Genomic DNA, 72,089 nt, shown 5'->3' on the forward strand with positions numbered 1-72,089 from the left:
CCAAGGTTCAGCGTAGATAGTTAGGATCTGGAGTAAAGGTTTTGTGGGTACACCTCTGGTAAACCCTCCCGAGATTAACTCGGTTTTATTTATTTTTATTAGTTTTGCTCGAGGACTAGCAAATAATAAGTTTGGGGGTATTTGATAGACGCATTTATGTGTCTAATTTGTCCTCAATGTTTCGTATTGTTAGTACTCGTTTTCGTCCTTATTATGGTGTTTTGTGTGTTTGTAGGTATTTTTTGGAAAATAAACTTTGGTGGAAAAATATGCTCGAAAAGTTGTCTAAAGCACCCGGAGGACACATGTTATTCGGACTCGCATTGTTGGATAAGGGGCGCCCAAATGATAAGGGGTACCCAAAGGATATTTACACCCAAGCAGCTGACCAAAGGCTCCCCTCATGGCATTTGCTATTCGCAACTCTACTCTGGATAGGGGGCGACCATCATCTTCCCCATTTAAATCTGGTTTTTGGCGTGAAAAGAGTTCTTCAGATAACAGAATTTAGGGTTTGAGAATTGGACGTGTTGTAGGGAGATTCAAGGGCCAAAACTTGTTGGGTTTGTATATATCGACACAACAGAGCTGGTAATGGTCGTAGTTTAGACCAGAATTGGCTAGAAAGATGGATTCAGGGATTGAACCAATTCTAGGGTTTTCTTCCTGCGGAAACCCTGTTAAGAGATTGGGCAAGTTTGAGTGAGACTCGATCAATGATTTTTGTTTCTTTGGGCCTGTTTGGACCACACGGGATGGTATGGTCCACGGTTCAGTTAGAATTGGTTGCATATTCCGGATGAAGAAAACAGGGGTGTGAGGTTTCATGGGACCGTTTTTTTATTCTTTCCCGAGTTTCTCTGTGGTTAGCATGTGATGTGAGAAGACGTGACTCATTATGTATTGTGTTTGGAGTGAGTAAAAACGAATTGACAAGCTGAAGACGTGTGAAGGTGAAGTAAATGGAAACAAAATATTCCCGAGAATATTTTTCTTCAATGCCGAGTAATGGAAGATTATATGCAGTTATGATGGGAGATTTGGGGGCAGTGAAGCTATATAAGTCGTTGAGGGTCAGTAAAGTGCGGATGGAGAGTTAGGGGATATAATAGAGCACCACAAAGTCGAAAAATCAAGCTGCATAGAAATCTGCAGCAGTAGCAGAAAAATACTGAAGAACACGAAGAACGGATCAGCAAAGACAGTCGTTTTTCTACAGTGATAACGACTCACAGCCGAGGGTCGTACATCAAAGGCAGAATTATTTGCTACAGTATCAGTGACACATACTGTGGGTCGTTCTGGTTTGTAACACAAATAACTGTTACAAACCCGGTTTTCATTATATTTCTCCCTTTTCATCATTTGTAAACCACCTTTGAGCAATAATAATGATTTTTGAGCGTGTTTCCAACGTGATGAGCGGCTGATTCTCTCACAACCAAGGCAATGAGGAAGCTATTTACGCATGAATAATTGGTAATTATTTATTTTCTCTAATTTATAATTTATAATTCACTCAATCACTGCTTTTGCAGAGTTTTTAATTGTTTGCAAAATTTTCTTCATTAGTCGTGATTCAATTAGATAAGTTATGCTTTGTTTAGATAATATATGCTTAGGGGATACAATTAACTTTTGAGAATTTTCCTGATTATTTGTGAATTAAGAAATAAGAGACTTAAAAGATAATTAGAGTTTTGAATTATTTACCATAATTTATTCATGTGTAATAGTGGAATCAGTGTCTTGGTTGTTCCTAATATCTTGATATCACTTTATTTGAGTTTGCTGTATTTTTAGTTTAAAAATTAAATCTAGAATCTTTTGCTTTCACAAGTCTTACGAACCTTTTTACTACAACTCAATTGAAAATCACATCATCGTGCAAGCAGTTTAGGGAGTTAGCAAAGTAGTGGGTGGACAATCAACCAAATCTCCGCACGATCTGGAACTGGTTGAACCACAATTTTCCACTTTCCCACTCTTTCACTCGCGCAACCCTCACACTTACTGGGATCAATGTGTCTACTATTCTTGCAATATAAATAAGTTTCTGCATCTACGATTGAACAACTAAGAATCATCGTCTATAGAAGAATTCTCATCCGAGCAATAACTCTCAAGAATTCAATCAATCAACCAGAACTTATTCGAACCCAGCAATTCATTTGAAGAACTCACAATCCTTGATAACCATTGATCTCACATACTTCTCATCTTCCCTTCTACAGATCGACCATCTTCCCTCTTTGTGACCGAATTGACTCTGGAACGACCATTGTCTTGGGTGAGGCCGGAGTCCTACAGATTGATCTCTCGAACTCAAAGAACTCCCATGCAGTGCATCTGTTTGAGGTTAAGCAGTTTGCTCGGTCGAGGAGTCCTGTCAGCACGGTCGTCTCTTCATTTTCCTTAAAAACCAGCAAATCGTTTTGCGCATCTACGCTCCAGTATACCAAAATATTCCTTTAACGACAATTTTGTTAAGCCTTCTAAGCTGAAAATCTTTGGCTCTCCCAGTAGTATTTCATAATAACATATGATTCACTTTTGTTCACATGCAAATTATTCCATTGCATGGATAATACTTAAGAGAATCTCCAGACTTTATCACGTCAGCCGAAGCTTGGAATTATGAATTTGCACAGAGAACTGGTGCTAAAAGACTGCAGAGTTTGGGATTATAGGCCAGGTCACTTATTATAGCAACAAGGCACACTATCGTTTTTTTTAAACCATAATAGTCTAGTTTTGAGTGATTTGCACTTCTGCTCACTTATTAGGAGTTGTAGTATTAGGTGTTGTAGCGTTTGTATACTTCTGGTTACTTGGGTTGATGAAAGTTTTATCCAATTTATCAAATGTAAAAGAAAAGTGGGAATTGAAAAAGTTACCATCCGGGGGTAATTTTTGAACACGCAATTGGGGATGTATAAAGTAATCGGGGGATATGATAATGGGACAAAATAGGAATTTAAATAGTAAATCAGAGTCACCCCCTATCCATGTATTTTAACTAATGTAATTCCTAATATTTCCCTCACTAATCATGTTTAGGGGTTAATTAAAATTAGTTAAGTTATTACTTCCTCGGTCTTTTTTTATCTGTCCTATATTCTATTTTGATATGTCTTTTTTTTATCTGTCCGCTTTGTTTATATACATATTTTTCCCTTAAACTATCAGAAAAATATAACCTTTATTTTTTATAATCATAAAATCATTTTAAATATAAATTCAATCACAAATATTAAATAGTATCACCATATATAAAGAAAAATTATATTCAATATCTTTAATACTAATCGTCATTTCCTTTTTAAATAAAAATATTTATGGATAACTATAAAATTTCTAATAAAGCTTCTACTTTAGAGAGTCGGAATTTTTATTTTTTTTATTTTTTACAACTCAGAAAGACTATCATCCGGTAAGAAATTGGATGGAAGCCTAGCAACAAGCTATACTCCAACACCCTTTTGAATAACTACGCCTAACGTATGAAAAAGAAATTCTCCGACTCGAACATTAGCATCATGGCTAGCTATATAATTGCGCAAACGCTTCAGAAAGTCTATGAAACCATCACCCAATTCCCCTAAGGTGGTAAAGGCAAGTGTCTCAAACCCAAAACCATGAGCCGTGCATTTCTCCAAATATTTAGCATTCTTGCGAGTAACAACATTCTTAATGGCGAGACCCGAGGTAAAGGTACGGACTCCACCACCAGTAAAAGGCGAAACACCAGTCACATCCAAACACACATCACGACCATTATCCCAATTATGCACAAGTATGTCAGCCGGTCTCAAAGCAGTGCCATTATTCGCAAGAAGCCCCAAGTCAACCTCCTTCCTAGCCGGCACACCCGCACGGTAACACATGTCTGCAATGTGTCTCGCACCAAATCATGTCTAAATTTAAGCCCAATTTCATTCGCACAATGCAAGGCATGATCACCAAAAATATCCATATCCCTCTTGCAGAAGGGACAAGCACCATTCTCCTCGAAGAGAGGGATCCCAAATCTTTATCGGAGAATTGCACTAAATTTCCTAGCTCCAATAGTTTGATTAAGCCCCACAATTGGAATCACCATCAAAAAGTCTCAGGCATGTTTTGTTTGGTTGTTGTGCCATAAAACAGAATCACACTCCGACATAGTATAACCGGTGGGTATGTTTTCCTTCACAGCATCAAAGTAAATATTTGCCAATGAGTTCATGGAATGGGTGGAAAAATTACTTGAGAAAAGAGGAGAAACGGCGATACACAGTGAGTTGAAGGATTCTAAAGCACGCTGAAGAGAAGGGCCACTACTACTGATTGCATCAGCCCTCAAAATCATGGACTGCAGCTCTAGGGTCTGTAAACAAGATGCAAGGAAACAATAATGTTTGGTATCTTGTATAGTGTACACACCCATACCTCCATGTTTGAACGACAAAGTAGAAATCCTTTGCTGGAGGAGTCCGTAGCCAGGGCCATCACCAAAAATGATATGTCTAAGGAATTGAAACAGACGAGCGTAAAATAAGTCTTGAGCTTCTTGTAAAAAACCAGGCTTAGTTGTTCTCAAGGTGAAATAAAGTCTCGAAACACCAGTTCAATTCCGAAACAAAAGCAATTCACCTTGCGGGTCTTCTAATTTCTCTACAGCATCAATGAGGTCCATAGTCTTATGCACTCTACTAACAACCAAATCTTTATTGAATTGAGCATCAAGGCTGACCGACCCACCCAAAAGCTTCACACCCTTATTTGTCCTACTGATATTTGGAGGGAAAACTCCTGGAACCAAAGATTTAGGGTATGGAGAGGGCCAAAACAGTTCCTTCGTGGCTACATTCAAATGCAAACCCCTTTCACCCCCATAATCTTGAATGATATTCAAATCCTTTGCAACCATTAGAGTATCTCCTATCAAGGTACCATCGTCTAAGTACCAGGCTTGCAATTCAAGCTCACATTGCACGACAATTTTTTTAACCAAGGGGTGAAGAGTAAGAGCAAACAACAAAGTCCCAAGAGGATCCCCTTATTGTACACCCTGGGAAGAGGCGAGAACATGATCCATGTAATATAAACGATCAGGAGAAGCTTAACAGAATTCAACCCAACGAGAAACCGTTGGGCACAAATTACGTACCTCAGAAAGCATGGATGACCGGTCAATGAGGTTAAAATCATTCGAGAAATCTACCAGTAACATGGAAATATTGTCCGAGTCCCCTTTCTCCCCAACCATGCGGTTAACAGCATGTAAGATCGCCTCTCCACCACATTTGGCACCCACTCCAAACTGATAATCCCCTAAATAAGCATTGACTTCTTTGCCAACATGCGTTGCAGCGCATTTGGAGACGAGCCTTCTCCATATAGTCCCTGCAGCAATGGGACGCAAGCCACCTCCCGGATTAATCAATGGTGTAAGCGGTGCCCTCGCAACGAACTCCCCCAAAACAGGAGGACACATGCCTGAAAGCCAAAGATTAACTACCTATGTGATGGTTGCGAGTACTTCTTCCGAAATGAAAGCTGCGGAACCACTAATGGCATCCAAAAGATGTTGTGCCCTAAGCCCATCTCTTCCATAGGAAGTCCCCTTAGGGAAACTTCTAAGACGGCCCAAGACAAGATCAGCCGAAGCCGTCATTGCCTCCTGCGCTATTGGGGTAGAAGGAATCTGTGGCGGAGCCGCTGATGGATGCTTACTCCGAAGCTCATTCAAGGTGCCTCATTGTTAGGAGCAACGCCATTGGATGTGAGGGTGTGAATAACTGCATCGTACAGGTCGTTCCGCAGTTTGCCTCTGCACAGTCGAAGGTTAGTAGCTTCTTGACTTACCGGTTGTGTCTTATTCTTCTTAACTTCTTCCCGTAGCTTCTGAATATTCCGGTGCTCGTCCACTACATTATGAATCATCCTCATACATCCATTAACTTCTTCCCATTGATTCAAGGCCAAGTTAATAAACCTAATTTGCATGATTTTCTTGGTAGAAGCTTTCTCTTCTTGACTGCTCTCTGGAATATACATATGGAGAATGCAAACAGGGAAGATAGGAGTTGAATCCATGGTGCCAGTTTCTTAGGCGAAACAACGACTTTTTGAAGAACAACTTTGAAAGTATGACCAAAGTGGAGCCTGCACTTGGTAGGGATACTCGAGACAGTTGGGATATTGGCCTGGAAAACAGTGTGAAGTAGTTCTAAACTCACAGTAGGTAGAACCACCTCATTGGGCTTGTTTGTCCCTGCAACGGTGAAGGCACTGGAGATGCTAGGAGCTTCTACACCTACAACAGTACCCGATGCAGAAATCACATCTCCCTGATGCAGTTTACACTTCTTACCCCAAGCATTGATGTGCATGCATTGAGAGCAAATCCAACTCTTCAAATGCAGCAAAACTGAATCCCAAGCCATGTAAACAGCTCCATTGCTTCGTTATCTCTCACGTCATCCGTTCTTTCCTTCTTCCCTTCTGTAATGTTGATTCTTCAAGTGGTTAAACAAAGAACCTCTCAATAACCCTCTCCCACCAACACCATTCTTGCAACCATCCAATCCACGATAAGGGCATTGATAAAGAACATCGCAACCTTCAGATGTACTCAGACTATCAGGGGGGATTGCAGTCAGGGGATGGGGTATGAGAGCTTTGGAAACTGATTAATCAGTTCCAAGCATTGGGATAAGGTCATATGTAAAAACCCTAGGCGAAGAAACAAATTATGAAAACCCTAGAAAATAAGGTAAGTCGCTGCACAAGATGTTGTTGAAGTCGAAAAAAGAATCGATGGGTAGCTAGACAGGAGGGGAATGAAGGTGAGGACCAAAAACAATGAACATGGATCATACATAATCGGTTTGATCATATGAAAACTCACAAACTGTATGATCACCTGTGAATCGCCGGAAAACGACCCTCCGTGGAAAACGGCACTGATCCAGATCACAATCACAGGTAACAAGTTTACTAGCTTCTATATATTCATATGGATTCCATAATAAAACCAAAATATCTTTGTTTTTATTTTCTTGAAACATTTCTTAGAATGATAATATTACCCAATTTATATTTTTTAATATATTAATTTTAATTTTAGTAATAATATAACATTAAATAGGGTTTGTCAAGGGTTAATCATGACATTTTGTACGATTTCCTTAATATTTTGACTTTGTCAATTTGGACTGTTACTAAAAGACGAAGGGAGTAGATTTTTTGATAATGATTAGTATAAATCGTAATCACTTCACTTGGGTAAAAGTAGAAGTTTTTTTTTTTTTTTGAGGTAATAGGAATTTGGTTAAAATGAGTATTCCCAACATACAAAATGCCGACAAAATCAATACTGACAATTGTTACAAAATGTACAGAAAACGTTTACTCCCAACTGACAATGCCGACATTGTAAGTTATTTATCGAGCATGCCGGCACCATTTTTCGGTATGGTCTTCATCGCTTCCGGCATGGTCTTCACCACTAATACAATGTCGGCGATGTAAAAAAAATATCACTTCTGCATGGTCTTCATCACTTCCGGCATGGTATTCATCATTTTCGGCATGGTCTTTAACACTGATACGATACTGGCGATGTAAAAAAAAATCGTTTTCAAAGTGAGGAGCCGGCAGCGAAAGGGAAGAGAATTTGAAATGAGGTGGGGACTATTTAGGTTTGATTTAGATTTTATTTGTTTTAAAGTATTTTAGTATTTCCGCCCCTAAAAACACCCCTTAACATAAACTACTAGATGGGGATATTAATTCATATCCCCGATTACTTTACATATCTCCCAATTCCGCGTTCAATTTTTAAGTTGACTATCAAAGTGGAAAGTCCTACTATTAGAATAACAGTGTTTATTTGGGCCTATTGATTTGATCCAATTACTCTAAGGTCCCTTTTAGAAATATATTTTTAGGTTAGAGCAAAAAATTATTATTTGGTCATTGGATGAATATTATTCCCCTACTGATTAAATAGGCTTTTTTATGCTTTCACATATGATTCTTTGTTTTTAGGCACTGTGAACTTGCAGTACATAACTCTGTACTGACATGATTTTGCTTTAGGTGCTTCCCCTTATAATGTTTCTTGGCCTAGAATTGGTGCCACAATCTTATGGTGTGTTTGGAAGATCAGATGTGAAGTGATTTTCAAGAATGCCTCTTTTGATTTAAACAAGATCATTCTGGATACAAAGAGAATGATTAATACTTACATTTCTCCTAAGTCTCCTTCAATTGTTCCTCCTACTGTGGTTAACAAGATCCCTATTACTGATGTGGATCATTTTATGTTTATTGATGGTTCTTTTAAATATTATAATATGGGTTTGGGTGTTGTTTGGTGTGACACTGCAGGAAATATGAGAAGCTGTCGTTTGGACTATGGTTTGATGTCAGATGTAGTAGGTGATGAAGTTGCTGCTCTAATTTTGTCCATCTCTTGGGCAGAAGAGATGCATCTTACCAGAGTCATCTTTGTCAGTGAATGTTTTCAGCTTGTGCAGTTCAGTAATGGTTTCAACACTAATATTGCTTGGCGAAGCAGTGATCTTGTTGAGCATTGTCGGAGTTTTATTTCTAGTTCAGTGTCGTTTAAGATTATGTAAATAAAGCGTGTGAAAAATCAACTAGCAGACCGGCTTGCACGTCGGGCTAGGAAACTTGGTCTTAAAGGTCTTTGGGTCTCTATTTCTTCTTTTTTGAACTCTCTTAATAAGAAGGAGAACCTAAATGAAATCCGTAACTCTATGCTTTCTTATATCGGTGTGTTTTTTAGGAAAAAAAGATTAACTAACCAATATTATGCTTGATTTTTTGTGTTTTAGGCACTATGAACTTGCAGTACATAACTCCCATACTGATTAATAACCATGTTTATGCTTTCGTTTATGCTTTCATATGCAGTGCATACTGAAACGAAACTGCTTAACCTTGCAGGTAAGGTTATGAAAAAAAATCATAGAAAGTTGTATAGATCTGGTTTTACAGCATTACATACTCTTGTCAGTAAGATTAGATCGAGCAAATATTCTTTTAATGATGCGTGATAGGTGTCATAAACACCTTCATTTATATCTATAGTTTATGCTTTTTTGGTGTGTTTTCGTGTGAATTATGTGTTTTATGTTTACTTTTGAGTGTTTAGGTACTCTGGAGTCAAATGGAGTAAAAGATAAAAAAATATGCACAAAACGTGGCAAGTGCTATTGGGAGTGCAGTCGGAGATAGAAGACAACCAGCTGAAGCTCAAAGAAAAATGTTAAGCATGTTTATGTAGTGGCCACTATCATATGCAGGGTGCCTATATCATTTTCACTCATTACCTAGGCCTAAAATCTGGGTCGATCTACCTCAATGATTTGCATCTGAAATTGAGAAAGGTGAAAAAGAATAGGCGTTGTATTTCAAGACAAGGGAGAAATGGGATTCAACAGACAGGCTGCTGCTGTTTCAGATCGAGATGAAGGAGGAGAATGATTTGCTGTTGACAGAGAAATTCAGGGAAAGGAAGAAGGGGTTTTGAGTTTGGTGATGAATCAGAGAAACTTGATAAGAAATTAGGGTTTTATGAGTAGATGGGTAATCTCAGATTTGAGATTGAAGGAGTAGTGGAGAGTCTGATGAAGTTTAGAAGTTTAGGTCTTGAGCTGGTAGTTGCAGTGAAGTCTTGACTCGAGATTTGAAGTGTTGTTGCCATGGATTCGACATATTGAAGTGGGATTGTATTGGATTTGGCAGAGATTCAGAAGATGAGAAATTGGTGATCTGTTACTGTTGGTTTGATAAATAGTTGGATGGGTTTGCCTCATAATCGATTTCTAAGTGACATGAAAGGTTGAATTTGTGTGTTGCAGGAATGGTGGTAAAAGAGATGATTGAAGAGATTATGATGGCTGAGATGGAGTTGGGTTTGAGTTAATTGAAGAGTTGGGTCTGATTCTGAACTGAGAATACATAAGAAACGGAGGCAGTGAATTCAAGCTCATTCAAGGATGGGTATATGAAGATTTGATGTTGTTGTTGGTCTTGGAGATTATTGAGCTGAGAAGGGGAGAACAATGGTGAGTTGTTGTCGCTATTTGAAGTGGTGGTGTTGTTGCCATGTTAACAAGGATCTGAAATAGGTTGTTGTTGGTTGAATACAAGAAGAATTGCAGACGGTGAAGCAGTTACGGTACTGAACTCATGGAGGAGCTGGAAGTTCAGTTCAGGTGTTGTGGCAGTGTTGCTGTGCTAGGTGATAGTGTTGCAGTGGGAGTTGGCTCAGAAAGGAGGGAAGGTTATGGAAAGAATTGCAGGATGAATTGACGTTTGTTGCAGCGGTTTGGTGGTTGAAAGAAAGATGGTGATGATGGACTGAATAGAATGGGTTATGAGTTGACTACTTGAGATGGAAGAATTTGAAGCAGATTACAATTGCAGAGGTGGAATTGCTGCCAGGTAATCGAATTTTATAGTGGTAAATAGAGTTGTCGTTCACTCGGACTTTGTTGGATTGATTTAAGTTTTAATAAAATAAAATAAAAACTACAAATAAGAAAATATATATACAAATTTTGTCACAGGATGAAGAGAGACCGGGACTCGGGATTCCACTGCTTTTCATGTTCATGGGGTTCATAAATTAATCCTAGACATTTATAGCTCAAAACAAAAGAAACAATAACTCTATTCTTTGCCAAAGTAGATTTCGTAAAACATCAATTGTAAATTACAAGCATAGTGTATCTAAAGCATCTAAGACTAAGCATACACTATCTAACAAGATAAAAATTGATTAATAGAAATCATAAATCAATTAAAATTTGTGCAAAAAGTAAATAAGGAATTTATTAAATTACCCCAAGGATGAAATACAACTTCCTCCGTTGTCCTAGTGATGGGTTCTAGCTCCGCATATTGAAAACACGCTCAAAATTCATTTTTATTGCACAAAGGGTGTTTACAAAGATGAAAATGGAGATGAGATAATAAAAACCGGGTTTGTAACACTTATATTTGTTACAAACTCAACAGTTACAGAGAACGATAAAAGCTAGATGTCGTAGGCACTGTAGCAATTACGACTGTTCTAAACTGCAGCTAAATGTGCGTCTTATGTTCTTCGTTTGTTCTTCACCAGCAGCAAACTAACCTCTGCAACTCTGATTTTTCCGGCTCTCTAATGTCCTAAACTGCTCCCAATTCTCTCTATTCCCTCTCATAACCTCAGCACCCTTTATATACTCTCCAGAATAAAAAATACTCGCTAATAACTCCGAATAATCTTCATTACTCGATAATATTCTTCACTTCCAGTCACGAGATTTCTTCCCTTTTTACAGCTTCTCACGCGTCTGTATCCATCCAACAGACTCATACACGTCATAGAATAGGATACACATGCTCGGATCTCGTGCAATATTTCCAAGAATAAAGAAAATCCCGAGAAAAACTCATGGGGATATATGATGCTCTGTTTTCTTCCAATCGGTGATACAACCGTACTTTGACGAGTCTAAGAGGATTACCAGCTCTGTTTGCGGTTAACAGGCCCAAACCAAGCTAAAACTTCGATTGAATTTCACCAGAAACTTTCCAAACCAAATCCAGAATATTTTTCCCGTGAACACGCAACTCTGTTTCCTTCTCGCCGATTATCTGGTCCAACTGGATTGATTTTGAATATCACACCACGTTTGTTAAGCCCATATGAACAAATCCAATCAAATTCAGCCGTTTAGTCTCACTGAAACGATCTCAAATCGCAACCCTAATTTCGGCAGCTGAAGGTTGGTTTTTCCCGCCGGTTTTCATAATTCAAATGAAGAAGAAAGGGTATCCCCCTAACCAAACTGGGGGTGCGACTAACATGTGATGCTCTGGGGTGTAAATAGTGAAGAAGGTGTCCCTTAGTAATTAAGTTTCCCCTTAACCAGCAGTACGAGTCTGAATAACATGTGTCCTCCGGGTGCTTTAGACAACTTTTTGAGCCGATTTTTCCACCAAAGTTTATTTTCCCAAAATACCTACAAACACATAAAACACCATAATAAGTACGAAATCGAGTACCAATAATACAGAAAATTGAGGACAACTTAGACACAAAAATGTGTTTATCACCAGGGATGTGTAATTAAGCTGAATGGTGCAACAACTGGTTCAATGAGGTGTTGCAGGGTTGATTCAGGTGCAAGTGCAACTGCAGTTAGGAGAAGTGGTATTGAAGTTAAATGGGTGGAGCTGTGAAGTGTGCAACAGGTGCAAGTGAAATTGCAGGTGCAGAACAAGGGAGCAACAATAAATGAATGTGCTGTTGAGGTTGAGCTATTGATATTCAAGTGAAGAAGGTATTGCAGCTACAATTCAAATGTTGCAGCGAACACAAGACACAAGTGGAATTGCAGCGGAGGAGTTGAGATGAATGGATGGTTTACATAATGCTGTGCAGTTCAGGTGGTAATGGATTCAAATGGTTTTGCAAGAAGATGCGATGCTACTGGAGCTGAGGTGCTGGTTGTGTTAGAATTAGTTCTGCAGCTGAAATTGCCTGTGAATGAGCCAAGTCATAGAAGAACAAGGACCTGCTGTGCGAGATATACTTGCGATCAAGATATCTTAGGACTTTTAATAAAGTTGAGATTAAATATCAATTCTAGTTATTGTTGAAAAGCATGTTTGTGGATGAAAACGATATCCTTGACCAATACTTTCACATATTTGAGTTGTGTGCTTTATTTCTTTGTTTTGATTTTATTTTATTTTAGTATATCAAAATCATAATATTCCCCATTTTGTTTGCTTAAGATACCAGAACATATTGACAACCTAGTCCTCTCTCTGGGAACGATCCTTTCTTTCCCTTGCTATATTATATATTTTGAGTAGTAAGAAAGTGTAATTATTTTTGACGCCTACGACAGCGATCAATACGCTGTTGGAAAAGATAGGCGAATCCTTGTATGGACAAGTATTCTTAATGTTCAGGATCACTAAGTATGCAGAAAGTTACTGCGAAAAGTTAGAAGATGTTAAAAGCTATATATTATGACAAACAAGATGCTCTTATACTAGTATTTGTTTTGTTCGGTTTGAAAAGTGCAGTAAATTATGAATCATCAATGTATATTTATTGTACTGAAAATACCTAGTTTATTTTGAACGCGCGATTGGGGATAAAAAAACAATTGTTCCCCAAACCAAATGGATCTGCTAGGGGTGTTTTTGGGGTACAAAAATACTAAAATACCCTTCCCTCAAAATAAAAATCAAAAAATTTAAAATCAAAAAATAAAATCATATCCCCCATTTCTATCTTCACCTCTTATTAATCTCTTTTAGGGTTAGGGGCTTTGTTACTCCCCACTCCCTTTCAAATTCAAAATTTTCCCCACTCCCTTTCAAATTCTCTTCTCCTTCTCTGCTTTGAAAATAATTTTTTTTTTTACATTCGCAAGCGATGAAGATCATGCCGGAAGTGATGAAGACCATGCCGGTAGTGATGAATACCATGGTGGTAGTAATGAAGACCATGCCGGAAGAGATGAAGACCATGCCGGTATAAATGAAGACCATGCCGGAAGTGATGAAGACCATGCCGGTAGTGATGAAGACCATGTCAGAAATAATTTGTTTTACATCGCCGAAAGTGATGAAGACCATGCCGGAATTGGTGAAGACCATGCCGGAAAATGGTGCCGGCATGCTTGGTAACTAACATTCAATGGCGTAACTAAGTGCCAACATGATCGATACAAATCTATCAATGCCGGTAGTCAAGTGAAAAAAAATTGAAGTTTCCCGGATACTTTACATCATGTGCCGGCAGAGAAATGTAAGCAAAATACTATGCCGGTAGCAGTACCGGCATTCTCGAGAATTAACTAACTGTGCCGGAAGACTGATTAAAACCAGATTTTTTTTTCAAAACAGCCGGGAGGGGCTACGCTAGGGGTGTAAATTTTGCCCGGCATCCCGAGGCCCAGTACCGTCCGCCCTGTCCCATGACAGCCCATGGGTGACCGTGGCCCTTTACGGGCTGGCCCGACCTAGCCCATTTAAATAAGAGGGCGGGCAAAGGCCACAATTCAAATTTTCTTGCCCGGCCCAATACCCTCCCTATTATCCCGTCAATGCTACCCGCCATGTTAGCCCGCCAGTGTTATCCATTTACCTAGCCTAAGTGACTGTTCTCATTTGTTTTATCCTAAAATATACTTGGTACATATACTTAATACATTCAACCCTCATAGTTTTCATATGTATTTCTTAACTTTTATTCCATTGGAGTCTAATTTTGTTAACCATATAGAGAAAATATTGAGCAAAATCTAAGGCAGTTTCCTTTTCTGATGATTCAATTCAGGAAAAATTATAGGAAGTTTGGTTTATCTTATTCCCATCTCAATTCTCGTATTTGATTATTAATTTTAAGTAAAACTTGTGTATTATTACTACTTTCTTTTTATTTTTAATAATATATATGTATAATATATATATTTTTTTTGTAATATTCAAGGCCCTCCCGGCCCTACCCGCCCGAGCCCAAATTACAAACACAGGCTTGCGTAGGCCATGGGTACTAACTGTAGATAAATAACTCTGCCCGCCCGACCCTTTTAATTTCATGGATAAGAGATGTTCCGGCCCGCCCTATACCGTCGCATTTAATAAATAGGTCGGGCTGCCCGGCCCGGCCCAATTTACACCCCTAGGCTACGCCCCCCAGACCCCCTGCATACCGGGCTTGAATTTCAAAATGGGGGATAAGCTCGGTACCGGCATGGATGTGGTATGAATATCATGTCGGTATGGATGCTTCCGGCATGGTATTCATACCACGTCCATGCCGGCACCGAGCTTTTTCGGCTGCAAAAATGGTGGATTCAAAGAAAAAAAAAATCAAATTTTCAACCTTTTAGCAGCAATTCTCTCCTCACAATCATCCTCCATTTTTACAATTCCCTCTCAAATTTTCTTTCCCTCATTCTACTCTCACCTCACTCACCCAAACACAAATAATAACACACACTAATCATTTATCAAAAATCTTAAGATTTTATTAATTATTATTAATCACTAATCCTGATTAGTGAGGGGTAGATTAGGAATTACCTAAAATACTTAGATAAGGGGTGACCCTTATTTGATATTTGGATCCCGTTTTTGTCCTTTTCCTATATCCCTATTTGTTTTTTTTATCCCCCAATCACCCGTTCTCTTTTTCTCTAGTATGATCATATATAATTTTTTTTTGTTTTTTGTTTTTGATAGTACAGAGCAGCAGTACATAACTGCCATACTGAAAAATCCTAATTTAGCGAAAATATCGCATCAGAAAAAATAATGGTGAAAGTTGAGGATGCGGTTGATGTTCAGGTGATAAATGCGAAAATTATGGTACTGATTGTTTTGGCCACAAAAGCACATTGAGAAAGTTGGAGTACTCTAGCATTTCAGCTTCCAAGCTCGGCAATGTAAGGCGGTGACATCTTAAATTCGAAACCAAATAAGATAGCTCAAAATGGGGTTGATGGTCAGGTGTCAAGATCTGAAAATGTTACTTAAGTATGGTACTGACGCTCTTGATGTTGGAGACAGTAACAACAATCGTAATAAATTGAGAAGAAAATACTTAGCTCAAACCGACGCTTGATTGAAGTTCCTGGAGATGCACTGAAAATGGTAGCAGGAACTAGTAGAGGCACGTATGAGATACGCTGACCTAAAGGATACAACTACTGATAGTACCCCTCAATGTAGCGTACACAGAGAGCACTCTAAGAGCTTGGCAGAGATTTATGAAGAAAATGAAATAGTTACAGAGAAACTAAATGAGTAGCAGGGAAGAACAAGAGAGGAAGAAGCTATTTCTTTTCTGGTGTGTGTTCTATATTTAAACTGAGCTGAACAACTCCTTTTATAGTCAACCAAAAAATGACCCGTTACTAACAAAGAAAGATTCCCACGCGTATAAAAACATTTTCTGACTTCTGACTAAAGATGAAAAGAAAAGCAACAGTCAAAAACATTTTATGACTTCTGACAAAAGCTGAAAAGCAACAGTCAAAACATTTTCTGACTTCTGACAAAAGCTGAAAAGAAAAGCAGAGGTAAGACTTTTTCTTTTGTCAGTCAAAGCACGCATGTCAGACAAAAACAAAGTGAGATTCTTCATGCGTGTGACAAAACACGTACAAACAAAGGCTAAGAGATTCTTCTACATGTGTGGAAAGCACGAATGAAAATTTCAGTAAAAAGATAGGTCTGCGAACCGAACCGACGGCGTGCGTGCTTCGGTGCGAAGCACCGCACGTATGGGAACGGCAACCTTGCCATAGTCTAAGTCTTCCCCCTCACACAAAAGTGTGTAGACCCAAAGAGCCATGCCCTTTAGGCAAAACCCATAATATTTAAGTCTAAAACTCTTAAAATTTCAGTCTATATGGAACTAGTGGGCATTAGGTCTAGGGATCAAGTCAAGGTCCATGCTTTTTTCAAAACCCGTTTTTTCTAACACTTGAATCACGAGAACCAACTGAGAAGGTTGGGAAATGCAGTTAATATTCAGGTTCCAAGCACCAAAAATGCAAACGATGGTTTTAAATTTGAAAGAATCCTATGAGTAAATATGCAAATGCGGTTGTATTCAAGGGTTAATCTTGGAAATATAAGTATATAACTGAATCGGTGAAGAAAAGCTAAAAAAAATGTAGTTTTCGATGTGTAATGTTCATTTTAGGTTCTTTAAAGGTGACAATCTTGCAGGGTTTATTTTACATCACTTGTGAGTGTACGTTGGTTACGCACGACAAGGACATTATATGATTACCTAATAAAACTAGTTGAACTAATATACTACGATTAGTTGTCAACAACCTAAACATCCAATCACATCTCTCACACCACGTCGAGAGTTACGCTTACCTCCCCTCTTATTGGTCGGTGAACAAAACCCTTGCTCTTGATTGGTTGAAAAACAAGTTAGTCCCTTACATTTTGTGGCCGTCAATTTATAATTAAATAAATTCGATCCGATGCTCCAAATTTAGTGGTTGTGTCCACCCTCTTTTATATTGGTAGGTAGACGAAATCCTTGATTCTGATTGGCTGAAATTTGTTAAGAATTATTACACCACGTCTACATGATATTAATAAAATTCGAATCGAATAATGAAATCAATAATAAAGGGCATGATATTTTAGGGCCGTGAAGTATTAAAAAAGAAAAACGAAATAACTTTTAGATATTTTTTAAACTAAAAATAGATATTCCTGTTCCATATATTTTCGCAAAAAATCTGGTAACTGCCAGAAAAAATATTCGAATCTTAAAGATATTCTGTTCTTAGGCGATACAATATGATAAAGTACTACAATTTTAGCACTAATTACGGTATGTACGTATTTTAGGTATCAATAATAATACCCAATACTTAGTACTTTTGGTGAGAGATTTACGGTATGTACGTATTTTAGAACACATAGTATTTTTGGTGAGAGATTTAGCTAAATTTGGCAGTCCAAGATTTGTTTCGGTTCTCCGGTAACCTTGGTGAAATCTTTCTTTTAATATTTTTTTCTTTCTCACTCTAGAGCCCTAATTTTTTCTTTCATCAACGGCAGCGCTTTTTCTTATTACTGATGTTCATATTACTGGTTTCTGATGTCTTCTCTGGTGGAAAGTAAAATCGGGTATTTTCTTTATCGTTGGTGTTATTCATTTAATTCATGTCTGATTAATTTGTGTTCTTTTTGATTTTGAGACATTGATTAATATCTGTTTTGTGTCCTTCTTGATTTAGATCAAGTTCTTGATTTGTGGCTGCAGTGGAGGATATGATGGGTAAAGATGATCGTGGTATGCGGTAATTATCTGTCATTTTTCTTATTTTATCAAATTTATGTGATTTCTATATACTCTTTCTTCATGTACTCTGGTCCCTGTTTTGTTTGGATTTTGTTTCTTGATTTTCAGTTATTTAGTTGTTCTTGGGGTTGTTTTGTGGAATGAGGTTTTGCAATCAAGGATAATCGGATTGTGGGTTTGTTAGTTTTCTCTGTTTTGTTGGATTTTTGATATTTTGGTTTTTTATTTTTAAATTATTCCATCAACAGGTATAACTATAAGGATTGTTCATTCTTTGTTTCTCTTTTTAATTTCAGGACATAGATTTGTATCTCTTTTGTGTTCTCACAATTTTGGATAAAGGTCCAGTGCTGTGATGGCATTGACGTTGGGCTCTTAAATCTTACACTAAAAGACCTCCAAAGTGTATTGATTGTAGTTGGTTTGTTTCCACTCTATTGCTTTCTAACTCCTTTCTGGGTTTGAATTTTCTTTGTTTAGTTTTATTTGGTGTATAGTGTACTGTAATCGATGGTTATTCTGACTTCTCTGTTAAACAGCTTACACGAGAGGAGTTTGTTGTACATCTTCTTTTAGAACTGTAGCGACCTATATTTGAAGTAGGAATTGGAAATTGAAAGGTACAAATTCTTTGAGTTACCAAATATGAGTGAACTTTGTTATGATTTTGATTTTAGTAAGTGCTTGAAATTTTTTAGTTCGCAGACTAATGAAGTGAGGAAGTCCTTTACCACTAAAAAATATGTTATCCATTTGTTGTGCAAATGCATCAACTGCAATATCTTAGGTTCGGGGCTGGCTTGATAAAGCAATTAAAATTGTAGAACAAACCCTGAAATGGTTTAACAAACCTTGAAGCGCAGAAGAAATCCTCTAGGTAATCTATTACTTATTACTCCCTGGGAAGTGGGAATGAAATTCCCATCACACCTGGGATAGTAGTTGATTCTGATTGGAATTTTCTGTTTTGGATTTTGATTAGCATGGATTGTGCGAAACAAGTTTGTTAGGGTAAGAATACGAATTTCATAGATTCAATTTTGATACCATCCATGGATGCTTCGAGCTTTGTTTTGGTGCCGTTGGTTTTTGTACAACTGAGTGCTTTCACTGAGTTGAACTTTTCTATCTTTCTAGGATAACCCGATCAGTCAAGATTATGGGTGTGATATTGGGAGGAAATTTGAATTTCTTTTTGTGAATATCTGCTTCGATTTTGTTTCTTTGGAAGAAATGGACGTGAAGGAGAACAAAATTTTGCGCAAACGGGTATTCATAGAAAAGATTACAGATCATATCTTCCCGAATTGTTGGGTCTCCCATTGTGTTTTGAAGGGTAAGTGTTTTTGGATTGATGGGTGGAGAAGGGTTCCGTTAAGCTATTTGCATTTTTGTTTTTCGTCATCTTTCACATCCTCTTGGAATTGTGCTGTATTAGTGGTACTGATTTCATCATTTGGCTTTTATGTGAATCTTGCATACCATGTCCTTTATTTCTACTCTATGTTCTCTGTTTGCGCTGCGTTGTTACACTTAAGTAGTTAAACCTCCACTGTACTGGCATTTCTATTGTCTAATTGACTGTCTACAATTCTTATGACATTCAATATAATTTATGAATTGTTATCTTCTCGATTTTGTTTTTCATTGAAAATTGTTGGCGTTTGTCTTTATATTTTAACTATAGGTTCTTTCCTTTTTGGTTATGGATTTTGACTTAAGGTTTAAATGTGAATTTTACTTTGAATGCCTTGAAGGATATATACATATGTTATGGAGATGGACGTGATCAGTACGGACTAAGGTTTCCTTAATAAGGTATGCATATTTTTGAATCACTTTTGCGATATATGTACTAATTTTTCGCTAATTTTCTTATGGCCCGTTAAATAGTAAAGGATTAGTAAAAATTCTGAATGCCTTTGGCTCTACATTATTCTTCTACAATTGAATAATTTGGGTTAAGAATTATTTGTGCTAAATAATTTGTAAGCAGCAAAGGTTTCTAATTTTAAGCTAAATGTTATTCATATAATCAGGTGGCTGCAGTGTTGGCGGCAGCGGTGGTGGAAAAAAGAGGTCAAGTAATAAAAGTTGAGGATTGCACCTTCACTTCAGTAGTAGCTTGCGACTGCTTATTGATATTATTGGCATCACTTGATATTTTTATCACCGCTTCTCTGCTTATTCTGGATGTTGGTTGTCATTTGTATTAATTTTAGAATTTGATGAAATGTTTATATAGCTTGATTAGTCTTATTTATACTTATGTACGGAATAAATTATACATGTTAACAAAATGAAAGTTAACCAAAACTGGAAAGTGAAACAGAAGTACGAGGAGAAAATCTTGGAAAAAGTAGAAGCCTTATGATAACTGGTGGTTTTGGTATTTTTAGGGTGAGTAAATAGGTGAACATCTCCTTACATCTAGAAATCTTGGAAAAAGACAACTGTTTTGACTCCCACAGATGGCACATTTATTTGATTAGGCGAAAATCTTACCTGCATCCTATATTAATATTAGATCTGCGAAATGCAGTGCAACACTGGCGCCGTATATCTATCTCAGGTATTGTTGTGTTTTAGCTCAAAAAAAACTCTCCTAATCTCAAGGTAATTCTGAGGATGATTCATAATTGCCTTGAAAAGACATGCAAACCAGTGAATATTGAAGACTATAAGCAGATAGATTAGTTAATTCTAGCTCAAGGTCTACCTTACTATTGTGAATTTCGTGGGTTGCTTGCATAATATTTGGATGGTTTTTTTAAAATACTTCTTATTGGTTAAGGACATGTTGGTGTGGACATTTGCAGCTAGAAAGAATACTTCAAGTTGGTTCGGAAGCCCTTGTGGGATGGTGAGCTTCCTCTCTGGGATCTCAACATTTACTACAAGAAGATTTTTTGGTCATACCAAAGATGTAGTATTGTCAGTTGCATGCTTAATAGATAATTATCGGACTGCTCCAGCTTGGAGGGAGATTTCAATTAGGCTTTGGAATTCTTTGGGTGAATGTGGGTAATATAGTTCGAGTTACCAAACACTGTGATGCTCACACGATGGAAAATACAAGGGAGCTGACACGTGGTGTAAGTATTTATCATTTAATATCTGTAGGTAAACCATTGATTAAAGTTGTCCTTGGTTGTGGTTCTCTTCGCAGATATCTGGAAACTGAAACTCTACGTACATGTTCGTTACCTAACATGAATATTTGACGCATACTTATATTGAAATTGATGCCCAATTACTCAAACATGTTCGTTCGTTATGATAAAGGAGGCATGAATTTGAATTTCAAAGCTTTGTTGTATGCCTAAAAGCTGAGCATCACCTTTGTTGGTGTTTTTGTGCAGGGTCTAGAGGGTATAAAAGAGCAGCATGTGTCTGATAAATTTCATTATTTTACTATTTGATTTGTGTTAATTAGGGAAATGATTTTGTATTATTGGAGGCTTAATGAAGTAGTGGAGTGCAGACGATTTCGTGATTTGAGTTTCCATTTAGCTGACAAGTGACAAGAATTTAGGGGTATCTGGAGACTGCCATCATGCTGAGATGACTAAACTGCTGCTTACCATCTAATTATGGTATTCTCTCATCTTATAAACTTTGGCCCAATAAGAATCCCATTAGGTTATATGGAGATAAGAAAGTCTTGCACTGGGTGATATAGGCATAACTTTTCCGCTATCGCCCATCCAAAACATTCCATCTTATAAATGACTTCCTGTTAGGGAATGGATTGCAATTCCGCCATGTAGCTTGCAATTTCATTTTTGATGGATTGTTATTTTTGATGGTCCGTCTGTTAGGGAATGGATGCCAGGATCTTCTGAATCTTTTGGCATGTTATGTGACTGAACAGGTTTTCAAAGGGGTACATTATTTATATGTCCTTATACAATAATAAATATGTCCCTACTTTTTAATGATCTTATCCATTTAAAATTAGATTACCTTAATACCCTCACCTATATAATATTTTTCTTTATTTCGAAAATGGAACAAATTTTTTCCTCTCCCACTAGCACCACCACCACTAGCACCACCACCACCAACATTCAACTACCATTCCACCACCACCGTTCAACAACCACCACTTGCCAACCGTCACCACCACTAATATTCCACCACCACTCCTTCACCACCACCATTACACAACCAACGGTCCTTCACGGCCACTAGTCCGTCGCCGCCACCACCACTAGTCCGCCGCCACCACTGGTTCAGATATTTTTGTATCAACAACGGTAGTTGATCCAAATAAAAATAGAACCAACAGTAGAAGTTGATCCAATTTAGGGGATCAACAACGGTAGTTGATCAAAAAAAAAAGGATCAACAATAGAAGTTGACTCAATTTAGGGGATAAACAGTGGTTGTTGATCCCCTAAATTGGATCAACAATGAAAGTTGATCCATGTAAATAGAGTGAACTTGGCGTGAGTCGAACACGCATCATCTGACATGGAGTCAGTCATTGCTACCATTGCACCACAAGGTCAACATTGGAAGAAATTTACATGATTTAAACTACAAGCATGATTTAAACTACAAGCATGATTATACTTATCCAAGGAAATATCGTCAATAATAGGAGTTGAAAGGATCAACAACAGTAGTTGATCCCATAAAAAATTGGGTCAACAACAGGAGTTGATCCAATAGATGAATTTTTTTCAATAACCGTAGTTGATCCCATAAAAAATTGGGTCAACAACAGGAGTTGATCCAATAGATGGATCAACAACCATAGTTGATCCCATAAAAAATTCGGTCAACAACAACAATTGATCCCATAAAAACACATAAACAACAACAATTGATCATCACATGTAGCTTCATAAACAACAACGACTTCATCTCCTTCATTGCAGTAGCCACTAACATCATCTTCTGCTTGCTATATTTCAGCCACAACAAACACCACTGCAACACACAGATTTACAACACCATTCAAAGCAACATTTGTCACTTCCCTAACATTCATCTAATTGTGAATCTGCACAACAGACCCATTCTTCCACCAACTGCAGTTTCAGATCCACCAACAAAACCATCAAACCACCATCTATAATCCATAGCAGCAACCGCCACTGTCTGCTCTGAAGCTCTAACACCAATTTGAACCATCTGAACCAATTGAGTAGATTCCAAATCCTAAATCAAATCTCCATCTCGTCAGATCTGATTTAAACCTTGCTACTAATTGGTTTGAAATCAACAAATCTCGAGCTCAAAATCACCGAATATGAATCTTTAACTCAAAGTCCACTCAAAATCTGAATCTCAACTCGAAACCACCAAATCGAAAACTGAAAATCAAATCGATCTCTGGATCTGGCTTGAAATCAGTTGAAATCGATCACAAATCGTGGTAGATTTTTTGATATTAGCGGCGGACGTAACAATGGTGGTGGTGCTGGTTGTGGTGGCGGCGATAGAAACCTTGGTGGTGATGGGGGCGATTGAGAAGATGATGGTGAGGGAGATGAGTTCTTTTTCTTTCTTCTGCTATTACAATTGAGAAGAACGAAGTAAAAGGAAAGGCTATATAAGGAAATATGATAATTATATTTTTAAAGAAAATTTCAATTATGCCACCAGAGACAGTTATAAAGTCTGTTAGGGATATTTTTGAAGGCCCATTAGAAGTAGGGACAATAATTCAATTTCCACTTTTCAAAGATAGAAAAGCTTAGCGATGACCCAACGACATTTTCCCAAGAAGTTTTTGAATTCCTGGCTTTAAGTGATGTTGTTAGCAGGAAAAATGATACTACCTATTATATAGGTATGTGGCTGGTGCATAAATCATTTTTTTAATGATATCACATTATATACGTAGCAGGAAAAAAAAAACGTTTATACTGATAGCATAAATTGTAAAAATTTTCTGTAGCTGTCATCGGAAAGCTTAAGCCCGTCTCCAACATAGTGAGAAAGACGGTTGGTGATAGTGAAGTCGTAATGCAAGAAATTGTGATCGAAAATGGGAGGTACAATACAACGTGGGCCGAATCAGTGAACGCAATTAATGGTTAGATGTCGTTGATCGTCGGACAACTTGGAGTTGTTCCGCATTAGTTGTGATTTTTGAATTTTACTGATGGTGTCTGTTGTTGTGAGAAGAAAGAAAAACAAGATGTTTCAGGTTCTGAATATTTAACTGACCAAAATGTCTACAGTTCTTAGAAAAACTTCATTCTTAGTCATGCAAAGTACATAAGAGCATTATTTATTTGCTTTTTCAACTTTGAGCATTGACCATGCCAAGAATTCTGCTATAATAATTGGTAAAACCATACAAAATAAAGGGGACCATAACTCAATCTGTTGTCCGGAGAAAGGTTACCCACTAAATTCTGAGTATAAAAGATCCCGTTAGCGTACTGTGTGTGTCTACTTTTGCTGCTGGTTCAAGCTAGATATCCTTCACTTTCTTATGCAGATATACTTTTCTAATATGCCGCATTTTTACTTTTTCAAAAAAAAAATAATGTCACATTTATCATTTTTTGGTTTCAAAAGTAAAATATTTTGTACAAGTTTCTGATTTGATCTTTCTGTACATAGGTTGCTTCCGGGAAACAAATATTGGAAAATATCACAAGCTATATTACTGACTGACATTTGCTCAAGTGTTGAACTTATGAGGTAAGTTTCGGAGTTGTAAGGTTCATGAGGTGTGCGCTTCTCACATTGGTGGAACTACATTAACTCCGCTGATGGACTCAAATATGAAGTAAGATTTACTTGAAAAAAGTGGATATGAACTTTTTCCGAATAATGCATGTAAGCCGAGAGTGTAAGCTAACATTAGCTTCATATCTTTGCATTCCGTTAAATCTGTTCATGGATTGTTTCCCCATCCTCACTATTTCTGGTGGATTGTGTTTTATATTTTATTTATTACTGTCACCATTACCAAGATTAAATTTTGAACTCAGACTATTAGATAAATGTTTTGTGCTTTTATGAATAATGCATCTGTATTTTTAATTTGGCTTCTCGATAATCTACACGATAATATACATATAGTTTAAAATCCTGTCCCCTAATTTGGAGGACAGGATAAAAGAAATATTTATTTCGTTCCTTTTATCATATTTTATATATTGGTTAAATTTTAGAAGTCATGTTCAATCGTGACTTATCTGGAAGAAACATACTATAAAAGGAGTTACAAATTGAGATGTATTATATATCATTATTTGGAGAAACTCGGTGGTGTGGTGGTGGAGATGTTTCTAAAGTTAGGGGAAGTGAGGGTTTTGAGCTGGTGGTGGTCGGATTAAAGTAAGGCGTAAAAAGCTTACAAAAAGAAGAAAAAAAGGAAAAAATTTACGAAATAAAAAAGGTTAGAAAATGAGGGATCTACATAAGTAATTGCAATTGTTAATTAAGACTCTACTGATTTTTCTGATAAAGGTCTGTGCTTTTAGCAGGTGTAATCGGGAAAACAGATAGATACTGTCCAAAAAATCTCTCATGTTTGTCATTTGAAGTCCTACTTAAAATATTGTGGGAGAAATTCACACAATCTCGTATTACTTAACTAAAGTTAGGAAATTTATGTGTTTATGCAAATTCTCAAGAACTTGTTGTACAAGAGGATGTGATAAAATGTGTTAAAGTTCACAAGATGGGAGAATAATATCCATTTAACCCCAGAGGGACACATGTTATTTCAGTGGTGTAATGAGAGGTTCAGGGGTTCTGATAAGAATTTGTGGTTCAGAAAGCTGGTGTTGAATAGTAATTATATGAACAATAATTTAGAGAAATGAAATAATAAAATAATTATATTTTATAGGATAGTAAAGATCATAATTGTGTTCAATGATGGCTCCAGGGAGCCTATCTATTCATGGGAACAGTTAGAGACTGTGTTTAGGAGTTTTGCAAAACAAAATTTAGAAGCTCTTACTATTATCTGAGTGTGAGTTATATACGACTACGTAGCGGGGATGTTCTACTAACTATTAGTTAACTTTATTTTCTTACAAATAAACTGGATATTGGCCTTCCAAGTAGTGCAACAAACTGTAGCTATTATGCAGTCATGTTCAATCTTGCTATCTAACCTGAATAATGTGTCAATTCAACTTACACCTACATTAAGGTTTTCAATTGAAATGACAAAAAGGGTGACTTTGCGGTGAATGTTACAAACAGGGAATTGGTGATTTGCTGCAAATGACACAGATACAATCCAGACGAGCATGGAATAGGTGATTCGCTGTGAATGACACTGTTACAACCCAACTAGCTATAAATGGCAGTGCTACAAGCCCCATCGTGTCATGGATAATACTATGCATCGGAATTGTTATGGTTTTGTAATTGCATTTGTACAATTTACCATCTTCAACTTATTAGCGCTTTAATTATAAATGCGAGGAATTAAAGTTGTAGAGTGTCAGGTTTAAGAACCAGATGAAAAATGTTTACTGTACCTATATATAAGAACAATTTTTTGTTGGTAATTTACCTATGATTTGACCAAGTTGATAATATAAAAATAATTTTTGTTGGTAATTTACCTATGATTTGATCAAGTTAATATAAAAACAAATTTGTTGGTTTTTAAGTTTGCCTGCAAATTTAGAAGAAAGTTATGTGTTTGTGCAGTTGCAGAATGTAACAAATGCTCAAGAGCTTTCTGCATTAGAGGCTGTGATAAAATGAGAGAGCATATCCTATGGCGAAGAAGAACACCAGGTAAAATCGGTCTTCTTATCTTGCAACGACCTTTCTGACTACATTTATGAAGTTCTAATAATTGTGGTCATATAGTTGCATGTGATATTGTCACTGTATAACCCTCTGGGTTTAATATGCTATACCCCATTCCCGTTTTCATGTCTAAATGATATTTTTTTGCCGGTTCATATTGTATATAGAGGTGTTTTTCGACCTCTGATTGCCACGCTTGAATCTCCAGATCAACAACTCAAGGAAATGGCAGCTTTTGCTTTAGGAAGATTGTCTCAGGTTAGTTATATAACAACATCTTCTCTCATTCCCAAAACTTTTAGGATACAACATTATTGGAATGGTGAAAAAATTGATGGACTCTAAGCTCATATTTAATATTCAGATTATCATATTTTTCACGACCATCCATAAATTTCCATATTACAATTGTTAATTTATCAGATTGTAATTGTTAGACCCTCCTTGAAACGTGTGCGGGGAGAAGTCGCGTGTCTCAGTAGACAAAAGAGCCAACTCCATCAGTCGACCAGTGCAAAAGCTGATGAGAAGGGTATCCAACTTTCCTATCAATTAAACGATAATCAATTAACCAAGAGAGATGATATTTATAGATGTTTCAATGCACCTGGACAACGGGTGCGGGCGAAGCCCTGCCATACCAAATCAGCTGGTCACGCTGGACCCAGTGCGCAGCACGAGTTACATACTAACTTCCAGAAATGACTTATGCAATAGCTTCCACAGTAAGGGAAGCTCTCTGTATAGTAAAGAAACTGGAGAGTCAAAAATTATACTCTCAGCTATGTGCGGACATGGTGGTTTGATATTTATGCATACCATAAGTGTATACCGTAGAACCTCTATATAAGAATATCCTTGGAACTACAGAAAAATATTCTTATATTGAGGTCTACCTTGAAAACATCAAATTTTTTTTTTGTTATATATGTACCTAGGAAAAATACATACATACACATCGGAAACATCATAACATACCAGGGTAGTAGAATTACTAACTAAATTTTATTTAGTTTTACAAATATGGATATATAAAGCTTGCTATATAACACAACCCACACATAACTCAACCACGACACATAAATTTTTATTTAATTGTGCAAATGAAAGCATTAAACCCACTTATAAGTAAATAGATCTTGCAAAATGGTTACAAGAATTTGTTCATCTTAAACTGTAGCATATTATAACACATATATTATTTATATTATAATGTCAATTATTCTTATATGGAGATAAGTTCCTTAAGACGGGACCGGAAAAAAATATGACTTATTTCAATATGGAGTTTATTCTTAAATATAACTGGCCCAAGTCGGGAACAAGAATGTTTATTCTTATATGGAGGTTATTCCTATATGAAGTATTCTTATATAGAGGTACTGTTGTATAAAGAACAATGTTTGATATATCTTTTGCCGACGAGAGAGTAAAACCATCACTGCTAATGTTCCTGTAAGAAATAAGAATTGTCAAAATGATAAATGGTAATGATTATGGTAGTGCTCAGTAAATCAAGGATGGAATAGGATAACAATTTGTTCGATAATGAAAAGAGGAAGCATTGTATCGACGCTATAATATTTCCAAATGAAATTGTTTGTGATTATCTCTATTTGGGTTACTACGAATAGGATTAGCAGGGTTGTCAATGGATATTGAAAACATTGCCAACGACATGTATAAGCACACAAATCTGTTAGTTTTTATGGTTCAATTCATGGGACGATCTTGAATATATGATATGATAGTTTTAGTTAATAAAACCTAAATCCTTTTTGATCGATCTATACTGTGAAAAGAAAGATTGAGACCGGTGATTGTTTTCTTGTTCGTCGTGTGAAAGTTTTATCGTCTCTATGTGTTAATTGTATGGAAAATGTGTTATTACTGTGATTGTACATGTGCATATAAACGAACAAGAAATTCCATAAACGAATAGATTACTGGTAATTCAATTAAATTTGGGAATTGACGTAGCTTTTTTTCTCAGCAACCAAAGTATCAATTTCAAACAAGAACGAAAATTGGTTTCCAGGAATAAGGTTGGTCCAATAATTTCCAACAGTTGAGAAAACAATAGGACGTGCGAACTCCTCAAGCCCAATAGTCCAACTAAAATTTTGAATCGCACGCACATCAAGTTTATATTATGTGTACAAAAGAAAAAGGAGTAAAAGAATGGAGATTTTGGACAAGGGACCTCGCAATATCATGCTCGACATCAATCTGAAGTAGAGAATTTGAAGCTTAAAAGTAATTTTTTGACTTCTTGGAAGAAGTCAGTTTGGGTATAGAGTTTAGATCAACTTCTAAAAGGAAAAAAGAGCGTAACTTTTGCTTATGATTTCTATTATGGAAGATTCTTCTTCTGTATCCAAAGGCGTTATGATTGTGCGTTTGGATGTACACTGAGAACTAACTTATCAAAATGACTTCTAAAAGAAAAAAATTTGCTTTTAAGCAGAATAAAATATTACTGCTTCTGACTTCTAGAACCGACTTCTGGTATTCAAACACGTTGTAACGATAATTGAGTTTGTATGACTTCCAAAGGTTACTCCAGTAGCACTTCTATCATTAAAGCGTAAAGCTCTAGGTACTCGCGTAGGATTCTTAAATAGCCAAGTGCTGATGTTCGGACGTGTAGCAAATGCTAGAACCTATCTGATGCATACATAATATGTTTGAGAATTGAGACCAACTATAACATGAATCGAGAGAACAACTAATATATAAATACAGCGTAGATGAAGAAAGCGCATTGATAGCTTAATAAAAAAAAACTCTTATGATCCTTATCCTTCGTGTATTTCAGGAAAACAAATCTCATGTGGAATCCAGAAATAGGTAAACACATCATAACCCGCTGCTCCAAATTTAACGACCAAATGGATCTGAATGCATTAATAGGTGGATCAACGTCATCATTCAAGATAAGAATAAAAGTATTTCAATTAAATGTATATTTAAAATTGACTTCAATAATGTAAATTAACCACAGTGTTTAAGATAAGCACAATTTTCGGGAAAAAAACAGAATGCAATCTGTTAAAAAATAATTTTGTTTTACTGAAAAACGGGGAAGACTGCATAGAAGAAATATTAACTGCAATTGGGGAAATCAATACTCATTAAATTTAAACTCGACGAAAGAAACTTCATATATCTCACTCTAAAAGCATGTGACATATTTCATTATGGTAATGCTTTGGAGAAGGCATATTTATTAAAGAAAAATGGACGGGTAAATACAACTTCTGACATAGAAAAACTCCAGACACAGAATGACCTGGTAAAAAATAAAAGTATGACACAATAGAAAACGACGATAACATGCCAACGTTGATCGAACAAGATGAAGATGATGATGATATGGACGAGATTATGGAGAAGGATCATGACATGCCAACGTTGGTTGCGACAGATGAAGAATGTAATGAAGTGTTTACTTATTAATAGAGATTATAGATAGCATGAACATTTGTTTTTAGGCGCACCGCTTTTGAAACATATTATTATTCTCCGGCAATATATATATATTTTTTTAAACCGTGACAATTTTAAATTAAATGGATGCGAATCTTATAATTAACAATGCTATCATGGACTTCTTTCTTGGGGACCAGTGTATAAGACCTATCAAGTTGTATCAGGAAACTACGCTTAAGAAGCGGTTCAAACACCACCAACAAACATGTAATGCTGGCAAGGTCATAAGCAAAACTGGACTCAACATAGTACTGTTACATAAATCGACTTCTAAATCTAGACATAAATAAAGGTATCTCTGCAGTAGCCCTGCATGCACACTTTTAGCATTTCACATTTCTTTTTGTTTTATTTTAAAACTGCATTTCACAAATTTACATGTGATATATATATATCTTCCAAAACGTCTGCCGATAAAACCATTGGGTAGGACTATCTGTTAATAAAAAAAAGGTTGGACAAAAAAAACATGTAATTATGTTGAATTGCAAATAAAATTGAAATTATGTTAATAAAAATTGCAAATGTCCATAGGCAAATTTAATTATTTTAAGTTCAAAAATCTACGGAGTCAATTTCTTTTTAATTATTTTATTAGTATCTGCTTATAAAATTGATACATGAATCCAGGTTTATAATACTAAATTTATATCATGAAATCATTAGATACCTAAATGGTATCAGAGTTCCATATCCCTTCAAAAAAGATTTAATGCATTTTATCACGGGCGCGGGGCGTAGCCCTGTCACTCTAAATTAGCTGATCCACCGGCCCCGGTGCGTAGCATGGATTACATACTAGTAGTTTTAATATGGAGTGCAGCGTTTATGTACCATAGTAGTTTTAATGGAGTGCGACACTTAAGTACTCAGGCTTATGTATAATAGTTTTTTACGGAGTGCGGCGTTTATGTACTCGGGTTTTCCTAGGAGTGCAGCGCTTATCTACTGTGATCTTTCGGAGTGCATTCTTAATGCACCGTGGTTTTCTAGGAAATTAAAGCTTCAAATAAGAATGTGTGAAGCTTCAAATTTACATACAATAAATTCTTGACTGCTCTGCAAAGTAGTTCAGGGACAATACTTATATAATTACTCGAATACATATAACTTTGCTGATTGAAAATGAATACAAAAAATAGTTTGTGCAACAATTGTATCTCTTAAATTCATTAGCAATATCAAATGAGTAAATTTTACATGTACAACAAAAAAGATGAAAGAAATCTTCAACATTTGCTTGATAATATAAAACATAAAGCTTAGTGATCCAGAGATGATCTAATGCTATATATAACTAGTACAACAACATCTGCGTATATAGTCTACACTTGTGCGAGAATTATTCGAACTCCTTGTGATTTAAAAATCCTTTATTTAATCATGTCCACCATCTTTACAGGAATCCCCTAAAATGAAATAAAAAACAACAATATTAGAAACCAACAAACTCAAGTTAGTAATTAGGAATGAAGAAGTATCTTGTTTTGAGGGTACTACTGTCAGCTAAATCATTGACAAGGAACACTCCCTCACTGGGTTAGACTAAGCATGACAATAATGAAACTGACAAGAATGAACTTGTGTATAAAGGCTTCGCTAAATACAAATTCAGTACATATTGAGCTATTGCTGCGACACTCTCAGATCCATGTAGAAGGCATCTACGTAGATACGTAAGGACTACCGGGACTATGTACCCATACCTGCAAAGAAAAAATAAAAAAAATATCATAGATGTATATAAAAAATGCACTTTAAAAAAATGTGTACATAAAGATCGCACTCTAAGAAACTGACCGTACTTAAAAAACACACTTCCGAAATGTGAAAAGATATTAACACTAAAGGTAAATAATTTCTTCTATGCAAAAATAACTGCTGGAAACATGGATCCTCGATAAAAGAGTACATAAAAAATGAGTACATAAAAAAGGTTGTAGATGGGGAAAAATGATTTGCTGGTTTTTACGGAATTGAGGAGACGACCGTGCGGAGGAGAGACTCCTTGAACCGAGCGAAATGATTAACCTCACACAGATGCACTACAAGAAGGGAGTGCTTTAAGTTAGAGAGATCAATCTGTAGGACTCCGGCCTAAACCAAGACAATGGCCGTTTCAGAGTCAATTCGGTCACAAGAGAGGATGGGTCGATCTGTAGGAGGGAAGCTGAGAAATGTGTGAGATCAATGGTGATCGAAGATTGTAGGTGTGTTGTGTATTCTGCGTGAAAATAGTTTCTGAATGATTGAGTTTACTCAGTTGAGAGTAATTGCTAAGACGATGAGCTCGTGTAGACGAAAGACTGTCGTATGAACGTTGTCTTGTTGGAAAGAATTGTTCTTCTTCCCCCTTTTTCAATCATGATTCAGAAAATTATTTATATTTCTATAATTGCAAACACCTTGATCCCATGAAGTGTGACAGTTGCTGGAGTCAAAGAGTGGGGAAGTGGAAATCGTGTTAAAACCAGTTGCTCATCGTGGAGAGACTTGGTTGATTTTCTACCCACTACTTTGCTAACTCCTTCAACTGATTGGACGACTTGCTCACATTATCATCATGGATGAAGACACGTGTCGTAGACCGCCAGACCAAAACCCTAGTTAATATTCCCCCATGTGACACGATTGATGTCTCTTAGTTTGTGGAGTCTGCAAGGCAGACGTGTTTTAATTAGTCAGTTGTTGACTTGATGAGACGATGAGTCTTTGTGTTGCTGAATCGAACATGATTTGCAAATGTTCTAGGATTCATGAATTGAACATGTCTGTTGAGACAGATGTATAATTCTCGAGTAAATGTTGATAGTTAAGGTGAGAAAGTATTGCTCATTCGATAAATTGCTGAATATTGATAGTTGAACCAATATTCCTTAGTCTGAGCAAATGTTGCTCGTTTGATGAATCATTGGTAACAGAACCAAATGAAATATTAATTAAAATACTAGCAACTGGACCGAGTATAATTAATTAGAATGTGATCATGGGATCAACATAAAATTATTAGCGTTTGAATCTGCTCAGAATTATGTTTTGCAGAGCTTTGTATTCGAAACCCTAATTTTGGTCAATTGCTGATTAATTGATGATTTATTGAAAATCAACCACGGAGTGAAGGAGGGACCGACTACATGGGATGATGAATCGACCATGTAACGCCAAGATGCTCGATTGAGCAAATACCAAAGTCTCTTGAAGACCAGTTGGTGAGAGGATGATTAAATGCTGGTTTAATCATTCATTCAAATAGTGTTCGTCTGAACTTTAGGTGATAAAACCTAATAAATTCTGAAGAGATGAAGGACCGACCAAGGGGTCATGAAACCGGCCTTGGTTGGTCACGGGATCGACTGACGATCATTTTATGAAATTCCAAGTTGTTTGGAAGAGTTTGAACCTAATATGAACAAATTAGGTCAAATGATGAAAGTATGTGGGACCGGCTCCTTACAAGCCAAAGAGCCAACCTTAGTCGGTCAAGGTAATATGCTCACGTCACCAAAGTGTTCGCGTCTCAGTCCTGAACTTTTCTGCAACTCGACTGTTTTCTTCAACCGTTACCTTAAGTGATAAGACCCAGTTGATACATATGTACTCTTTGGTAACGGTTTCGCGTCTTAGTCCTGAACTTTTCTGCAACTCACATCAGAAAATATCAAAGAGTACATATATCACTTACAAAGGTAATTGATTTTAAAGTTAAGGTAACAGTTTCTGGCGAGTCTCTCAGAATTCTCCAAGTTGAACTCCCAATCAAAGAGTATTTCTGGCCCTAGCGCATATATCACTTACAACACGCAAGATAACACTTACTTGCATTTTTAAAGAATAATCACGCTTGGGATCTCTGGTAACGATGATGTGACCAAATTTCCTCCATATTTTCTCGCACAAGTCGGCATATCCGATAGGAATGCTGAATCCACCAACTAGTTCGTGGTACGGAAGTGATGCATCAAATGGAGGATCAAAAGCAATCCCTGCACTTGGGTATTCATGCACCATTATACGATTCTCAATTACTGGAGCAACTTCTACGATCTTGGAAACGGTTTCTTCAGTTTCTTCCACTTGTGGTTCGGCTTCTTCCGCCACTGAAGCAACAACAATCGAAGTATCAGTTTCCTTAATGGTTTTAGTAGAAATCCCCTCATGGCCTTGAAGTTCAGAGGTGGTTTTCCCTTTATCAATAACCACAAGGTTTTTCTAATCATCATTATTGGTTCCATTATTCTCAACTTCGACATTTAGTACCTAATACGAAGATTACATGAGATTAGAGCATCTAAACATGGAAACCAAATGGAATCATAAACTGCCGCATACAAGTGGTCTAACATCATCAAAGTTTATCATTATACATTCAATACACGAGCAAATAGCGTGAAAGTCATAAAAACACGTTTTACAACGAGCTCGTCTGGGAGCATTTTATACTGCCATGTACAAAACGACGAACTGGGAGAAATGGGTGAAGAATCTAAGGTCGAGTTATATACCATTAGCTTAGTATGGATGTTATATACAACATATCAAAATTTCTACGCTTCGTATGGATGTTATCTACAACATATCAAAATTTCATAGCAATTGGATGAACGAGAAAAAATATGTGGTCAAAACATTGGACTACATGACAGCTGAAAATCATCTGAAAGTCTCCTGGAAGTTCACTATTTCGTCGATTTCGACCCCTAAACGTGCTAAAAACTTAAAAAGCTTCTTAACTAAAGCTTGAAAATTTTCTAGGCATGAAGATACATGGGTAGATCGTGAAAATCCGACATCAGATGAAGATTTTATGGTGTTTTTGCTAAAGGGCTGAATTCTGGAATTTCTGGTGACGTATTTCGGAAAAACTTCTCTTATATTCACATGAATTCTCATTCATTCATTCATTCATAAATCAATAAATTTATACTTCTATGGATAAAATGCAAGAGAAATACTTACTTGGGTGGTCTCTGAAGCGTCCAAAGAACCTGAATTGCCCGTTTCAACATCAAGAGCACCATTGCTTTCATTCGGTGTTGGGCTTTGGGAATTTTCTTTATCGCCATTTTTCGAAGATGAACGAACATCATCGGTATTCTCTAATTCCATTGCGACATCCTCCTGGATATATCCTCAACGGTTAGCATTTTGTCTACAAAGCATCATAATTGGTTATACGAAGAAATACTTACGACCTCTTCTTCATCACTCAAGTCAGAAACTGTTTACCCAGCAGCAGGGAACCGAAGACCGTCAATACTCGATGGAGTGAAGTTCTGCAACGGAATAACAAATATTAGTTTTCTAATCCTAATAATACGGATAAGAAGAAGTCACAACAAGAGAAGTACCGACAACTCACCAAAGAAATAACAGGGGACTTTATGGTATTGGACCACAATTTATAATTATTGCTCATGCCTTCTCCGCCATGAACAGTTGCTTCAGTTTCATAGAGGTCTACATCGACTCGAGGTCTTACGTTACGACCGTCCTGTGAAAAGTTGATGCAATAACCAAAACACAATTATCATGATTTTATGAAGATTTTGCAAAGAATACTTACTTGTGAGCATCCTGGAGATGCTTTCCGTTTATCACCACCAGGGAAATGCTTCAATCTTGGATGAGCAACAATCATCTCAGCAGAAGGAGGCTCCTTCACTAAAGGTTGATCAACTCTCAGGAAATCAACTAAACATCTGAGTTGTTGATCCCAAAAGTTTATGTAACCTGGAGTTACATATGTAGTTCGCTCAGAGCTAGGGAACCAGTATTCACTTCCTTCCACATGTGTGCGGTCTAAACGGGTCATGAGCTGTTCAACTGACGGTTTTCTTCTCGGAAAAGTCGGAATACACTGATCCATACCTATTTTCCGAGATGCTCTATCAATATTGTACTCTTCCACCGAGAATTCTCCATGTATTGTTGATATCAAGTGACCAGGAGTGCAACTCAGCATAAAAGTCCTCTTGTCGTTGCTCAAATCAGCACCATATTTCAAAGTCATACTCTCTTCAGCATTTAAGGTTGTCAACTGAGAAATATAAGGAGGAATTAACACCCATGGACAGAAGTTGAATTCGGATTCACGATCTAACACATCAACAAAACGATTCTTGAGTCGGGGCTGCTTTGTGGACCAGCGCATGATCCTGACATTATCCCTCTCAGAGAAAATGTGACGAGCATCAGCGTTCATTCCTTGCAAGATAGTACGTGGAATGGGTGCATAATTCTTGGAACGTTCCCACATCAAAGCTTGAAGAAACATCGTATTGGCATAACATTCAATCTTCATAAAGCCATTCGAGATGCTGGAGTCTATAATCAAGGAATCTAAGTTAGAGTACAAAGATCCCAAGAACAGACTACCTATTGGGAGTTGCTCACCCTGAGCCATCTTAATGGCAAAAGGAATCACGAACGGCTTCAACAGATTTCCAGCATCTTCAAATACATCTCTGGACAGCCATAAACACAAGAAAGCAGCAATAGATCACGTATCGTCAACAGGCCAGTCAAGAGGAGTATCTCTCGGCCACCAATGTATTAACCAATGAGCGTAACAACCTTTGATGTTGGATACCTTATTGATCTCCTCCATTACAGCTGTCAAGATGTTCGACATTGCTTTTTACTCTAAGGAAGAAAGACCTTCAGGAAGGTTACCCGTCATTGGAAGATGCAACAAAGCAAATACATCCTCTAAGGTGATGGTAAACTCTCCCCATATGCATATGAAAGTGTGAGTTGGAATACACCAACGAGAAAGTAGAGCTACCATACCTCGCGCATCATGAAAAATGAACAAGTCTCCAGAGGCTTGGATGACCCGTGTTATTTGTGCATCATGTAGCATGGCTCGAACACGAGGAAAACCCAGCTTATACCTCGCCCATCCAGAAAACTTTTCTAAAGGCCATCGAGAAAGCTTGAATTCAATCATTGGCGCAGAAAAATATCCTCGTTCAAGACAGAACTGAATGGTTGCCTGAGGAGTCACCAATTGTTCTGAGTAACCTCTCTAGGATTTATCAGAAGACGAAATGTTGGAGTTCTTAGGCGCTTTTCAGGTCCTTGATCCACAAGGAATGCATCCTCTATGTTAGGAACATTCTTGATTCCAGGTGTTTCATCTTCTTCTTCACCAATAGAAGCCTCATCCATGCATTTATCATCTCTGGAGACATCATTTTCTTGAGGATCAAACATCCTTGCGAAGTGGCTGTAACATACATACAATACTCTACTTCAGTCTATCATCCATACAAGATGCAAACTTCGACAAGATGATGGAATCATGCACAGGGCAAAACATTTACAAAAATGGTAATTCTTAACTCTTACCTTTTTACGATTCCACTAACAGTAGTGATTGTGATGCAAGAGTTAACACTTCAAAACTTGCTCGTTTTTTTGAAATCTACAAAAGACGAGCAAAACTTGGATTTTCATAAAATTGTGGATGTAATTTTCATAGTGTGAACAACCAAAACCGAGTTATGAAACTCACACCAAGATAATATTTCATCATAAATAAATTGTCTAACTTCAAGGGTTGCTTAAAACCTATATTTTGATTTTAACAAAATAATAAAAAAACGTGAATTATTCACGTAAATTTTTTCAAATTTTTTCTTTAATGTGAACAAACTCACGTGAATAAAACATGTCATATATTTTTCAAAAAAAAAAAACGTGTCACGGTTTCATAAAAAAAAAACAAACTTTTTTCCTTCGTATGATCGTCTGTCTTCGAAACGAAGGTTTATGCTAATTTTGTGAAAGCTCACGCCTTTAAGATAAATTTTGGTTCTCATGAAAGCTCATAAAATTTTTTTTATCATTAGACACAGGTCTATTTAAAATAAAATCTCTTCCAAATCAGGGATTATTGCTAGTTTCTTAGACCAACGATCGAACGAACGTACGTTCCTAAAACAAGGGTTTTTCCATAAAACTCACGTCCAAAATCATGTACATACAAATATGATTTTTATGATAAACAACTCATGGACAAACAACAAACTTTGAATATTTTTTTTTCACGTACCTGTCAGTGCCGGCCAGACGGTGGCGGCGACGGTCGGACAACGGCGGCTCCGGAGAAAACTCTCTGCTCTCTTCCTCTGCTCGGGCGTGAAGAAGATGAAGAAATGAAGGTGGTGGTCGGTCGTGTAGGTGAAATAATAAAAAAGAGGACTAATTCCTTTTATATCAAATATTATTTCCAAAACCTAATTTCACAAGGATTTCCTTTTGGGCCCGGGCCCGTGAATCTTAAACCGACCAAGGTCCCATCACCAAACCAGCGGTTCTACATCAATTTAGGCTCATTAGACGATACTCTATCATGCCACTGGGATCTTCGTTCAAGCCATGGTCCGTTCATGCAATTGAAAATCCGGTAACATCTTTTTTTACGACTGAGTTCAACTACTTATTTTCGTTTGTAACTGTAACAAGAAAATCACCATTCAGTGCTGACTGAGGAAAATGACTATCCCTCACTAAGCAGGGGACTTAATGTAGATGGTGGATTTTCGACAAAGGGTAAAATCGTAAAACCATAATTATACATGCGCCTGATCCAGCAATCAGATGAGTATTGAGGCTCATGTCTCTCATTAGAGCGTGAAAGCTCATGCCACACCTCTGATCGAGCGTATTTCCTCTCAGAAAATCTTCAAAAGTATCTGATCGAGTATATTACTTCTCATAGTATATATATGCAGTCTCTCAGCTGAGACCACATCATATTCCATTAACTGAGCAATTTCAGTAATCACTTCTGTAAAGAATCGAAACGGTTGGACGGCTCCTAGATGTATTACTCACTAGTATAAAGCACTACGTCTTCAGAATGTCGCAATGTTCCCTGACTTTACAGAATAAACATTCAAATCGAGCGTTCTGCTCCATCTAGCTCATACCTCGATTTCTGAATAATTATAATGCTCCTAAACAACATGTCTGCTAGTATAGAGCCATCAATTAATTATTTCTAGTCACAAAATTCATCAACTGAATTCCTAGAAAATATTCTACGTTCTGTATAATATTTTGTTACTTCAATTTATGGCTTTTCTCAGCAGGATTCCATGGGTTAGTAATAAATATTCAACGTACGGGAGTCTGAGCCACTGATTATGATTTTTGATTGTGATTGTAGTAAATAGGATTCGTTTCAGACTTGTGAAGGAAATGGAATTTTTAGATTTAATAAATATATATACAAAAATATTAACAATGGGCGACATGTACTGGGACTAAGGATTTGGCCGAATTCACTACACAGGGTTCATTCATATATTCTTTGACAATTAAAACTCAATAAAATTAACATAGACTCTGATTTTGCCAAGATAGATTCTCAAAACATCGATTGTAAGTCCTAAGCATGATGTATCAAAACAACTAAGCTAAGCATACATCATCAAATTAAATAACAACCAATTAATTCAAATCATATTCCAATTTTAGATTAATGCAAAAGTCATAAAAAAGAATAAAATAAATTACCCAAAGGAATGAAATTCAGCCTCCTCCGTCGTCCCAGTGTTGGGTTTTAGCTCCTCATGATGAAAACACGCTCAAAATATATTTTTATAGCTCAAATGGTGTTTACAATGGAGAGAAAAGGAGAAAATGGTGTAAAACTGTAATCTGCGACCACAAAAAGCGTCACAGAATGAACGATAAAAGACAAGTGCTGCTGCTGTTTAGACTGCACTGCGACCCACGGCTGTGCGTCTTAGACACTGTTGATAAACGACTGTCCTTGCGAGTCCGTTCTTCGTGTTCTTGGTGTTCTTCATCATCAGCAGCAGCAACAACAGAGTTTCATCAACTCTTGATTTCTGCTTTTCTGGACCTCCTCTCGACCCCAAACTCTCGACACCTCTTCTATGAGTCCCCAACACTCTATATATACTCCACAGGATCAAGAAGTCTCGCTATAACTCGAGATAATTCTCTCTTAACTCGGTTTGATGAAAAAATATTCTGGGAATATTTTCTTCCCTGATTTAGATTCTCACGCGTAGATTTCCATCCTGGTCACTCTAGAAATGTTTACACACGACCCACAATGTTGCTAAAGCCCTCATGCATGAGCAGAACACGCTCAAATCTTCTCCAATCCCGTGTCCAACCCGTGTTTCCCTGTTTTGCATTCCGTGAATTATCCAGCTAATTCTGGCCAAATTTGATCGAACCAAAATCCCAAAACGTGTTTGCTAGGACATATCACAACTTCCTACCAAAAATCAGCCATTGAATTGCCCTAGAACACGTTCAAAAATTCCAACAAAACATCTGCCAGTTGATAGTATTTTTTTCCCGCCAATTTTTGGTTTTTGAATTTGGGAAGAAGATGTCCTCCCCCTAACCAGAACTGGGGTGCGAATAGCAGCTGCCTTTGGGGTGACCCGGGGTGCCCCTTAGTAATTGAGGTGCCCCTTATCCAAAGGTGAGAGTCCGAATAACACGTGTCCTCCGGGGCTTTTACCAACTTTTCGAGCCGAATTTTCCAAAAAATGTTTATTTTCCAAAGGTGCCTACAAACACATAAAACACCAAAATTAGTACAAACTCGAGTGCCAACAATATATAGTATTGAGATCAAATTAAACACAAAAATGTGTCTATCAGCCACCATCGAGTAAGCCCCGAGAAAATGGTGCAAGTGTACTCAGCAATAATGCACTAACGAGCACCTGAATGCACGAACGAACATTCAAAAACATGAAGGAACGATGAAACCATGGAGAAAAAATAATAATAATAAAATATCTAAAAGAGGCGTCTAAGGGGACCAAGCCCACCGGCCGGCCGGTCATGGCCGGCCCCACGGCCCTTTCTTTATTTTTATCATATTTTATTATTTTCCTTGATCCCATGAAAATCCTTTCATTTGAGCAAATCTCTTCAATTTATGATATTTCCTTCACATCAAGGAAATTATACAAAAATTACATAAAATTAAGAAAAGGTGTCACGGGACCGTGGTTACTAGCCGGTCGGCCATGCCCTAGCCATGACCGGTCTCACACCTTGTAATTCCTTATTTTATTAATTGTTTCCATCATCTCATGGAAATTCCTTAATCTTATGAAACTCCTTAGTTTCATGATATTTCCTTCACATCAAGGAAATTATACAAAAATTACATAAAATTAGAAAAGGTGTCACAAGACCGTGGTCACTAGCCGGCCGGCCATGCCCTAGCCATGACCGGTCCCACACCTTGTAATTCCTTATTTTCTTAATTATTTCCATCATCTCATGGAAATTCCTTAATCCTATGAAACTCCTTAGTTTCATGATATTTCCTTCACATCAAGGAAATTACACAAAAATTACATAAAATTAGGAAAGGTGTCACGGGACCGTGGTCACTAGCCGGTCGGCCATGCCCTAGCCATGTCCGGTCCCACACCTTGTAATTTCTTATTTTATTAATTATTTCCATCATCTCATGGAAATCCCTTGATTTCATGATATTTCCTTCAAATCATGAAAATAATATAAAATTAGAGGAGACTCATGGGACCGGGCCCTAGCCGGAAGACCATGCCCAAGCCGGTCCCACACGTCCTTATTTTATGATTATTAATATTATTTGTTTCCTCCATCTCATGGAAACTCCGTCATTTCAAGGAAACTCCTTGATTTCAATAAACTCTTTGATTTCATGATATTTCTCTAAAATCATGAAAATAATAATAAATTAGGAAATGTGCCATAGGACCGTGCGCATTGGCCGACCGACCACGCCTTGGCCATAGCCGGTCCCACACATAATGATTCCACATTATTATTATTATTTCCTTCATCTTATGAAGTTTCCTCAGTTTCAGCGAAATCCTTGATTTCTTCATATTTTCTCGAAATGTTGCTCAAACGCACATTAGAAAATATCAAAGAGTACATATATCACTTACAACAAAGAGTACATCTGGAGTAAGACCCAATCAAGGTTGATATATGTATCAAAGAGAACATTCGAGTTGAAGTAAAGTTATCAAAGAGTACATATATCAAAGGTTGTTATAAAAGAGTACATATATCAAAGGTTGTTGCAACCGTTACCTTTAACTTGAAGAACATAAGATCCAGCTGGACAGTCGCAGAAACCGTTACCTTACCTTTCAAATCAATTACTTTTGTAACAATTTCTGTCACATATATCTCGAGTTCACAACAGTTCTGTTAGCGTTTCTCTGTAACAGTTGCTTCGGTAACAATTACTTCTGTTACAAAACACACTGCTTTATACCTTTTCCTCTTTGTAAACATCTTTTGAGCAATGTAATCAACTTTTGAGCATATTCACAACATGAGGAGCTAAACCCATCCTCCGGGGCAACGGAGGAAGCTATTTCGCCAATGAAAAAGTGGTAACATTTATTTTATCAATCTGTGCAATTTATTTTATGATTGTTTGCTTGGAATAAAAAAGGGATTTAATGATTTTTATTAAGCAATTGTAATCTCTATTGATGGTATATGCTTATCCTAGGGTTTTTGATATCCCATACTTTCGATTTGTAATTGTTCTTCTAGAAATCTATTTTTGCAATAATTAGAATCAACTTGAATGTGTAGATTGCACAAATACAATTATCGAAATCACTTGGGAAATTGGTGAAATAGTGGAATCTTAGCTCCAGTATCTCCCACTCTTGAAAACAACTTTAATTTAATTTGCTATTTTAGGATTATAATTTGAATCTAAAATCGAACTTTCACAAGTCTTTAACGAACCTTTTCTACAACTATAAAAAATCTTATCGCTTCTAATTTTCTTTAGTTTGCGACCCTATTCGTTCTGGATTCTATTAACAATAATCTTGAATTCACCAAGAGTTTCATTCTTATGATCTAAGAAGGCTACCCAAGTGAATCTGGTGTAATCATCTACCATAACTAAAGCATACATCTTCTCAGCAATAGTAGGTTGTTGAATAAGACCGAAGAGATCCATATGAATTGAGTCAAGTGGAGCTTTAGTGAGAATATCTCGAGATGATTTATGTGGAACTTTTGTTTGTTTACCCTTTTGACAGGCACCACATATACCTTCAATCTTAGCATTGATTTTGGTAACACCTCTAACAAGTTCTTTGTTAATGATCTTAGTTAGAAGCCGGTAATTGATGTTACCAAAACGCTCATGCCAAAGATGTGTAGATTTCACCATAGTCAAATTGCAGCAATTATTAAACTGAGGATCCAACAGATAACAATTATTTTTACCACGAGTTCCCTGAAAAATTAATTTTCCAGTCTTGTCTACAATGTCACATCCATCCGCATTGAAGACAACTTTGTGGCCTTTGTCACAGATTTGACTAACAAAAAAAAGATTAGCAGTCATACCTTTTACGTATACGACATCATGGATTTCAGGAACGCCTGGTAGTTTGATCGTCCCCTTTTGCTTATATAGCAACAACTCCCATCTCCAAGTGTTACTGGACCTCCTTCAAAATCGCTCGAATCCACAAACCAAGAAAGATCTCCAGTCATATGCCGGTGTTTGTGGGTGAAAATCGTTTCTGCTGATTTTGGTAATTTCGGGTGTGTGGATGAGAAACGAATCTAAACCCTAAACAATCCACTGCATGGGAGTACTTTTAATTCGAGAGATCAATCTGTACAATCTTGGCCTAAACTAAGATATGGCTGTTCCAGGCTTGCTTCGGTCACAAAGTGAAGGAGAAGGGTTGGCCTTAGGGAGGGAAGCGAAGACAGTGTTGAGACCAGAATCGTTGATTCTGAAGGTGTGGTTGTTTATGACTTGTATCTGAAAGTAGAAATGGCTAGCAGAATGGAAAGCTACCAGGTGATTTCTAGATATTGTATTGTTGCCGACCAAAACTTGTTGTTTGGTGAAAATAGGTGAAACCTATTTATACAAGTCAAAACGTACCCTGGTCTCGTAGGAAGTGGAAACTATTGAGTGATGGAAGAAAAGAGTAATGTGTAACCGTCAGACGTTATGCTTCCATGATGAAGGTAGTGAATTCGTGTAACCGTAAGACATTATGCTTCCATGATGAAGGAAATGAATTCGTTTACACCGTTACTTTTCACCACCACTAATTGTCCCACTTCATGACAATTTCTTGTAACGGGCGCATTATACACCGCACGTTGTAAACCGCCAGACCAATACCCTGATGAGCATCCCCCAGTTTGTGACATGTTTGATATCTCGAGTGTTTTCGTGGAAAACATGTAGCACTTCGCTACGTGTGGCAAGTCAAATTCAAGGGACTTTCCGCAAGAAAATAACATGTAATGCTATTAGGATCGTTTTGGCTGGTCTCCTAAAACTTGCCACAGGTTTGTCAGTTCGGTGGAAAACCTCGATAGATGAGATCGCATCCCGTGAAGGAGGGCAGACGTTGATTATGGCTACCTTGTGTTGGCGCCTGATAATGGCGCGGTGGCGTTTTGGTATATGCCAGTGGCAATATGGCATGACTGGCATGGCTCATGCATGCCAGTGGCACGGTGGTGCAAGTGGCGCCTAACGTAGCCATGGCCACTAGATTTAGGAAGTTGATCGCCTGAAACTTTCCACAAGTCTGTCAGTTGGGTGGCGAACTTGGATGGCCGAGATTGCATCTCATGAGGAAGGATGGCCATTGATTATGGCCGCATCTTGTTGTACAACGGAGTGGCGCTATTGGCATAGCGGCATGCTGGTGGCATAGTCGTGGCATGGCGGCATGCTAGTAGCCGTGGCATAGCGGCGTGCTAGTAGTCGTGGCATAGCGGCGTGCTAGTAGCCGTGGCATAGCGGCGTGCCAGTAGCCGTGGTATAGCGGCATGCCAGTAGCTGTGGAATAGTGGCATGCTATTAGCCGTGGTATATCGGCATGCCAGTGGCGTTGTGGCATGGCCACGCCTGTGGTGTTGTAGCATGGCCAAAGCTAAGATTTGGCTCCGCGGCCAAAGTTAGGGCTTGGCGGCATGGCCAAGGCTAGGGTTTGGCGCCGTGGCCAAGGTTAGGGTTTGGCGTCATGGTGTTAGACCCACATGAGGCGTGGCAACATTGGCCATCTTGCCACATCAATCCCATCGCTCTGGGAAACGTTATTTGGCTTTGGTTGGCGTAGAAACTTTGCCCAAATTAGGGTTTGGCATGTCGAAACCCTAATTAGTGCGTGTCGCATGCGGCCGCGACATGGCGATACTTTTGTGCAAATGACGCCATAGATATGCCAAAGGAGTTATGGCAAGTCCATAGTGTGGAAACGGCCACTGGAGTAGGGATTGCCGTGGGTGGCTATGATATGGCGCCAACCCTAGGGATTCCCGAGTCCCACACGGCTCGTGGCATTTTATGGGGTCGAAGTGACATGATTTGTGCCACGACTTAAAATTAGGGCTTTGGTTAATGCATAAGCGTGGTTTTGACCCGAAAACCCTAATCTTAATCTTTTCATGGCGTTGGCCCCGAACATGAGGTAGGTTAGCACATAGGGCGCTATTTATGGCAGGTTGGCACAAAGTGGCATGTTGGTATGTTACCGCAGCAGAGTGGCATGTTATCGCGACAGAGTGGCATGTTGGCATGCCGATCAATATATTGTTGTGGCAGGGCGCGTTTGGCTTTCCAGTTAGTATGGTGGTGCGACATGGTGTGTTTGGCCTTTAATGTATGTTGGTAAGTTTAGACCGACTTGATTGGCCAAGAAAAGGGGCCGGCCAAACATAAGGCGCGGCTACACTTCTGGTGAGAGTGTGGCGGCTTTAGAGCGACCTGATTGGTCGATTAAAAGAGGGCCGGAAAAGCATGGGCGTGGATACACTTCTGGTGAGAGTGTGGCGGCTTTAGAGCGACCTGATTGGTCGATAGAAAAATGGGGCCGACAAGTATGGGCCCAACCACAACTTATGTGTGTGTGGCGAGTTTAAAGCGACCTGATTGGTCGAGGGAAATAGGTCCGGTTTTAGGATGGGGCGTGGCCAATGGAAAATGGCGCCAAGGCATGGCCACGCCTCCCTTTGCTGCTGCGGCTCCCTATTTTCTGACTATGGGCAAGGTTTTGCACCTCCTAATCCATGGAGGATTAATTACCTAGTTTTCCTAGGCTTAATTTCGACAAGCAAGGTCTGATATACTACGCGAGGCGCAAAACCCTAACTTTTGCAAGTTAGTCAGGGAAATTGATTGAATTCTATGTGTGGATAGGGAAAACGGTTTGCTGTTTTTGTAGGAAAGTGAAGAATCGAGCGTGTGGTCGAGACTCCTCAACCGAGCAAACTGCTGAACCTCACACAGATGCAGTGCAAAGGGAGTGCTTATATTCGAGAGATCAATCTGTAGGACTCCGGCATGATTGACAAATGGCCGTTCCAGAGTCAATTCGGTCGCAAAGACGGAGATGGGTTGATCTGTAGGAGGGAATCTGAGAATTGTGTGGGATCAATGATGATCAAGGATTGTGGATGTGTTGAAGGTTTCTGCAATAATTGGTAAACTGTGAAGTTTTTGAATAAGTTCTGATAGATTGATGAATTCTTGAGAGTAGTTACTCGAGAAATTCGACAATTGTTGATAGCTAGTGATCATTCGTTGTCTTCAATCATGGATTCAGAGACTTATGTATATTGTCAGAGTCGTGAGCACATTGATCCTTATAAGTGTGACAGTTTCTTGAGTGAAAGAGTGGGAAAGTGGGAGATCATGTTAAAGTCAGTTCCATGTCGTGTGGAGACTTGACTGATCATGCACCCACTACTTTGCTAACTCTTTCAACCGTTTACACGACTTACGCACATTTCTCGTCGTGGATGAATCCACCTGCCACAGACCGCCAGACCAAAACCGTAAGTGATATCCCCCCATTTGTGACATGATTGATATCTCACGAATCGTGGAGTTTGTATGACAAATGTGTCTTAGTTATTCAGTTGTTGACTGATTAGACAGTGAGTCTATATTTTTTTGAATCGAGCATAATTGACAAATGCTCAGCGATTCATGAATATTAATATTGCTCATCCGAGCAAATATTGTAAATTCGACGAGTTGTTGAATATTGATGAGTTACTGAATACATGTGGATTATTCGAGCAAACTACTGAATATTGATAGTGGGATCAATATTCGAGCAACTGAGCAAGTATTGCTCAATTCGACGAATTATTTACTGGTGACGTGACCCAATAAAATATTAATTAAAATACTGGTAAATTACTGAATATTGTATAATTAAGCCATATGTTGCTCGCTGGATCAACATAATTTAGTGTTTGAACTTGCTTAGAATGGTGATTCGTGGAACGTTTGTTCGAAACCCTAATTTTTTGATCAATCCTTCATCAATTGACGAATTGCTGAAAATTGGTCATGAGTGAAGAGGGACTGACCACACGGGATGATGGATGACCGTGTGGTTCCTGAATGCTCGAGTGAGCGTGCACCAGGGTCTTGAGTTGACCGGTCGGTGAAGGAATGATGATTAATGACGATTTCATCATTTACTGAAATATTGCTGGGTTCAGCATTAGGTGATAAAACCTAGGTATGAAAGATGGGGTCCGACCAAGAGAGCATGAGACCGGTTTTGGTGGTCACGGGACCAGTTGTTGGTCGTTTGAGCAATCCCTAGGTTTGGAGATAGTTTGGGCCCAATATGAGCAATTGAGCAAATTAGGTCAGAATTATGAAATCGTGTGGGATCGGCTTTGTGCAAGCCCCAAGATGACTCTGGTCGGTCATGAAGGCATGCACATGTTGTCGTGGTGTCCGTGTCTCCGTTCTGAGAGTTTCAGTATTTTCTGACGTGCGTTTGAGTAACATTGTGAATTTTCAGAAGAGTTTCATCTTGACTGAAATTCTTGATTTTTGTTGGAATGAGCATGTATGCTCAATTGATCAATATTTTGTAAATATTAAAATAAGAGTATTTTAACATTTAAAATTGCCGTGAGAGGCTAGCCGGTCGTGTGACCATGTTGGCTTTTGGTTTTTCATGATTCGAGCAAAATTTGAGAAATTACGACGAAATCATGATTTTTGCTCAAACCAAGGAGTTTCATGAATCGAGGAAAACAATAATTATAAAAGACTAGGGATTGCAAGGTGTGAGACCGGCCATGGCCGTCCGGCTATGTTGCCTGGTCCCGCATACCTTTTCCTATTTTATAATATTATTTTTCATGAACCCGTGAAGTTATGGAGAATCCATGAGTTTTCGTTGAAATGGAGGAGTTTCATGAGTTTAGGGAATAATAATTATAAAAGCTAGGGATTGTAAGGTGTGGGACCGGCCACAGATTGGGCATGGCCGACCGTCTAGGTTGCCCGGTCCCGCACACCTTTTCCTATTTTATAATATTATTTTTCATGAATCCGTGAAGTTACGGAGAATCCATGAGTTTTTCTCGAACAAGGAAAGTTGCTAAATTGAAGGAGTTTTTCATGAGTTCATGAAAATAACAAAATAGGGGAAAAATAATGGAAGAGGCGTGGGACCGGCCACGGCTAGGGCATGGTCGGCCGTCCGGTGGGCCCATCCCCTGGGCGCCTCTTATTATTTTATTATTATTTGTTGTTTTCTCTTGTTTTGCGTAGCATTCCTCATCTATCCATATTTTTGGATGCTCTTTTGTGCATACGGGTGCTCAGTCGTGCATCATTGTCGAGTACACTTGCACCATTTTTACAGGGCTTACTCAGTGATGATTCAGATGCCCGATTGTTGAGTATTTATTACTAATTTATGAAATTCAGTGGAGAATGATTCATGAAACTGAGTAATAAAAGTGAGTAGTTGTTTATTATCAATCCATAGGATCAGCCGTGGATTCGACCATGAATTCGGAATAATATAGTCGAATATTACCATTTTATGGGATCGTGTATTCGACCATAGAATCAGAGTAATTAAATATTACCATTCCATGAGATCAGCCGTGGATTTGATCATGAAAACGAAATAATGAGATGATACAATTGTTTGTTGCCATTCCATGGGATCAAGCCGTGGATTCAACCATGAAATAGGAGCAAATTTTTATTTCCATTCCATGGGATCAGTCCGTGGATTCGACCATGGAATAAGAGCAATAATAGATCATTCTGGGAATTTAGTAGTGAATGTCACAACAGAATTAATCTATTGCAGAAAAGATATTAGCCAGCTAAAGCGTCACATCCATTCTGAATGGTGCATAGTCAGGGAGTCACGGGTGTTGTTTACGACCTGAAGGCGTTATTGTTCTCAATCTACGGAGAACCGCCTGAATCTACACACGGTCTCTCCACATAGTCAGGGAATAGTGAGTGTCACCGACGTCCTGAAGGCGTTAATGCTCTCAATCTTCCGAGAACCGCCTAATCGTTCTTCTATGTGAAGGTGGGTCTCTCTCCTGCAGTCAGGGAACATTGAGTGTCACCGACGTCTTGAAGGCGTTAATCTCTCAATCTACGGAGAACCGCCCAATTATTCTGCATAGAGGTCATGATGAAATGCCAGGGATCGAACCGCTCAGCTGGTGGGGCTTTTTCGAAAACATATTCATCATGGCTTCGTAAAATATGAATCACTGCATGCCTGAAAGTCGTGTCAAAAACATGCCTCATGATTTTACGGTTTTGCCCTTTGTTTAAAATCCACCATCAATGTTAAGTCCCCTGCTTATTGAGGGACAGTCATGTTCCGCAGTAAGCATTAAATGGTGATTTTCAGTCGATGAGATCGATGGTTGAACTCAGTCATACAAAGGTAGTCTCAGGATTCTCGATTTTCTCCAATGGTGTCATGTACGAGCAAACACGCAGATAAGGACCCTGATAGCAAGATAGAGTGTCATCTCATAATCATGGAGAGATGAGGCACTGCTGATTTGGGCGTTCAGAAGCCTAGTTATGGCCGGTTTAGGATTTATGGGCCCGAGTCCAAAAAAGGTAACCCACGCTTTATTAGGTTTTGGAAATAAATTTGATATAAAAGGGAAGAAACCCTAAAATTTATTTTATTTTTTGACCAACCAGGATTCTTCATCTCTTCACCACCTTCACGTGAGCAGCAGCAGGAGAGGAAGAAAGTTCGCCGGACGCTACCCGTCGGCGATCAGCGTCCGGCCGGCGCCGACCAGGTAAGTCCGATTTTTTTTTGCTGTGTGTTCTATGATTTTATGAGTTTCTCATAAAACAAGAAAATCCCATGGTTGCGTGCATGCGTAGGATTTATGAAGAATTTTTAGAAAACGTATACGTGCGCCCGTTCGTTGGTTAGTTTAAGAAACGAGCAAAAAACCCTAATATGGAAAAGATACATAAAATTTTGAATAGACATGGTCTAGTTGCAGTAGTAAAAGTTTTTTTTATTAGGTTTCATGAAAACCCAAGTTTGTTTTCGAAGCATGAACTTTGCAAATACTTTTAGGAACGTAAGTTTGTTCGTAATAAAAGTAGTAAATAATGATCCTTAGGGTTAAAGGAATCTTTGAAAAGACCTGGAGTTCATGATAAAAATTTGTTTATGAACTTTCAAAATTTTATTTAGAATATGTGGACCTTTGCAAAAATAGAAAAGACCCTCGTTCCGTAGATGAATGCTCGACTGAGCAAAGAAGTTTTTTCTTTTTATATATATTTACGTGAGTTATTCAGCTCACGATTTTTTTTTGAAAATACTTGACTTATTCACATTTTTATTAAAGAAAAATCAAGTTTTGATTTATGAAAAATTGTCAAAAGCAAACAATGTTTCTATGCTTTGATGAAGTGTATGTATGAGTTTGATGATTTTATAGTGTATGTACACGTAAAAATCAGCGAATGCCCACATGTAAGGTTATGTGAATTATTCATAGTTTCGTGAAAAGCCGATGTTGACTTTAAATAATATGTTTTTTGCTCGGCTTTGCAGGTTTGAAAGAACGAGCAAGTTTTGGAGTTTTACGCTGTTATCACTAAGTTTGTGAAATCGTAAATAGGTAAGAGTTGAGGATTACCATTTTGTCGCAACTTCGATATTAGTATATTTGTAATTATGTACTTCTGGTTTCACAAAATGTTGACTTCCAGCAGCAGCAGTGATTATGATTACTATTATTCTTCCAGTTCTTCTGAAGAGGACTCCAAGTCTTCTGCAGCCAAAGCTCGAGCTAGGAAAAATCATGCTGAAGGAACGAAGCATAGTGCGCCTCCTGATAATAGGAGAGTCACTTATGACAAGCTCATGAATAGAAAAGCCGAGGATGACAGGTTGGATGATCATCGACGGAGAAGAGACCGAGTCCACCGCAAATTGCTAGCAGCTGAGGAAAAATTTCGATTCCGAGATGACAGTGTACCCTCATACTCTGATGCTTCGGAAGATAAGCCTGTGTGGGTGCCGCGAGATCGCAAGATTAAGCCAGATCGGCACACCAAGGAGATCGAGAAATTGGTCAAAGCTGATCTTGAAGCTGAGCGTAAATAAGAAGAGTACTTGGACTTATTATACAACAATCCTGAGATTCATCCAGATTTCTTCAACAACCCTGATAGTAACTCTGAAGAAGAAGATGATGATGGTGACGGATCTGATGAATCTGACGCATCTGATGATTAGTTTTGTTCGCGATTCTTCATGAGATTATTTATCTTCCATTGCAGTAGATATTTTCTGGTTATTCGAGTAGTTTGGCTGTAGAGATGTTGCATTAGAAATTATTCTTGAACAATAATCCTTTATCATATCTTTTGCCAAATTTCCTTCACGCCTCCGGCTGAGCCAGATGGAACAATGTCCACGTAGTCAGTAATGATCCATGAAATACAATCACACTGGCTAGAGCGATACGTGACCCGCTAAATCGTCACTTCGTAGTCGCAATGTTGACTATGCATGAACTGCCAGTCCCAAGTATTGTTACGCTTCTCTCATATCAGCATGTATCTAATTCGATATTTAGGTTTTCCGTTGAAACCGCAATAGACTTATCTTCCCGTTGTGATATAAGTACCCATGCCTTGACTTTCAATGCTTAGGGTTTCTTATTTAACCCGCACATCGTATCCGTGTATTATAAGAGATTTTGATCACGATCATACCTCTCAATACCATGTCTAGCTTCGGTGTCTCTTCCAGGAGTGAGTCTCGCGCCGAACATGTTGTGGCAGTATCCACCTCCGTGAGTTACATATTTTATTTTATCTTTGTTCAATCAGGATGATTGATTAATAAGAAAACAATTTGTCGCAGGATAATCAGAAGAATCAGCATTCTTCCTGTAGCTTGAGACCCAAACGGACCGTTAAAGCTCCTGCCTGGTACAGGTCGGCTTATGCTGATGCTGAAGCATATGTAAGTAATTCCATAACTTCTCGACTGAAGTTTTACCATGTTTAATGGTCAATAAAATTAAATACTCATTTGTTTCATCGCAAGTTGATGTTCGTGTTGTTGTCGATGCTAGAAAAAGGAGGAACGGGAAATTTGTGGTTGTGGTTGATGATAGCAGCAACTGTGTTGACGAAAACTCTACTGATTCGGTAGAAACTGGGGCCAGAGTTCATGCTTCTGAGTATCCAGCAGTTGGACTCCCGTTTGAGGCTCCCATGATTAACAATTGCCCGAATAATGAAGTGGTTGGTGGATTCGTCATTCCCAAGTGTCACGTGCCCCTGTACACCAAAATTTGGAGAAGTTATGGGCATATTGCTATGACCGAAGTGTGGAAAGGCTTTCTACCAACCCTCCTGACTACGGTTGCAGGGTTGTTACCGATCATTGAAGAGATGAACCAGATGCATCTGCGAGATGTCAAGAATCATGAACTGCACAAATGGGACGAGATGATTTCAAACTGTGAAACCCTGCGGTTCAACATAGGCTGGCTTCGTCATAGACTCGATATGATCAAGATTCATAAGGCGACGGCTGCTGCTGATGCGATTTCTGCGACCACTGCCATATTGAAGGAGGAGAAGACACTTGCCTTGGAGTCAGCAAGAGTTGAGAAGGCGGTCCAAGACTTGAGAGTGAAAACCAAAAATTTCCGCAAGAAGATTGACAGGGTTTTCTATAAATATTATCCTCTGTTGGATGGTTTGCTCTGAGTGAGCGTTTGAGAGAAAGAATTTTTTTTTATGTAGGTTTGAGATTATGTTTTAAAAAAATGGATGAGCATACTGCGTATTCTTTTGGAGAAAACAGAAATTACGTTTAGAAACTTAATATTTTGACGATTGCTCAAGCATAATACGCCTTGAGACACTTGCCACTGATGATGTTTCCTTCGACTCCTCCATTAACAACTAAGATTTTGTAATATCCGTTGGATACCGCCTTGATGACTACATAAGGCCCTTCCCATGTAGGAGAGAACTTGGAAGCGGACATGTCTTGCTGGATATGTTTTGTTGTTTTCAAAACAAAATCTCCTACTTGAAATGTTCGAGGTCTTACCATTTTGTTGTATGCCTTGGAAATTCTCTGTTTGTAGGTTTCCACATATTTTTTCATCTTGGATCTTCTTGATTCAAGCATGTCTAACTCAGCGATCCTTGAATTAGATACTTCGGCTTCATCCCACTGAACTCCACTGGACGCTGCGATTCTTGCAGAGGGGATCTTGATCTCAGCTGGGAGAATAGCATCAACACCATAGACAAGAGAATACGATGAAGTCCCAATTGAACTCCTTGGTGCAGTACGATAGGCCCATAAAGCCATGGGCAATTCCTCATGCCATGTTCGTGATTGTCATGAACTGTTCGACTGAGAATCCGGTTCAAAGTTTTGTTGGTACTCTCCACTTGTCCGTTTCCTTGGGGATAGTAGAGTGTGGAGAAAATCTGTTTGATCCCATATTCCTCGAGCAACTCTGCAACGTGTTTGTTAGCGAATGGAGTCCCATTATATGTAATGATGTGTTTAGGAACGCCGAATCTGCATATGATGTACTCTTTGATGAAAGCTGCAATTGTGACTCCAGTAGTGCTTCGAAGAGGAATAGCTTCAACGCACTTGGTGAAATACTCGGTTGCTGTAATGATATATTCATGTTGCTTCGATGATGCTGGATTGATTTTCCCGATAATATCCAGTCCCCAGCTGTAGAAGGGCCATGTACTGCTCACATAATTTAATGGGAGACAAGAAGTGTGAATGAGGTTACTGTGAACTTGGCATTGATGACATCTCCGAACGTAGGCGGCTGCATCATCTTCCATGGTTGGCCAATAATATTTCTCATGAATTTGGAGAAATAATTTCTTCTTTCCTTGGTGTTCACCTTTGTGCATTTCTTTCAAGATTGTAGGAATTTCATGTTCAGCCAAGCACCTCAGGAGGTTCCCACCAAAGCTTTTGCGATACAAAATCCCTTCAGGTAGACGAAACATTTGGCCCTCTGAATGAGTTTAATAGCTACCTTCTTCTCTGATGGAAGATCGTTGTCACGAAGATACTTTATGTAAGGTTATCTCCAGTCCCCAGTGTGATGGATTGTTAGAATCTCCAAATGATGAGGTGGTGTCTGACAATTGAGACAAGATCCTTGCAGCATCCTCGACTGAGCTTCCATGGAGAGCCAATAGTATCCGCGCCTTTGAAGCCTTCTATAAATCGTGACCACTAGGGTTTGCCCACACAATTCCTCATGTATGCGTTTGAGTTTTTCATTGGCTTCTTCATCTCAAAGGCATCGTGACAGGGATCCATCGGGATTGCGATAATATAATGCTCCGTGCAGCAAGATAAAGTTTTTCAACTCCTTGAGGCTAATTTTCCCCTCCGTAAGAGAATTGCTCAACTCATGAATGATGGGTGCTCGCCAGTCGCTTGACTGAGCATCTTCGACTTGAGTAAGCCAAGTGGATGATACAGAGCGTCTTTGCACAGTGATGGATTTCTCAGACCCCTCAAATTGCAGTTTGGATGCTAGAGTCGCTAAACAATCAGCATGTCTATTGTTGGTACGGCCGGTATGGACAATTGTTGCATCGGAAAAATGAGCTAATAGTCGTTGTGCCTCAGTCCTGAATGGAGCAAGTGTTATTTCTTTGAGAGAGTATACACCATTCATTTGATTGACCAGCAACTTTGAGTCTCCTCTGATCTCTAGGTGCTTCGCTCCTGCTTTCTTGGACAAAGATAGCCCTAGGAGAAAAGCTTCATATTCTGCTGAATTGTTGGTGCAGTGGAAATCTAGATTGAATGAATGTGAGAAGACTTCACCGGATGGAAATACTAGCACAATACCCGCACCACCAGTATCATTGCTCGGAGTGGCAGATCCATCAAAATATAATAGCCACGTTTCTTCATGAATGATTGAAATTTCTGGAAACTCATCGGGCACTTCTTCATGCAACATCATGATGTCTTCTCCAGGGAAAGCAGCGAGTAAGTCTGCAACTGCTTGTCCTTTGATTGCTTTTGGAGGAACACACGCTATGTCAAATTCTGACATTTGAAGTAGTCATTTTACTGGTCTTCCGATTAGAGCAGGTTTCGACAGTAAGAACTTTATGGGATCGGCTTTGGCCACTAGCACGGCCCTGTTTGATAGTAGATAATGTCTGAACCTCTAAATTGCGTGAACCAATACTAGACACGCCCTTTCAGCTTTTGGGTATCAGAATTGAGCAGCCCTCATTGTGAGACGGAAATAATAAATTGGACGTTCGATACCTTCTTCATCCTCTTGAGCGAGCAGTGCTCCAATATCGACATCACCGGAGGCTGTGTAAAGTACTAGAGGTCGTCCTTGCACTGGAGATTTCATGACGGCAGGTGATAGTAATATTTTTTGTATTTTCTGAAATGCTTCTTGTTGAACGACTGTCCATGCAAAATTTGCTCCTTTCTTCAACAGAGGGGTGAATGAGGCAATGCGTTGAGCAAGTCCAGGAATGAAACGCCGGATATAATTGACTTTGCCCATGAAACTCTGGATCTCTTTCACAGTTCGTGGAGGAGTCATGGTAGTAATGGCTTTTGTTTTGTCTGGATCAACCTTGATTCCTTCTGCAGTGACCAAGAATCCAAGAAACTTTCCGGAAGAAACACCAAAAGCACATTTCATAGGATTCATCTTTAGTTTGTATTCTCTGCATCTTTCGAAGACTTGTCTCAGAATGTCTAGGTGGGACGTCCGGGTCTTCGATTTCACCACCACATCGTCAGCATAGTCTTTTACTTGCTTGTGCATCATGTCATGAAATATTGCAGTCATGGCCCGCTGATAAGTGGACCCTGCATTCTTCAAGCCGAAATGCATCATTGTGTAGTGGAAGTTTCCAATGGGAGTTCGGAATGCAGTCTTGTTAGCGTCATGTTCGTACATCTTGATTTGGTTATATCCACTGTAACCATCCATGGACGAGAACATGTCATGGCCACTGGTTGCATCAACGAGCATATCAATATTTGGAAATGGAAAGTCATCCTTCGGGCAGCACTTGTTCAAATTCCTGAAATCTACACAGCACCGGATCTGTCCATTTTTCTTCTTGACTGGGACAGTGTTCGCCAGCCATGTTGGATGTTGAATGGGTTTGATGAACCCTGCTGTTAGTAGTTTCTGGATATCCACCTTGATCTGTTCCTCAACTTCATGTATGAATTGCCTGGGCGGTTGTTTGACGGGTTTGGATCCGGGAGTGACGTACAAATGATGAGTGACTAATTTGTCATCCAGGCCGGGAATTTCTTCGTACGTCCAGACGAAGATATCTTGGTATTCTTTCAACAGACCTATCAATCCTTCTCGTTCCTCGGGTGCGAGAGAAGAACTGATTAGAATTGGCCTTGGATTCTCGTCCGTTCCGATGTTGATAGTCTCAATGTTGTCAGTTGTGGAGTCTGTGCCATCTTGCAGCTGTCGTGGTGCATCTCGAATTTCTTCATCGGGTGATTACTCACTCTGTCATGATTCTTCGGGACGGGGAGACTTTTCATCGACCTCCCCTGTTAATTGATAATCTTTTCGGCGAAGATATATGACTCTCCCTTCCGCATTATAATCAGTAATAAAATTTGACTTTTTGTGAGCCGTACCTTGACCTTGACGACATTTAAGTGGTGTGGTGGACAATTTTGACAGATTTAGCATCCGGTGATGATGGTTTGTCGGTGTTCTCAATTTTTTTCCAGCTTAGGAGTGGAACAGTGCAGATCTTTTCGGAGGTTTGGGGATGCTTTTTGGAGGTTCCAGGAGCTCAGCATCATGAACCGGAGCATAAGGAGACACTAAAGCTGGGATGCGAACAATTTTGTTGTTGAACAAAGCTTTCATACATTGATGGTACGTCGAAGGAACAACCTTATTGTCGTGAAGCCATGGTCTCCGGAGTATCATGTGATAATCCGGGTCTTTCTCGATCACATGAAACTTGACAGTGGATTGAATCGGTCCTACTTTCAGATCCACATAGACATATCCGTACGTGTGGCTCTGGCTTCCTTCAAAACCCGTCATCAATATGGGATGATGAACGATTTTGCTTTGCGTAACTTTGGCCTCCTTGAGAGTCTTCATAGTAACGAGGTTCGTAGAAGCGCCTGAATCTATGAGAACTATCCTGAACTCGGAATCTTTGATAGAAGCAGTTAAGAATAAAGCTCGGTTATGTCCTTCTTGTGCCATTCGGTCTTCCTCAGTAAAAGTGATGTTGTTGATCGAAAGTTCAGATATCATGGACACTTGCTCAACCGCGGGAGATGATGGAACTATTCGCGCGTCAGATGATATTTTATTGAGTGCGGCAAACGTGTCTGTGCGTTGATCTCTGGAGAAATGCAGGAGTTCACATAGATTCTCGATCAAATGTGTGACTTCTTGTTCCACCGGCTTTTCATATGTCGTGAAACTATTGATCTGAGAAGCATCAGGAGTAGGATTTGGATGTGCCACCATTTATGCTCCCAAAAGCCTTGTCAATTCCACCATGTAGGCGAACAAGTTATCGATAGCTTCTTTCAATCGATTGGCGTTCCTGGCTAAAGCTCTTTGCCTTCGTGCCAATTCCGTCAATGACGGGATCTCTCCATCGAATGCGTCAATAGAGAGAAAAGGAGTAGTGAAGTAAGGATGGCGAACGTTACCAGAGTCGTTCGAACGAGCATGAGGGATATTGCCATTTGAAAGACTTTGGTGAGAATCTGGAGTTTCTGAAGTAGACCTAAGACCAACCATTTTGTGAAAATGAGAGATTGCAACCGAGAGATTAATCTCCCACTGTGGTCGCCAATCTGTGGATGGGGGAAAACGGTTTGCTGGTTTTTTAGGAAAGTGAAGAATCGAGCGTGCGGTCGAGACTCCTCAACCGAGAAAACTGCTGAACCTCACACAGATGCACTGCAAAGGGAGTGCTTAGATTCGAGAGATCAATATGTAGGACTCCGGCCTAAACCAAGTCAATGGTCGTTCCAGAGTCAATTCGGTTGCAAAGAGGGAGATGGGTTGATCTCTAGGAGGGAAGCTGAGAATTGTGTGGGATCAATGATGATCAAAGATTGTGGATGTGTTGAAGGTTTCTGCAATAATTGGTAAACTGTGAAGTTTTTGAATAAGTTCTGATAGATTGATGAATTCTTGAGAGTAATTACTCGAGAAATTCGACAATTGTTGATAGCTAGTGATCATTCGTTGTCTTCAATCATGGATTCAGAGACTTATTTATATTGTCAGAGTCGTGAGCACATTGATCCCTGTAAGTGTGACGATTTCTTGAGTGAAAGAGTGGTAAAGTGGGAGATCGTGTTAAAGTCAGTTCCATGTCATGTGGTGACTTGACTGATCGTGCACCCACTACTTTGCTAACTCCTTCAACCGTTTGCACGACTTATGCACATTTCTCGTCGTGGATGAATCCACATTCCGTAGACCGCCAGACCAAAACCGTAAGTGATATCCCCCCATTTGTGACGTGATTGATATCTCACGAATCGTGGAGTTTGTATGACAAATGTGTCTTAGTTATTCAGTTGTTGACTGATTAGACAGTGAGTCTAGATTTTGTTGAATCGAGCATGATTGACAAATGCTCGGCGATTCATGAATATTAATATTGCTCGTCCGAGCAAATATTGTAAATTCGACGAGTTGTTGAATATTGATGAGTTACTGAATACATGTGGATTATTCGAGCAAACTACTGAATATTGATAGTGGGATCAATATTCGAGCAACTGAGCAAGTATTGCTCAAGTCGACAAATTACTGATAAATTAATGAATATTGATAGTGGGATCAATATTCGAGCAATTGAGCACGTATTGCTCAATTCGACGAATTATTTATTGGTGACGTGACCCAATAAAATATTAATTAAAATACTGGTAAATTAACGAATATTGTATAATTAAGCCAGATGTTGCTCGCTGGATCAACATAATTTAGTGTTTGAACTTGCTCAGAATGGTGATTCGTGGAGCGTTTGTTCGAAACCCTAATTTTTTGATCAATCCTTCATCAATTGAAGAATTGCTGAAAATTGGTCATGAGTGAAGAGGGACCGACCACATGGGATGATGGACGACCGTGTGGTTCCTGAATGCTCGAGTGAGCATGCACCAGGGTCTTGAGTTGACCAGTCGGTGAAGGAATGATGATTAATGTCGATTTCATCATTTACTGAAATATTGCTGGGTTCAACATTAGGTGATAAAACCTAGGTATGAAAGATGGGGTCCGATCAAGAGTGCATGGGACCGGGTTTCGGTGGTCACGGAACCAGTTGTTGGTCGTTTGAGCAATGCCTAGTGGTGTGATTTTGAAAGTTGTTGTAAAGTGGTAAGAAAGATTCGTTCAACTCGAACTTGTGAAGATTCGTTTTAGACTCAAATAAAACTATAGAAAACTCAAAATAAGTTGTTATCAATATTTTAGAGAAAACTGAGACTGTGGATTCCGCTATTTTCCAATTTTTCATGTGATTCAATATTAATAATTATCATGCAATTCTAGACAATATAGCTCCAAAATAAATTGTGATTCTAAAACATTGCCAATGGTAGATTTTCAAAATACTAATTGTTAATCTCAAGCATGGAAAATCAAGAGCCCTAAGCTAAGCATGCACCATCAAGTGAAAACACAACAAGTCAATAAAAATCATTATTTCAATTTTGATTCAATGCAAATAATGATAAATAGAATTGCAAAAATTAACTAAATAATTTTTACCACATGATTGTTTGAAAAATAGCTTCCTCCGTCGTTTCAGCTAAGGGGTTTAGCTCCTCGTATTATTCACGCGCTTCATAGCTCAAATAGGTGAAAAACAAGAGAAAAATGCTAATACAGAGATTCTCAACAGTTTATAGGTATTGCAATTGCACTGTTACAAGAAAAGATAATACTAAGCTGTTGTAGAATAAACGACTGCTCTAGGGCGTAGTATGTTCTTCGTGTTCTTCCTCTACACCAGCAGAAAAATAATTCCTGCAACTCGATTTTCTTCTCTTCTCTGCCCCTGTTGGTCCCCCAAAGTCTCGATACCCTTCTGTGAAATCCCAGCAACCGTTTTATACACGACAGGTCCAAGTTTCTCGATTAAAATCCTTCATTTTCTTCTCTTTTCTTTCTCCGGAGGTCTCGGATTTTCTTTCTCCTTTTCTTCACACATGTCTCTTGATATTGACATGATCGAAACCTAACAATATATTTTCCTTTTTCAGCACATATCTTCCAAGTTTACTCAAACAGATCGAAATTCTCTTCCCCTTTTTAATACAAGAGAACCCCGTAACTTATTTTCCCTGTTTTAACTCCAATCGGATTATCTATCCCACATTTTCCGAATCCAACAACTCAGGCAATCCTGTTAAGTGTAATTAAGTCCAGCCCAACAGATTTCAGTGATTGAATCTCGAAAAATCCAAATAAACCCGAGAACAACTATCCTCCCTTGTTTTGCTTCACTCGAAGTTCTAGCCAAATTCGCTCCATTCCAGCACCCATACCTAGCCTGTTTATGGTTAAGAAGCAAGCCGAAAAAAATCAGAGCTTTAGTCTCTTTAAAACTCGCCCAAAATCGCAACCCTAATCTGTTCTCCACTGAAGCAAATTTTCCCGCCAAAATAAATTGTTTCTTTAAGAAGTTTGCCCCTTATCCTGCTGTTTGGGTGCCGATAGTAATTTGGGTGCCCCTTAGTAATTTGAGAGCCCCTTATCCAAATTGAGAGTCTGAATAGCAGGTGTCCTCCGAGCACCTTAGACAACTTTTCGAGCCGACTTTTCCAAAATTTTATTTGCCAAAAATACCTACACACACATAAAACACCATAATAAGTTCAAAAATGACCACTATCAATATATAGAATCGAGACAAATCGGACACAAAAATGTGTCCATCACCTAGGTTGGTTGGAGAGAGTTTGGGCCCAGTATGAGCAAATGAGCAAATTAGGTCAGAATTATGAAATCGTATGGGACCGGCTTTGTGCAAGCCCCAAGATGACTCTGGTCGGTCATGAAGGCATGCACATGTTGTCGTGGTGTATGTGTCTCCGTTTTGAGAGTTTCAGTATTTTCTGACGTGCGTTCGAGCAACATTGTGAATTTTCAGAAGAGTTTCATCTTGACTGAAATTCTTGATTTTTGTTGGAATGAGCATGTATGCTCAATTGATCAATATTTTGTAAATATTAAAATAAGAGTATTTTAACATTTAAAATTGTCGTGAGAGGCTATCCGGTCGTGTGACCATGTTGGCTTTTGGTTTTTCATGATTCGAGCAAAATTTGAGAAATTACGACGAAATCATGATTCTTGCTCAAACCAAGGAGTTTCATGAATTGAGGAAAATAATGATTATAAAAGACTAGGAATTGAAAGGTATGGGACCGGCCACGGTTAGGGCATGGCCGTCCGGCTATGTTGCCAGGTCCCGCATACCTTTCCTTATTTTATAATATTATTTTTCATGAACCCGTGAAGTTATGGAGAATCCATGAGTTTTCGTTAAAACGGAGGAGTTTCATGAGTTTAGGGAATAATAATTATAAAAGCTAGGGATTGTGAGACGTGGGACCGGCCACGGCTTGGGCATGGCCGGCCGGATAGGTTGCCCAGTCCCGCACACTTTTTCCTATTTTATAATATTATTTTTCATGAATCCGTGAAGTTACGGAGAATCCGTGAGTTTTTCTCAAACAAGGAACGTTTCTAAATTGAAGGAGTTTTTCATGAGTTCATGAAAATAACAAAATAGGGCAAAATAATGGAAGAGGCGTGGGACCGGCCACGGCTAGGGCATGGTCGGCCGTCCGGTGGGCCCATCCCCTGGGCGCCTCTTATTATTTTATTATTATTTGTTGTTTTCTCTTGTTTTGCGTAGCATTCCTCATCTATCCATATTTTTGGATGCTCTTTTGTGCATACGGGTGCTCAGTCGTGCATCATTGTCGAGTACACTTGCACCATTTTTACAGGGCTTACTCAGTGATGATTCAGATGCCCGATTGTTGAGTATTTATTACTAATTTATGAAATTCAGTGGAGAATGATTCATGAAACTGAGTAATAAAAGTGAGTAGTTGTTTATTATCAATCCATAGGATCAGCCGTGGATTCGACCATGAATTCGGAATAATATAGTCGAATATTACCATTTTATGGGATCGTGTATTCGACCATAGAATCAGAGTAATTAAATATTACCATTCCATGAGATCAGCCGTGGATTTGATCATGAAAACGAAATAATGAGATGATACAATTGTTTGTTGCCATTCCATGGGATCAAGCCGTGGATTCAACCATGAAATAGGAGCAAATTTTTATTTCCATTCCATGGGATCAGTCCGTGGATTCGACCATGGAATAAGAGCAATAATAGATCATTCTGGGAATTTAGTAGTGAATGTCACAACAGAATTAATCTATTGCAGAAAAGATATTAGCCAGCTAAAGCGTCACATCCATTCTGAATGGTGCATAGTCAGGGATTCACGGGTGTTGTTTACGACCTGAAGGCGTTATTGTTCTCAATCTACGGAGAACCGCCTGAATCTACACACGGTCTCTCCACATAGTCAGGGAATAGTGAGTGTCACCGACGTCCTGAAGGCGTTAATGCTCTCAATCTTCCGAGAACCGCCTAATCGTTCTTCTATGTGAAGGTGGGTCTCTCTCCTGCAGTCAGGGAACATTGAGTGTCACCGACGTCTTGAAGGCGTTAATCTCTCAATCTACGGAGAACCGCCCAATTATTCTGCATAGAGGTCATGATGAAATGCCAGGGATCGAACCGCTCAGCTGGTGGGGCTTTTTCGAAAACATATTCATCATGGCTTCGTAAAATATGAATCACTGCATGCCTGAAAGTCGTGTCAAAAACATGCCTCATGATTTTACGGTTTTTCCCTTTGTTGAAAATCCACCATCAACACTATGTGTTAACACAGAGTTCTTTTAAGTTCATTGCCAGAGAGCAGCATGCTTTTCTGATTGAATACCTTATGCAAAAGACCTTATCCTTGATATTTGGAAATTCGTGTTACTCTGCTGCGAGTGAACACAAATCGTCATGCCATATCAACATTAAGGGTTCATCCGGGGAACATAGCATAGAAGGCATTCAAAGGAACTTATGTTAAGTGAATATAGGCAAGGCGCCGAAATTTACAGAACGTCTGGTATGGTTGTTACATGCGCCAGTCTGGATAAGTTCATGTAAATATATTGAACAACTCAATAAATGTGCCAGTGGAGAGATCGACACTCATGGTTTTGTTTCCTCGCAGAGTGACGTCACATCAGATGCAAGGTTTTACAAATTTAACCCTGAGTTAAAAACCACCATCAACATTAAGTCCCCTGCTTAGCTCGTAACAGTGGCATTGTTGCGGGGTAAGCATGAGATGGTGACATGCGAGGATAAAAATCAAAAAGGCAAGACATGAGAAGATTACCAGGAAAATTCGATTGACCTTTGGCAAGAGGCATGAGCAGTCTGCAATCTGTGTGCTGGCGTGCTTCTGTTTTGGCCACGGAGTATAGGTGCCACGTAGTGTTAGTGCAGCGAGCCTTGAATACAAAGACGAGTGTTGAGGTGGTACAGCCGTCAACACTATAATGTATTGAGACAGTATGCATGACAACACAGTAGTGAGTGTTGAGGAATTTGAACGCCTCAACACCAAGAGGAAAAAAATGTGTTGAGGCAATTTGCCCGACAACACAGTGGTGAGTGTTGAGGAAATTTCACGTCTCAATACTAAGAGGAAAAATGTGTTGAGGCAGTTTTCCTGGCAACACAGCGGTGAGTATTGAGAAAATTTCACGTCTCAATACTAAGAGAAAAGATGTGTTAAGGCAGTTTGTCTGGCAACACAGTGGTGAGTGTTGAGACCAGAATGCCTATACAAAGGATGTGTTGAGGCAGCATGCCTGGCAACACAACGGTGAGTGTTGAGGAAATTTCACGTCTCAACACTATGAGGAAAAATGTGTTGAGGAAGTTTGCCTGGCAACACAACAGTGAGTGTTAAGGAAATTTCACGTCTCGACACTAAGAGGAAAAATGTGTTGAGCCAGTATGCCTGACAACACATCGGTGAGTGTTGAGGAAATTTCACGTCTCAACACTAAGAGGAAAAATGTGTTGAGGCAGTTTGCCTGGCAACACAGGGGTGAGTGTTGAGGAAATTTCACGTCTCAACACTAAGAGGAAAAATGTGTTGAGGCAGTTTGCCTGGCAACACAGCGGTGAGTGTTGAGGAAATTTCACGTCTCAACACTAAGAGGAAAAATGTGTTGAGGCAGTTTTCCTGGCAACACAGCGGTGAGTCTTGAGGAAATTTCACGTCTCAACACTAAGAGGAAAAATGTATTGAGGAAGTTTGCCTGACAACACAACGGTGAGTGTTGAGGAAATTTCACGTCTCAACACTAAGAGGAAAAATGTGTTGAGGCAGTATGCCTGACAACACAATTGTGAGTGTTGAGGAATTTACACGTCTCAACACTAAGAGGAAGGATGTGTTGAGGAAGCATGCCTAGCAACACAGTAGTGAGTGTTGAGGAATTTACACGTCTCAACACTAAGAGGAAATGATGTGTTGAGGAAGCATGCTTAGCAACACAGTAGTGAGCGTTGAGGAATTTACACGTCTCAAAACTAAGAGGGAATGATGTGTTGAGGAAGCATTCCTAGCAACACAGTAGTGAGTGTTGAGGAATTTATACGTCTCAACACTAAAAGGAAAAAAAATGTGTTGAGGCAGTTTTACTGGCAACACAACGGTGAGTGTTTAGGAATCATCATGTCTCAACACTAAGAGATTTAAAATTTATTTGATATGCCTAATATATATAAAACATTTTGTCTAAGGATAGTTACTTAGCTCTGTCTCCGCTAGGCATGTCCTTCGCGCATGATTGGGCTTTAGGTGTATCATGCTCTCCCGTGAGTAAGCAGCGTGACAAAAGTCCCCATGTGAAATTATCCTGAGCTTATTTTCTCGTGGAAGATGTGCTTCCATTGCATTCGCTGGTAAGGCGGTGACTGCGTTTAAACTTCTAAACATGAAGGAGGCTTCAGTCCCCAAGTGTAGCTTACTTCAGTCCCCTTTGGCAGGAGGCATGAGGAATTCATAATCTTTGCACCGGTGGCTTGACATACTTCTAGCTTGGCCCCGTAGTGTCGGTCTTGGCGCTGCAACTTCTTCCATGAACCGATGATGCTGACGTTGCTACCTTAGTCATGGAATGGTAATGATAACGTTGTTGTCTGGCCCAAACACAAAAATGGCAAAGAGGGCGCCAGTGGCTTTGGTTCGTGGAACAGTGGAATGCGTTGCAACCCTGGCAGAGATGGCGCTTCAATCTTGGCTGTGCGGAGATGGCGATGCTGACCTAGGAATGGCACTGCTTGCTCGGAATGGTGGAAACTGGCTTCAGTCCGTGGAATGGTGGAAACTGTCTTCAGTACATGGAATGGTGAAACTGACTTCAGTCCATGGAATGGTGAAACTGGCTTCAGTCCGTGAAAAGGTGAAAATATGGCGCTGGAACTTTGGCTACCAAAAAATGTTGATGGCGCTGGAATTTTGGATACTAAGTGGTGATGATATTCTTACTCTACACCCTTGAAGAGTAGATGACCTTGTCGCGGTTATGACTTTGGGTTGACCGTGTCTCCTGAGCTTTGATAATAAAGGGATTCCATGTAGAGCCTCAGTCCCCAAGTTTGGTCTACACGTTTCTTTGTAGTGGTTGGTGAGTTGACCATGATAAAGATATCATCTTGTATCTATACTTCTAATACTTCTTCCATGTGAAACTAAAATATGGAGAAGTATGGATTACCTGTATAGTGGTTGTTGTTACGGTAAACCTCTGGCTGGTATCAACAAACGAGCATCAACAGTTCTTGGAAGTAGACGTGATCCGAAGAGACTACATTGTCGTGGAAACAAAATAGGTTGGCAGGAGTTGCATGGGCGTCCATGGAAGCAAAAGGGATTGGCTGGATGCATAAGCGAGTAAACTTTCCACGACCACCATTTTGGAGAGATGGACCAAAAAGTGGAAACATTGAAGCGGCGCGGCTTCTCGAGAGAATGTTGAAGAGGAGCGGCTTCTGTAGGTGAGACGTTGAAGCGGCTCCTGGAGCGAAACGTTGAAGCGGGGCGCCTTCTAGAGCGAAAAGTTGAAGTGGAGCGGCTTTTGGAGAGAATGTTGAAGAGGAGCGGCTTTTGGAGATGAGACGTTGAAGCGATTCCTGGAGCAAAGTTCAAAGCGCCAACGCAGCGCGGCCGAGAGCTTGAAAATATATCTCGGTGCTGCACCTTGGAGAAATAAAATAAATCTCACACACATGCTCCATCATAGATTACATGGTTTTGTGAACAGAGTCCCCGGAAAGCATTAATGCACAACTCCGCCAATTGATGTTCGGTCACATTTGGTTTATGACAATCTAACGCCCGAATTCTGAATCCCTTGATTAATCATTCGGATGTTCATTGTTTCGCTCCTTTTGAGTTGTGGCCATGTCCGTCTGAGCCTTAGAAAAACTTCTTGTATTTCCATCAAATCAGCAATGGTAATAATGGGTTGGCCTCCTCTGGATCCTCCGGTCTCTCGTCCTGATGGTGGAGTGACACAGCTCTGGTGACAACTGGAAGCGTCACACTTGAAGAAACAATGGGGGTGGCGGCAGCGGCTCTGGATATGATGATCGGAGGTGTAACGCCTGAGGGAACGTTTCCTACGTCGATGGTGTTGGTGGTAGAGTCTGCGGCACCGCAGGTGTTGATCATGCTGACAGGTGGCACATTGATGTCACTGGAAGGAACGTTGATATCAAGGGCGTTTTCAGCGTCGGTGGCATCAGGGTTTGTTGCTGACCCGGACCTGAGCTCTACCATCTTGAAATTGGAATTGAAAAATGAAATTGGAAATTGGTATTGCAACCGAGAGATTAATCTCCTACTGTGGTCGCCAATTGTTTGTGGGTGAAAGCCGTTTCTGCTGATTTTGGTAATTTCGTGTGTGTGGATGAGAAACGAATCTAAACCCTAAACAATGCACTGCACGGGAGTATTTTTTATTCGAGATATCAATCTGTGCAATCCTGGCCTAAACCAAGAAATGGTCGTTCTAGGCTTGCTTCGGTCACAAAGTGAAGGAGAAGGGTTGGTCTTAGGAAGGGAAGCGAAGAGAGTGTTGAGACCAAAATCGTTGATTCTAAAGGTGTGGTTGTTTATGACTTGTATCTGAAAGTAGAACTGGCTAACAGAATGGAAAGCTACCAGGTGATTTCTAGATACTGTATTGTTGCCGACCAAAACTTGTTGTTTGGTGAAAATAGGTGAAGCCTATTTATACAAGTCATATTGAAACGTACCCTGGTCTCGTAGGAAGTGGAAACGATTGAGTGGTGGAAGAAAAGAGTAACGTGTAACCGTCAGACGTTATGCTTCCATGATGAAGGTAGTGAATTCATGTAATTGTCGGACATTATGCTTCCATGATGAAGGAAATGAATTCGTTTACACCGTTACTTTTCACCACCACTAATTGTCCCACTTCATGACACCTTCTTATAACGGGCGCATTGTACGCCGCACGGTGTAAACCGCTAGACCAATACCCTGATGAGCATCCCCCAGTTTGTGACATGTTTGATGTCTCGAGTGTTTTAGTGGAAAACATGTAGCACTTCGCTACGTGTGGCAAGTCAAAGTCAAGGGACTTTCCGCAGGAAAATAGCATGTAATGCTATTAGGCTCGTTTTGGCTGGTCGCCTAAAACTTGCCACAAGTTTGTCAGTTCGGTGGTGAACTTCGATGGCTGAGATCGCATCTCATGAAGGAGGGTAGCTGTTGATTATGGGTACCTTGTGTTGGCGCCTGATAATGGCGCGATGGCGTTTTGGTATACGCCAGTGGCAATGTGGAATGTCCGGCATGGCTCGTGCATGCCAGTGGAACGGTGGTGCAAGTGGCGCCTGACGTAGCCATGACCACTAGATTTAGACAGCTGATCGCCTGAAACTTGCCACAAGTCTGTCAGTTCGGTGGAGAACTTGGATGGCCGAGATTGCATCTCATGAGGAAGGATGGCCATTGATTATGGCCGCATCTTGTTGTATAGCGGAGTGGCGCCATTGGCATAGCGGCCCCTGGTGGAGCCATGGCATAGCGGCATGCTAATTGCGTAGCCGTGGCATAGCGGCATGCCAGTGGCGTAGCCGTGGCATGGTGTCATGCTAGTATCCGTGGAATAGCGGCATGTCAGTAGCCTTGGCATAGTGGCATGCTAGTAGCCGTGGTATAGCGGAATGCCAGTGGCGTTGTGGCAAGGCCACGCCTGTAGCGTTGTAGCATGGCCAAAGCTAAGATTTGGTTCCGTGGCCAAAGTTAGGGCTTGGCGGCTTGGCCATGGCTAGGGTTTGGCATCGTGGCCAAGGTTAGGGTTTGGCGGCATGGCCAAGGCTAGGGTTTGACGACATGGTGTTGGACCCACATGTGGCGTGGCAATATTGGCCCTGTTGCCACATCAATCCCATTGCTTTGGGAAACGTTATTTGGCTTTGATTGGCGTAACAACTTTGCCAAAATTAGGGTTTGGCATGTCGAAACCCTAATTAGTGTGTGCGGCATGCGACCGCGACATGGCGATACCTTTGTGAAAATGGCGCCATAACTATGCCAAAGGAGTTATGACAAGGCCATAGTGTGGAAACGACCACTGGAGTAGGGATTGCCGTGGGTGGCTATGATATGGCGCCAACCCTAGGGCTTCCCGGGTCCCACACGGCTCGTGGCATGTTGTGGGGTGGAAGTGACATGATTTTTGCCACGACTGAAAATTAGGGATTTGGTTAATGCATAGGCGTGCTTTTGACCCGAAAACCCTAATCTTAAGATTTTCATGGCGTTGGCCACGAACAGGAGGTAGGTTAGCACATAGGGCCCTATTTATGGCAGGTTGCCACGAAGTGGCATGTTGGCATGTTACCACGGCAGAGCGGCATGTTGGCATGCCGATCAAAATTTTGTTGTGGCAGGGCACGTTTGGCTTGCCAGTTAGTATGGTGGCGCGGCAGGGTGCGTTTAGCCTTTAATGTATGGTGGTAAGTTTAGAGCGACTTGATTGGCCAAGAAAAGGGGCCATCCAAACATAAGGCGCGGCTACACTTATGGTGAGAGTGTGGCGGCTTTAGAGCGACCTGATTGGTCGATTATAATAGGGTCGGCCAAGCATGGGCGTGGCTACACTTCTGGTGAGAGTGTGGCGGCTTTAGAGCGACTGGATTGGTCGATGGGAAATGGGGCCGGCAAGTATGGGCCCAGCCACAACTTATGTGCATGTGGCGAGTTTAAAGCGACCTGATTGGTCGAGGGAAATATGGCCGGTTTTAGGATGGGGCGTGGCCAATGGAAAGTGGCGCCAAGGCATGGCCACGCATCCCTTTGCTGCTGAAGCTCCCTATTTTCTGACTATGGGCAAAGTTTTGCACCTCCTAATCCATGACGGATTAATTAACTAGTTTTCCTAGGCTTAATTTCGACAAGCAAGGTCTGATATACTGCGCGAGGAGCAAAACCCTAACTTTTGCAAGTTAGTCAGGGCAATTGATTGAATTCTATGTGTTGACACAGAGTTCTTTTAAGTTCAGTGCCAGAGAGCAGCATGCTTTTCTGATTGAATACCTTATGCAAAAGACCTTATCCTTGATATTTGGAAATTCGTGCTACTCTGCTGCGAGTGAACACAAATCGTCATGCCATATCAACATTAAGGGTTCAGCCGGGGAACATAGTATAGAAGGCATTCAAAGGAACTTATGTTAAGTGAATATAGGCAAGCGCCGAAATTTACAGAACGTCTGGGATGGTTGTTACAGGCGCCAGTCTGGATAAATTTCATGTAAATATATTGAACAACTCAATAAATGTGCCAGTGGATAGATTGACACTCATGGCTTCGTTTCCTCGCAGAGTGACGTCACATCAGATGCAAGGTTTTACAAATTTAACCCTGAGCTAAAAACCACCATCAACAGCCGGCTACATCCACTATCATGGAATCATTGAAAGGGTGATGTTGATTTTATAGAAAAATATCCCGTACTAACACTACTATCCCATTTGGGTTTTCTTGTTAGTTTTGTACACCTTTTTAGAACAGTAAACAGTTGTTCAGCTTTCTTGTGAAGATCACTAGCAACCTTTAAAATTTTCTTAAAAGGTATACATGTATGTTGAAAATGATCACGAGAACCACAAAACATATATGTACCAATACCTTTAAACTCATCCGAGAAATTCTGAGTCACATCAGGTTTTACAAAGTCTAAACCTCGCTTATCTCTTGGCTTACGACAATCCTTTAGGGAAGGATTAAAGGAGTTTTTTAGATCCATTGAAGATACTTTGACAGACTTCAAATCCTTACTTTTTGCAATTTCTGCAACAAGATCAGTATTGATCCGGATTTGTTCATCCAACTTCTTCTGGATATTAACTACCTCTCCAGAGCATTTTCGAAGATATGATTTTTTTATATAAATTTCGCAATGAAGACCATCAATTTTCCTTATCAATCGTTGTTTCTCTCAACAAAGATTTTTGATGATTTTCTCTAGATCAAGACACTCAACCTCATCGACGGTTTCTAGAACACACTGGGAGTTGAGTAGATCTAAACCTGGTGAAGCGTTTATAGAGACTTTACTGTCATAGAGTCAGATTGCTACAAACACAGACTTATGAAGCCTTTAACGTGTTTGCCTGCTCTGATACAATTGAAAAAGCGAAGGTATAACAACCACAATCTGTATGTACTAACTCCAATATAATTCCAAGAGAATCAACTAGACATTCAGACACAATCAAGGAAAGACATCCAAGAGTTATATCTTTTTCTCAAATCAATCTTCAAATCAACATGATGGAATACGTGAACTGATTGGTATGAGAATAACTTGGACGGTACAAAGACCAATGCCCAAGTGTCAATCAATTTATATCAACAACCAAAGGTTGGATTTACCAATTGTTTGAACTACACACAACGTGTGATATTTCAATTATATAAACAAATATAATGCGGAAAATAAATAACACAGACACCAGTTTTGAACACCACAATGTATTAAGCCACTACAAACACTATCCTACTACAAGTTAACTTCAGACTAGAATGCAGTTGAACCCTAACCAAGTCTCACACCGATTAAGGTATAGTCGCGTTCCTTACGTCTCTGAATCCCAGCAAGACTCTACACACATGATTCCCTTAGATGATCTCATCCACCACTAAGAGTTACTACGACCCAAATTCGAAGACATATAAACAAATCTGTCACCCACATATAAGTATATTCTGATTGAATTAATCTGTCTCCCACAGAGGTACCTACGAAGTTTTTGATAAATCAAGGTGAACATGAACCAATTGATAATCCGGTCTTATATTCCTAAGAACAACCTAGAAATACGATCACCTCGCAATAACTTAACTATATGGTAGTAGAAGAAGTTATTGT

General features: G+C 39.3%; 1 long non-coding RNA gene across 18 annotated transcripts; it reads left to right on the forward strand.

Annotated features, from left to right (window-relative positions):
- Positions 1-17,338: 17,338 nt before the first annotated feature.
- On the forward strand, positions 17,339-20,195 carry LOC113297697. 18 transcript variants are annotated; one of them, XR_003333608.1, is made up of 6 exons: positions 17,479-17,697; positions 17,808-18,749; positions 18,855-18,883; positions 19,010-19,208; positions 19,630-19,690; positions 19,912-20,195. It is a non-coding gene; the product is annotated as an uncharacterized LOC113297697 (long non-coding RNA). The 18 variants fall into 18 exon arrangements; XR_003333616.1 differs by having other exon boundaries at positions 17,808-18,293; positions 18,412-18,492; positions 18,660-19,208; XR_003333610.1 differs by having other exon boundaries at positions 17,808-18,047; positions 18,169-18,293; positions 18,412-19,208.
- Positions 20,196-72,089: the final 51,894 nt, after the last annotated feature.

Source organism: Papaver somniferum, chromosome 7 (genome assembly GCF_003573695.1).
Source record: "Papaver somniferum cultivar HN1 chromosome 7, ASM357369v1, whole genome shotgun sequence".
In the NCBI taxonomy this organism is placed as follows: domain Eukaryota; kingdom Viridiplantae; phylum Streptophyta; class Magnoliopsida; order Ranunculales; family Papaveraceae; genus Papaver; species Papaver somniferum.